The 72,089-nt window shown below is 41.0% G+C and overlaps 3 protein-coding genes across 5 annotated transcripts in view; 2 read left to right on the top strand and 1 right to left on the bottom strand.

Moving 5' to 3' along the window:
* Positions 1-2,606: 2,606 nt before the first annotated feature.
* LOC308225512 (tropomodulin-2) lies at positions 2,607-24,827 on the top strand (the record flags this gene model as incomplete). The annotated part of the gene is made up of 9 exons (XM_080626482.1): positions 2,607-2,732; positions 4,778-4,934; positions 17,370-17,492; positions 18,235-18,321; positions 20,953-21,083; positions 21,709-21,816; positions 22,059-22,202; positions 22,531-22,675; positions 24,793-24,827. 9 exons carry the CDS (start codon positions 2,607-2,609, stop codon positions 24,825-24,827), a joined length of 1,056 nt encoding a protein of 351 aa, XP_080482608.1.
* Positions 24,828-53,188: 28,361 nt separating this feature from the next.
* Positions 53,189-64,788, top strand: LYSMD2 (LysM domain containing 2). Of its 2 annotated transcripts, none has more exons than XM_080626556.1 (3): positions 53,189-53,498; positions 58,108-58,445; positions 64,010-64,788. In XM_080626556.1, the coding sequence occupies exons 1-3, from the start codon at positions 53,301-53,303 to the stop codon at positions 64,059-64,061; spliced, it is 588 nt and encodes a 195-aa protein (XP_080482682.1). In that variant the 5' UTR covers positions 53,189-53,300; the 3' UTR covers positions 64,062-64,788. The 2 variants fall into 2 exon arrangements, with proteins under 2 accessions (XP_080482682.1, XP_080482683.1); XM_080626557.1 differs by having other exon boundaries at positions 64,017-64,788.
* Positions 64,789-70,951: 6,163 nt separating this feature from the next.
* SCG3 (secretogranin III) overlaps positions 70,952-72,089 on the bottom strand; it is a gene marked incomplete at both ends in the record, with an annotated part of 25,549 nt that continues 24,411 nt past the window's right edge. For both annotated transcript variants that reach the window (XM_080626094.1, XM_080626093.1), the window contains one exon: positions 70,952-71,070. In XM_080626094.1, coding sequence (XP_080482220.1) covers positions 70,952-71,070 — 119 coding nt within the window. The remainder of the gene's footprint in view (positions 71,071-72,089) is intronic.

The raw sequence follows: 72,089 nt of genomic DNA on the forward strand, positions 1-72,089 counted from the left end.
TGGGTTTATATTTCTCTTTGGGTGTCCCTGCTGCACATTGTCAAATACCTTCTCTTCCTAATAATTAAAAGGAAACAGTTATACTGAAAACTGTCCCCTGTTGGAAAGTGTCCTCTGGCACATTTCCCTCTATGGCTAAGCATGGAGGTAGTTCACAGAGAAATCAGAAATGTCTGGTGCACACCAGTGAAGTTCTGCAGTAATTACCTATTAGCACCTGGATTCAACTTTGCAAACCTTTCCACAAAAGCCATTACAAGCATGGCCTTGCTGTTCCCAGTAAAACAACTCTTAGCTGTGTTCCCGGGTGGGAATCGTTCAGTGCCATACAGCCAAGGGAGAGGTACTGGCACCAGACATCCTGCACAATAGAAGTGCTGAACCTCAGCCAGGGAAACCTTGATGTACTCTTACTAGTTACATTCCCAACACTATTTAATTAACCTAACCTTGTGATTACATTTCCTTCTTTTCCAGGGATGAGATTAAACTCTAATAAATAACCATTTAAACTGTTAAATAGTTTTAAAAAGCTCTAATCCCCTCAAAGAAAGTTCCCAGCCCATTTAATGACTGCTGGCTGAAATGTTACATTTTTAATGAGTTTATGCAAAGAAACTTAGAGAAGGCACCTGGTGCCTTAGTACAGCAATGTATTGTGGCTGAATTTGATTTTACAGTTTAAACAAATATACTTATCTCTTTTAAATAAAATGCTTTCATTATTTAACAAGTAGTTTTGATAGCAAATTGTATCAATTAAACATACGTAGAACTAGTGTTTTCTTTAAGCACTAGGTGCAGAAAACCATTAGCTCTTTTGGACTTTTTTGTTGCCAAAATCTCTCTCAAACATATCACATATGATAGAACCTTGATAATATAAGAAATTTTCACGATGGCTGTAACTTTGTGAAACATCAGATGCTGACTAACTTCCTAAAATTTACTCATAGTTTAAAGAACAGTTGAATTCTACCATAACATTGGGAATGGCTTGACAATGATACCATGCTATGAAAACAGGCAAATAGAGCAGTAATAAGGTAGAAAATGAGAGTGTATAGGGGAAATAATGCTTTTTCTTGGAATAGGATGTTTAAGTGTTTCAAGTCAAGGCTTATCATGCTTTGCAGTATTCATAGAATTCCAGGTCTTTCAAGTTTGTAATTCTACTGATTATTCTCTTCCCTTTCTACAGGTTGCTGATTTCTAGTCTTTTTGCTAGATAGCAAAAATAGATATGTTTTAATATTTAGTATTTTAATAGTGAAACCCTACGTAAATGCAACATTTTCATTTGGATTTTGAATAGAAGAAAAATAAACATCTGGCTTCCAGCGCATACAACGAACAACAGGACCCACATGGATGTTTTTTACTTTATGACAATTAAGGACCTGGCCAAAGGAAATCAGAGTCTGGGTTCAGACATAAGGCAGCTGTAGGTGCCAGTTGGCTGTTTCCCATATCAACCATAGCTTTGAAATTTGTGAATGCAAAAACTCAGCTGTAAAACTGCACAGCTGGCTGTGCAATTCAGAGAGCTCTGGTCCTGGAGTGGGAAACAGGGCAGACTTGGGAGGGCCTGGAGCACAGCAAAAGTCCCCAGCAAATGCTGTTCCTGATCATAGATTAATTCTCTTTCTCTCCATCCATTTACAGGCAGATTCTGGCTCTAGATTTGGTTCTGGACAGGAAAAAAAAGAGGGACTAAAGACACAGTTGTTCATAAGGACAAATTATATCATAGTGACTGTTGTGGCCATGCAAATGACACTTTCTTCTTGCTGATCACTTGGGATCATCTAACAAGGAACCAAGTTCATGTTTTCAAACTTAAAGATTTTGTGAAATACTAAGTCCGTGTTTTTTCATGACTGTGTTTTGAATGCCTGCAGGTGCCCCAATGGAGCGGACTAATCTACATATGATTTTTTTAAGTATATCCTTACTGCAAGAATTATTTTGATAAGTACTATCACATGTTGTAGACAAACATTTTGAAATAATACTACCAAGCAGCATACTTTACAGCTGCTTAGGCAACCAATATGTACCAAAAAGCCAGCCAAGACAATGTAGGCCTGCTTTCAGCCATCAGCAAAGCTGGGATAAGATAGAATACCACAAGGCATATCGTTTTGTATCGTTTTTTTGTCAGCATTGGACTGTTCTCTGTGAATCTACAAGCGGATTCTGCTGTTTCTAAGAGAATTAAATAAAACAGATTTATCTCTATGGAAAAGGATGAGTTCCTAATGTTTTTTCTTATCTATGTCTCAAAGCTTCTGTTTGCTGCTGCACCCGTGAGGTTCCCAAATGTACCATACCCCTCCCTGCTGTTTCTTGGCTACTGCTACACAGGCAGCCCCCCCCAGCGCTTCCCACACTCCCTCCACTGAGCCAGGACATCTTGTTGCTTTGTTTTCATTAATCAAGTGTAAATGTGACTCTCAGCATGTGGGTTTTCAGGACTCTATCAGCTAAATGGAGATACTCATAATGCTTTATTGTTAACAGTGAGTGAAGCCGCAAGAAGCTCAGTACTCCTGGATGGTTGAAATCTTGGCAAGCAGCATCAGTTGGGCAGTGCAGCTGGAGCCATGTCTCTGCCCTTCCGAAAAGAGTTGGAGAAATACAAGAATATCAATGAAGATGAAATACTCAGCAAACTCTCAGAAGATGAACTGAAACAGCTAGAGCATGTTCTCGATGACCTTGATCCTGAGGTTAGTGAGACGGTGGCCAAGGGGATTCATAGTTCAAAAGCTGCCTTTTATAAATGCCACATACTTCAGCATTTTATATTTGTATTCTGTTACACTAGAGGCAGTGGATCCTAAAGTAGGAGCAGCTCAGCTAGGGACATTTCGGGTTTATTCCTGCTGTGATGTGCTACTTGCTTTTGTACAAGACACTGTGCCCTTTCTCTCTCCCTTGTCTATTTAGACATGAGCTTGTCTGCAATCTAAATCTTTAATCATGTTTGTACACTGCAGCATGATGAAAAGCTTTTTATGGCTGCTGTTTGTGAGCGCAGCAATAAACAAACATAACGTGTGTTTGTGCAGATCAGATCTTTTGAACTTCTGAAACCTGTCGATGGTGTCATTCAGCACAGATAGTTCTAGCTGAAGGGAATATATTTAGGCATGATTAAGAAAAATAAGGCTCAGCTACACAACTGTCATTTTCTAGAGAGCAAAGATAATATGGATATTTGAAGGCACTCCCACAAAGGGTTTAAAGATCTCTGGCCTAGGAACTACTTGGTCCCACAATAATGAGGTTACAGTCACAAGCGTGCTGGATGGGAATTCTGACTACCTACCCCTAAACCAAGCTGTAGGAGTTTGAAAAGGAGTTCACATCTTACAAAATACATTTGAAGAAACGCAGAATCACAGAATCCCAAGGGTTGGAAGGGACCTCAAAAGCTCATCTAGTCCAACCCCCCTGCAAGAGCAGGGTAACCTAGAGTACATCACACAGGAACTTGTCCAGCCGGGCCTTGAATATCTCCAACGTAGGAGACTCCACAACCCCCCTGGGCAACCTGTTCCAGTGCTCTGTCACTCTCACAGTAAAGAAGTTTTTCCTGATGTTCACATGGAACCTCTGATGCTCCAGTTTACACCCATTACCCCTTGTCCTATCACTGGACATCACTGAGAAAAGCCTAGCTCCATCATCCTGACATTGAATTATAACTCCTAGTTCTATAGTACAAATTTACCTGGAAATTAAGGGTAGGCTTTACTGTTCTCTCCCTCCATGGTGTCACTTCCCTCACTATTAACACTTCTACAGTGATTTTCTGGTATTTTCAAGTAACTGCCATCTCCGATGGAGACACAGAACATTCAACCAACCAACCAACCAACCAACCAACCAAAACAGGCCATGGTGCATTTGTAGTCAGGCTGCATATGTGCAGTAAATGTGTAGTGCCCTGGGTGCATTTGTGCATCCATAGGTGAAGTGTCTAGTGACTTGAGCTCACTGGATGCACTCAGAATTCACCAGGTATTTGCCATCGATCAGATTTACTGGCCAACAACAAAGTGTTTCTGCAGTACTCCGGGGCATCTTCAACACATTGGCTTTACTGCACATGTACTGCAACGTCCACATACCTGTACTCCTTTCTGGGATTTCCTGGACTGAAATGTGGGAGCCTTACACATCTTCCTATATTAAGGGGTGCAGATGCAATCACAGGGTCACATAGTTGCATGTTTAAAGCGGGCTTCATCTCTTTACTTCCTGCATATTTTAAATAGTGAAAGTCTACATCATTCACCAGTTACTTTCTGTGTATGCCATTCATTTCTGAAGCCCAAGAGACATTTGCATTAGCATGAAAGGAATTTTTTAAAAGATGAAATGAGAGAGAAAAAGAAAATGGAGAGGGAAAAGAGTAAATGAAGAGAAGGAAATGTATAGAAAATTTATCCTGGTCTGTTTACCTGGATTTCAAACTCTGTGGTTATGTGTAACACAAAGGGCTCTGATCTTGCTTAGGTCTTTGCTGCTGAGATTGTAAATATGGTTAATAAAAATGCTAACAGGTGGTACAATCAAGAAGCCTGAAAGATATACTGGGTTTAATGGTTACCTTTAGGTAATGTGTGTTATTGCTGTCACCAATGAGCATTATGTGAAGTAACATGCAAAGAGTGATTTCACTTAATACCTAACACCATTGAAATGAAATTTGGAACACTGTATGAAATTGCCTCCTCTCCTTTACATGCCTCCCGCTCTTTCACAGAATGCCTTGCTTCCAGCGGGATTTCGGCAAAAGGACCAGACCACGAAACCTGCCACGGGCCCTTTTGATAGAGAGCGCCTGCTCTCCTACCTGGAGAAGCAAGCGCTGGAGCACAAAGACAGAGAAGACTTTGTACCATTTACAGGGGAAAAAAAAGGTACAGGCCATCTTCATGTGGGTGTTGAGTAATGGACTGCCTGGTACAGGCATCTGCCATGCCTGGCCTTTTATGTGGAATATGCTCGGACAAAAGAGGTGGAGGCTGTTACTGTGTGGGGTGAAGCTCAGGAGTTGGATCTAGAGCTGTTGAGGCAGGAGATGAAGTGGTGGTTTAATCTGCCGTGTAGTGGTCTGCCTTGACACACTGGAGTTACAATGGCAAGTTTAACCAGGGAATGGGAACACATGAATACCCATCCAGCATAGGGCTCCAAGAGCAGCTCCCAGATCAGCAAATATTTGTGGTCAAGCATGGACAAAGGTGGCCTCGCTAACCTGACTTGGACTGTTCCCATGTCCAGCATTAGGCCCATGCAAGGGTACTGTAGTGGGGGAGTGTTTAGGAGGAAACATATAAATGCCTTTCTGAGTAAGTATTGCCTCCAGTTGCTGTAAGTAATACCTCAGGGAACACACTTACGGAAAATGAGTATTTTTCCAATTGTTTACTAGAACATCTGGCAATGCTATTTAATGCAGACAGTTTCTCTGCTTCCCTTTGTCCTACAGCTACAGGAAAAAAAGGAAAAACAGGAAAACCTAATTCTAATCATGCAAACATTGGTAGAATAACCTTAGGGTTACAGGAACAGTCATATTTTTAAGTAAACAGTGTTCCTTTAGCACCACTATCTCCTTTTCCTCATTTATATGTGAAGTGAATAAAAATGCCTACCGCAGGCCACCCCTTTATTCAAGAAGGAACTTACTACGTCTGGGTCCATTTCTGGCCATCTGTTGAATTTGCCATTATTTCAATGGGATGCTCTTAAGGAAAAGGACAGATTTCAAGAAAGTCAAACGCAGCATTTTTTACTTTATGTATCATTACCAAAGAGAGAAAATGTTATTTGCAGGCCAAGAGTTGTTACTATCATTACATTGTGTTATCAGTCTTGGAAACAATGGTTTTAGACAAATGTGACATTTTTCAGCTAGATCTGATTTACATGTCATTTTATCATGCAGCATGTTCTTTAACCTACTTCTTCCTCCATCGTAACTTGTGCTTTAGTGCTGCTCACAGGGTTGATTCTGAGCCAACTGAAATGCAGTGACACTGCAGTGATCCTGCCGGTAGCAGGACTGAGCAAGCACATATTGTACGGAAAGGAAAATGATTTACTGTAGTTTGGATTTATTACCAGTTGTTTTCAGTCTCCTACACAGTGCTGTGTCAGAGTAGTACAAGTTACGGCTTGCAGGTCTCTGCATATTTACACCAGTATCTTCAGTGAGGTCTCACCTTACTGATATTTACTGACTTAGGGCTAAGACTTTGCATTTTGCACTGTAGTCATGTCTGAGATCTCTAAACATGCCTGAAACATAAGTACACGAAAAACCAGCAGTGCGTGGAATCGCATATACCCATAGGACTGGCACTTGATCTGTACAAAACTAATCCTTGTATTGTCCCTGACAGTGTTATTGTACATACTGGCCTGTTTATTCTATTTCAGTTTTCTTTTGATGAGGCTAAAGCAGTATTATTCCTGCGTTTGCTTCCAGATACCCTTAGAGCGCTTATTAATGCTGCTTATTAATTCCTGGTGTCCCAGGTGTGGAAGTACCAGTGCTTCACAAACACCAATAACCACGCATTTCACTTTTTCCTCAGCACGGTTAATTCAGCCATGCTAGCACTTAAAGCTATTCTTAATTTGGCTTTTGAGTCACTGTGATCATTTACTTCAAAATTACAATTTTAAGAATTACCACAATTACAAGGTTATGAAACATTTTAGGCTAAAGGAATTATTCCCTTAATTTCCCCTGTTCCTTGTACACCACCAGTTCCTGACAAAGTCCTCATTATCAGCTTTAGCAGATTAGGTCAAATGAAAACAGCCACATGTTCCATGATTTCCGCAGTCATTTTACAATTACAATTTAACACAAAGAATTCTACTGAATTTTCTTTGAAGTCAAAAGCCAAATACCATGAAAATACCCTCTGTTTATTTGTTAGTATTAGAAATATCTGAATTAATCTGAGGTCTGGTGAGGTCCAGTACCTTGACAATTGCAAACTGGATGGACTGCACAGTCTCATTTCCATGCTGCTGTAAGGGAACTGACTTTTAGAAAGAATCTGTTTATTTTAAGCTTGGAGCATCCCTATTGGTACTTGAGTTTCTCTTCTGCTGCCCCTTGCTTGCTCAGCAGAAGGTATCCTACAGAAAAACCACCAGACTTCAAGCACTGGGCTTTGCTGCCTCCTTTCCTTGTTCTCTGTCCCCTTGCTCTGCACTGCAAAGACTTCACGCACGATCTGAGCCTTATAAACATGACTGAAACCTCTGAGTGCCGAATGCACTGAAATCTGCCCATAAATTGTACCATAATCCTGCTGATATGGTGAATCTGGTGAAACATGAGGACTGCTACACAGAGGCCGTGTGTGGCTGGCTCTGGATCATGGAATCCGTGCTTGTAACTGCAGCATTACTTATTTTGACACTCAATTCAAAAAAACAATAACAAAATAACTGTATTAAAATATTAATTAGTTGATTTGCATTTATAAGATGATATTTTCCATGCAAGGAAATAAAGCAGTTCTGCCAGATGTGATACTACGTGCTCGATTTAAAGTCACTTTAATTAGAGAATAATTAGTGTTCTTCCAAAGCTTAGTAATTAGTTCAAGATAAATAACTTGCATTTCTAAAATGTGTCCTCAAAAGCAGCTAAAGAAGGATATCTCTTGAGGAAAAGCTTATTCCTCACCTTCTGCATGTTGATAGTCTCTAAAGTGTATTTAAAGATTCGTAAATACATGATTCTATTATATAGATGCCTGTTAAATGATTTCTTTGCATTATAGCAGCACTGTAATGTAGCCATATGATAAATAGCCCCAACTTAATTTTACACTAATTCTGCTGGTTAAAAAATAACTTCTGCAGTAGCTCTAAAATGCATCCAGTGGTGTATAATTAGAAATGGGAGGTGTGGTGCCAATGTACCATTTGGCACTATTTACCACTTGAGAATATTTGTATGTCAGTAGGATTAGAATATGTTAAGTGTGGTTTAAGCTTTTGTCAGTGTGTTGTACTTTGGTATTTGTCTGCTACTGGGAGAGCATTTATTTTTTCAAATTTATGAAGTGGGATGCTGCTACCAAATGTTAAGTGACATTTCTACCAGTTCCTACATTTGTCATGCAAAGCTGATACTAATTTCAAAATTCAACGATGAACTGAAAAGAAGGTGGCATTTAAAATATGCTCCTTCCAGAATAGTCTGTGATACATCATTATTTTTTATCTATCGTCTCTGTCTCTCTGTTTTTGTTGTTAATAGCTTATTAAAAAGTTCTTGACCAAAAAGCAAAACCAGGCAGCTGCTGAGGGATAAAATTCAGTTGCCTGCGTTGGTCTCTATATACTGAACACAGCCATAAGGTTTTGATTGTGCTAGAAAACAAGCCAAAACAAATTCCAGAGCTGACAGGGATATTCAGAGTGGTTGCAACACAGGAAGTGTTAAATATGAGCTCAAGTTGGGGGGCTGATCGTGCAGGGAATTGCCTTGGTTTTGATTGTAATCATGGTTTGGAAAAGTTGGAGATGTTTGACAAAAACAATCAAACGTATGGCATGCATTAGATTATATATGCTCTGCCATATTTCAGCTTGTTAACATGCTACATTAATTGCTGTACAAAAGAAGGCTTTAAGCCTGTACAGAACAGCTCTCAAATTTCAGTGAAACCTCATTATTAATGAGGAATGGAGGTATAGGGAGTTAGGGCTGATAACTGTAGCCATAGCAACTGGCAGTTTGGAAGTATTTATCTTATGTACTTTTGGATTAGTTCCTACTTAGGACAGATATTCTAGAAATCCTTACATAGAGCCTGATGAACCATGGAAGTTACTTAAACTGACCCACTGCATTGAACGCATCAGCTGGAAGAGCTGGTTATAACACTTAATCACTGAGAAGCCTTTTTTGTATCATTTTCAAGTTCATGAAAGGTCTCAGGAATAAAAAGCAAAGGTGGAGAAAGTAAGGGGCAGTGTAGGCACAAAGTATTAGAGAAATGTCAATGCTGCATGTTTTCTTTCTCACTGAGTGCAGTATGCACATCTGATCTCAATTAAGATCCGAGTACTACTGTAATACAAACATGAACTATTAACATTTCTGTTCCTGCTTTGTTGCAGTGGTTCTCATAACTACATAATACTAATGAAACATAATTGAAAAAGTTCTGTTGTTGTGAAATATTAGATATGAAAAGTAAGCCATGCCATTTTTAATTGCTATAAGGATTGTTGTTTCAACTCTTCACCACTATCCCTGTTTTCTACAAGGTCTTCCACTCCTTGCCACGCCATTTCATTTTGGATCCCATCCAGTTCTCATCAAAGTCATGGAAAAACTCCAGTGGATTGGGCTATTATTATTTGTGGTTGGACGGGAAGGGGAACTCAGTTGTATGTGATTAAATGCTGACATTTTTAGCCAACTGATAAAATGGAAAAGGAAGAAAATAAGGATGATTAAACAGAACTTTCGGCCAAAGCCCTGTTTCCAGTTGCTCTGGCAGAGCCCATCTATCTTGCTGCTTGTGCTGTGCCAAGCAGAGTATCAATACACAGTACTAGTAATAACGACAGTCGTTTTCAGCAGGTCAAAGTATTAGAGTATATGCTGATGAGTTCCCATTACAGTTTCTCTAACAGACTGTATATAAAAAAGTTAGGGTTTGGTTTAGAGACACGGCATCTTTCTTGTCTTAACAAGGGCAGTCTTTTCACCCCCGATGCTGAAATGGTTTGTTTAAATTTTTCCATCATATTCCTGTTCTTCAAGGCTTAAATTTAGAATTGATGTTTGTCTCTTAAAGCATTGAAGGTGCTGCAGTTGCTGACAGTAATGCCTCAGCCAGTGCCTTTCACTGCTTGCTTTTATAAGACCCTGTTTTAGTTGCTTATGACTTTGCCAAACTTGCACAGTTCACACTGAAATTTCCCATGCTGAGAGTCTGCCTCAGGCTGAATTTTTGGGAAGTGTCAGCAAAAAGGACTTGGCTGTTCCCAAGAACAAGATTAGGAGAAAACACATTGTTTTAGCCCTCTTAAGTAAATCTTTCCAGCTGTTTTTTTATGAGCTGCAGTGCCTCCATGCTTTGAAGAAGGGACTTGAAATGTATGCATGGCCTTTGGAATCCCCAGGGAAATACACTTTAATTTGGCATCCTCAAAATATTATGTTTTCTTGTACCGCCAGTTTGTGATAGTATTCTCCAAATATCCCTCCTGCAGTGAGTATTAGTCATGTCCTCAGAGCTTCTGCCTGCATATGCAGAGAGCGCACGTGATAGCACAGCAGCGGCCGGAGACCTGGCGTGGCCGGCTGGAAGGTGTGTAGGATGTGCAAGACGCTCTTTGGAATTGCTCATCTGAGAGGCCACTGCCACACCAGAACCAAGGGCAGGAAGTCTCTCTCCTGTTCTCACAGTACTTTCCTCACTTTGTAAGGGTGCTGTAAAGGAAAGAAAAAGAGTGAATAGCCAGCAGAGAGGGAGGGACTGGTTTTCAAGGAGCTGTATGAATATGTCCAGGATGAGGGACTAGATGTAGTAGTTCTGCTGTAGAACCTGTAGAAGAGAGCAGTGGTAAAGAAGAGAAGACAGAGGTGGTGGGAAGGGTCAGGATTCAAAGGTGTGCAAAACCAGGAGACACAGGAGATGGAGAAGGCACAGGGGGCAGTGAAGGATATAAGGAATAGAAGAGATGCCAGAGAAGAATGTAACTAGTGGCATCTGGCCCAAGTTTCAAGGTTCTTTGATATCCCTGAGAACCTGAAGCCCAGCAGCACAGCTTGACTCTGCTGCCATTCCACATCAGACATAAGAGCTTTCTCCTCTGTTGGTGAAACAGGTTAATCCAGGTGGTAATCCAGAGGACTGCTGTAGGACTACAGGGATCCGAAACAGTTGGGATAATGTGATAATCCATGTGAGGGTCTGATTAAATTCTGGGCTTCCTTCTGTTTTAAAGATTATAGGCTGGCTTTTGTTTATTTTTATTTGAGAATGTACACTTTTCAGAAGAATACAGGGAATTTCTAAGGTGGCAAACACAGCACGCTGATCAAAGATGCTGGTGCAGTTTAAGTTCATTCTTGGTGTATACGCACAATAGAATCATAGAATCATAGAATAGTTAGGGTTGGAAAGGACCTTAAGATCATCTAGTTCCAACCCCCCTGCCATGGGCAGGGACACCCCACACTAAACCATGCCAACCAAGGCCTCATCCAACCTCGCCTTGAACACTGCCAAGGATGGAGCATTCACAACCTCCCTGGGCAACCCATTCCAGTGCCTCACCACTCTTAACAGTAAAGAACTTCTTCCTCATATCCAATCTAAACTTCCCCTTTTTAAGTTTGAACCCGTTACCCCTTGTCCTGTCACTACAGTCCCTGATGAAGAGTCCATCCCCAGCATCCTTGTAGGCCCCCTTCAGATACTGGAAGGCTGCTATGAGGTCTCCACGCAGCCTTCTCTTCTCCAGGCTTAACAGCCCCAACTTTCTCAGCCTATCTCCATATGGGAGGTGCTCCAGTCCCCTGATCATCCTCGTGGCCCTCCTCTGGACTTGTTCCAACAGTTCCGTGTCCTTTTTATGTTGAGGACACCAGAACTGCACACAATACTCCAAGTGAGGTCTCATGAGAGCAGAGTAGAGGGGCAGGATCACCTCCTTCGACCTGCTGGTCACGCTCCTCTTGATGCAGCCCAGGATACGGTTGGCTTTCTGGGCTGTGAGCGCACACTGCTGGCTCATGTTCATTTTTTCATCGACCAACACCCCCAAGTCTTTCTCTGCAGGGCTGCTCTGAATCTCTTCTCTGCCCAACCTGTAGCTGTGCCTGGGATTGCTCCGCCCCAGGTGTAGGACCTTGCACTTGGCATGGTTAAACTTCATAAGGTTGGCATCAGCCCACCTCACAAGCGTGTTGAGGTCCCTCTGGATGGCATCCCTTCCCTCCGGCGTATCAACCGAACCACACAGCTTGGTGTCATCAGCAAACTTGCTGAGGGCGCACTCAATCCCACTGTTCATGTCATCGACAAAGATGTTGAACAAGACCGGTCCCAACACCAATCCCTGAGGGACACCACTCATTATCAGTCTCCAGCCTGACATTGAGCCATTGACCACAACTCTTTGCGTGCGGCCATCCAGCCAGTTCTTTTCCCACCAAGTGGTCCACCCATCAAACTGATGTCTCTCCAATTAAGAGACAAGGATGTTGTGTGGGACACTGTCACACGCTTTGCACAAGTCCAGGTAGATGACGTCAACTGCTCTGCCCCTGTCCATCAGTTTCGTAACCCCATCATAGAAGGCCACCAAATTGGTCAGGCAGGATTTCCCCTTAGTGAAGCCATGCTGGCTGTCACCAACCACCTCCTTGTTTTTCATGTGCCTTAGCATGTCTTCCAATAGATTTAAGAACTTTGGAAAGCTTAGCTTTGCAACCTTTCTATCCATTATCATGAATTTTAAGACATGGAATATGCAGACACAAATCCAAGAGTAACAGTACAGCAGCAATTATGACACTGCATTTTAATTACTACTAGCTTTCAGTTTCAAACTTATTTGAACTTAGCTCATTTTCATAATACCATGTTTTTTCCTGATAAGAACTAATTGAGCTCCATTTTCGTAGAGTATTTGTAGGGAGGAGTTTAAGTAAGGCTCAAAAGGGAAGAATAGTGCAAAATGGGAAAAGTGAATCAAGTGCCTGTGATTTATGGAAGGCAGATTTCCAAGACTATTGAATTTCACTCCTGAGGTCAGTGTCGCATTCTGTAATTGAGAATAAACAGGCACTGACTGTAGTCAGAGATTCATTGAAAAGTCGGAAGTAATAAGTGTAACCAGATATTTTCTTGAAAATACAATAATCTGAGGTACAGTTTACAGGAAAAGAGAGTACATTTTTGTTTTACAGTTGTGGCAGGAAGTGCATTTATATTATAAAATCAAGTAACTATCCTTAGTAAACTGATGTTAAATAAAAGGACATTTTTACAGCAAGTATAAATGGCTTATTTCCCATTGCTCTGTGCTTTGCTGAGTTTTGGCTTGTACAAGGTGGGAATAAACACTTAAGTACTTATACTAAATAAAAAAGGTGGAAATTTATATTTATGCAGAAAAGTGTAATAACATAAGCAGGAAGGCAGAGGGAAGACATACCAGAAATGATGTTCCAAATGCTGAAAACTATAAATGAAGGTGAAATCCTCAAAATGTTCAAATGCCTTTTCTTTTTCCCTTTATATAACAATAAACAAATAAACCTACTTCAAGAAAATGCACTTGAAGTAGTTCCCTGCTCAATTAATACAATTTCCTAAGATGTGCATATGTGGTTGTACAGTTAACTATTACTGTATGAGATGAAGTTAGGGATGCGTCTCATTTCCTTGCTTTACTTTGACATTGCTTTAATGGGGTCATTGGCACAATGCAGGAAATCAAAGCTTGCTGAAACAAAGTGGCAAAATTATGTCCAGGGTTTTATGACTGTACCACCAGGAGTTCTTTCTTTTTTTTATAGTATTTTTCCTTTGACCTCACTCTGCATTTCTGTGTCTCTCTATAGTCCTTTGTATTGAATTTTCTCTCTGGTTTTCAATGGATTTTTTTCCCCCAAGCTTCTTTTGATTAAAACATGAACTATATCATATTTCAAGTTGAAGTTTTGCAGTGTGTGAAAAGTAATAGGTCTGCAGTAGGCTGAAGCAGGACAGATCTCTACCCACTGCATTCACAATCAGAAAGTCCATGGGTCCAAGCCTCCTCAGTCATCTCCAGGTCACCCCAGGGACTTATCCGCAGTTTGACTGAAGGAAGGGGAGAATGGCATTGATTTATGTTTAAAATTTCATGTTGAAAAAAGCACTTTGGATTCCAGACAGTTTGTGTTTCAATGCATGTGTCAAAATAAAATGATATTTTAACGCTTACTTACTTCTTTTTTTTCTGAAATTGAATTTTGTTTTGCAGTTAAACACCAGATTATTTTTGTACATAAATGCGGTTATATTTGTGCTGTTAACTCTGACGTAGCTCAAGTATGATATGTATAAACATAGCTTTTGTCACGGTGTTTTTTACTGATAGAAAGATAAACTATTAGTATTAAGACTTAGAACAGAACATTAGCATGTTGTGGAGGCAAAATGTAACACAATTAATTTTACCACAATTAATGCTATAATAAAGTACCTTCTGAAATACAGCATGAATATAAATAGCACCAAGAGCAGCAGCCTTTCATCATAAATCTCACTTTAAAATAATAAACATTACTATTCTTCCAATGCTTCTTCCAAATAATACATTTTAAATTTAAGCTGGACCACTGGAACAAGCAAGCCATAATCCATATTTTATTTTGGCAGCAAATTCCATGATGGCACTTTATAATGAATTTACAATGTATGGATGTGGGACTAGAAGGGACCGCCTGAATCTTTAAACTCTGTCCTTAAAATAATGAAGGAAAACTGGTTGAAAGGTCTATAAACACAGATATCACTTCTGCTGGTGGTGGACTAATAACATGCTAAATGCATAAACTCTCCTAACCTTTATCTGCTATGCTACAGCGTCTCTTCACAGTGGGATAATGCAAAAGAATGTTCTTATCTAGATAGCAGAAAAGAATATTTTAAAAACGCCACTGGACACCAGCAAGGCCCACATATATTAAAGATATATATTACCAGCTTTGACATGACCTTTCCCCTTTAAATATTTCAGATAACCAATAATAGAATCTTTTTTCTATAACATTTGCCAAGAATGCTTTAAATGAAACTATCATTGGGGTCATATACACATTTAAACAGATTTGGGCTGCCATCCAACAGTTACATATGCCTGAAACAAATGCTTAAAAACTGTATTCCTATATATGTGAACTGCACAGAAAAAGTATGAGCCTGTACTGGTTTCCATTATCCCTGGATTCCTTGCTGCACAAGATACTTGCCCTACCCATGTCCACTATCCATAGAGAAGGACCAGTTATATTACATATTGTGTCCAGTTTACACCAGACTCGAGGTCCCGTGTCTCCTTATGTGTGAAAGTATAGACTTCTATCAGCATTTGTTCACAGTGTGGCTCAGGTTTGGGTCTGTGAAGAATCACTTAGTGCCTGATGGAGAGGTTTCATGCAAGCTGTGGAGTATAGCTGTCAGGGGATAGTATTACCAGTCAGGATAAAGGAAAGTAGGATTCCCTCAAGATCTCAGACAACCTACTGATTATTTGAAACTCATGTGGAACCACCAGTGATGAGAAAGGAAAATATTTTATGGATAGCACTGCTTACTATTGATTGCTTACTCAGATAGTCTGATTAATTTTGGTCTTCTAGTTTCCAGCATAGTAATGACTACTTTTCCTTATGTGTTATCCTTACAAGTCAAACTGGCATCAAGTCTTGGTCAGTGGTGTCTGGAGCTGCCATCCAACACTCCAGATTAGGTGGTTGTACAGAGAGAGTCTGAAATCCTAGCACCTGAGCTGTAATGAAATCTGGGGGACATGACTAATCTATCTTCACAGAGTATTTCTCACCCCAGATTTCCACTTGACTTTTGTTTTGATGCTACTGGGATAACTTCTCTGATTCATATCACCTACTGCATGGTGAAAAATAAATGATTCCTACCTTTGGCCCACAAAGGCTTTTATCTTCTAGAAGCCTCTTAAAAAAATGACCTACTTAAAATATCTCCTAAACAATGAATCATAATATGTTATTTCTGTCTTTCTGCATAACCTTCTGCCCAGTTTTGTAATCAGAAATTATTTAGTATTGGTACAAATATTTCTAGAGTAAATAATTCAAACCTTGCCAGAGTTCCAGAAATTTCCATTAATGTAATTTTTTTTTCCTGAGCTTATTCAGTGACCTCAGTTATGGAAGCTGACAGTACAGAAATTGCTGTAGATAAAGAGATAAATGAATTGGGTATTATCTAAATGAAAATGATACTTTGGACCATGGTGGGGAAAAATTAAGCGACAAAAGGATGACAATGTTGAAAAAAGAGAGGCAAAGAATCTGTAATTCAACACTAAATATCAGAACTGCATTTATTAATGGTAACAAAATGATATCACTAATACAGTCAAAATTAAGCTATTTTAGAGACATTTCAGAAAGCCATGGGATATGCTTCAAGCATGACATTTAGAGTGTACAAAGCTGCGCAAGAAGACAATTTAAAGTTGACAATGGGCCAAAGCCACCTGCATCCAGAGGTCAGCCCAGCTTCATTACAATGGGATTAACTAAAGCCTGCTTGAGAAGTTGTTAGGGACAAGATGAGAGGAACTACTCCACAGCAGAGTAAAACATGAGAATTCACAGAACTATCAGAACAATTTCACCATCTGCTGCATGTGGCGTCATTTGCTCTATTACTGGCTATGGGTTTGGTATCGGAAAGTGTTGAATGGGAGAAAAGCCCCAGCAGTGCTGGTGATTGAAGTGCAGCCTTAGCTCTGATGTCAAGGGCCTCACTCCAAGCATTTGCAGTTACATCATCACACTCCTAAAGTTAACTACAATAGCAGGCCAAAGGAGAAGTGGGATCTTTTATGTTGTTTCTGGATTTATCCTACAATTTTCTCATTTCAGCAGAAGGGACCATGATCTCAGTCCTGCTGGGATATTGCATGGAAACACACACCTGCTGACCCCAATGTAATAGCAGCATACACAGAGGGACAAAGAGGTCAGGAGTGTTTCTTGGGGAACGTACGGTTTAACTCAGTTCATGCTTTTCAGGCCTGCACTTTTAGGGTAAGGCTACTTATGTGAATGATCATCAGGAGACACAGAGAGGAAAGACTCATGGAGAGGGTGGGAATTAAATTCCGTAAACTGGAGGAGAACAGCTTTACTGAGCTTTCAGGTTCTTGTATGGAATTTGGTAAACTGAAAGGTTCTTCCAGTCAGATGGTTTTAACTGCTTCTAGTGCCTCATTTAACTGTAAGGATGAAATCTGTGCAAGCTTTTTGTGTAGACACGATTCTCCCTGTTTAAGGTTAAAGGAACTTAAGAAAAAACCCAGCTGTGACTGCTCCTAGGGATTTATCTTAGGGAATTTGCTTCCACATTAAAAATCACCAATAAAGAGCAGAAGTCTGCACCTTTTATTTTTAGACTCTGGTGTGGAAGATAGCATCACGTAAGAGAGAGGAAACCAGGCATTTCCACTGTCACAGACCTACTCTCACCACTGCCAGGAGGCAGAGGAGTTGTTCCAATAATTCATTACTCATTTTGGCTTTTTTCTTCTCTTAGGAAAAATATTTATCCCTAAAGAAAAGCCCATAGAAACCCGTACAGAAGAGAAAGTGACCCTGGATCCGGAACTAGAAGAAGCCTTGGCCAGTGCTTCAGATACTGAGCTCTATGATCTTGCAGGTTAGATAATGTATAGGTATGATCCCCCTACATGCCTGGTTCTTCTCTGCCTAACCTGCCACCAGCAGTGTCTCATGATCATCTCCCAAGCATCTGCTGTTTCACTTTTCCATGAGAATAAACTGATGATAAAAGTAAAAATCTACACAGAGTTAATAACTTTTAATTAATACATGATCCTACAGAATAACATCTAATTAGATAACTTACAGGAGACGTATCAGCAAATACAGCACAATTTATTCTCTGATACTACAGAAGTTCAAGCATGTACAGTTAAATTCTTCTCAGATATGCCAAACAGAAAGCAGTAAGAGGTTCAGTTTGTATATGAGGAAAAAAGGAATTATTAGGAGTAACCCAAAGAGTTTCTGGATTTCCTCCCCTGGATGTTTTCAGGATCCAGCTAGACAAAGCCATGGCTGACCTCATTAATGCTGGCAACATTCCTGCTTGAGGGGGCAGCCTGGACAAGATGACCCGCAGCGGTTCCTTCCAGCTGGCATTTCTGTGACATGCATACTACATTGATTCAATTGCTAAAAAATCCATGTTAAAAATGTCTGTATGTCCAGTACTTAGACCTCTAAGACCCTCCCTACAAGCAAGCATGACTCAGAGTGAATATTTTATAAAGGGGTTTTGTTTGGGGACCTAAACTAGAATTTGTAGCAGATATTTTTCTGCATCTTTATTCCCGCCATTAACATTGTATCCTATTGCTGGTATTCACACATTTTAGCTGTTCTTGGAGTGCACAACATGGTCAACAACCCAAAATTCGATGAAGGAGGAGCCCGCAGTAAAGATGGAAAAGGAACTGTAAGAAGTAAGCAAGCTGATTTCTCTTGTGGGCTGTATTTCATGTTCAGAGACTTCACACCTAGAGGTTGGGTGTATTGGTCTAATTTAGTGTAATGTAACTGGGCCTTACCTTAATTGATCTAATTATTCATGAGGGGTAGCTCTTTAAGATAAATACAATCTTAAAATTAATTATGTATAATGACAACAGTACTATGCAAATAAATCATTCCTAAGGAGCTTTGCTTTCGTAGAAAGCAATATCTGGCTCTGCAGAGGTGCTTGAAAGTATGGGAGTATTTAAGAAGCTAAGACATACATATTTTGGTTCCGCTTCACTTTAGGTAGCAGACGAAAAACATAGTGAGCTGTAGCTAAGAGGTGGCCGCGGCACAGGCCAGGCCATCTCACCCCAAGTATATTTGCTCAGCTGAAGAATGACTTGTAACCATGGGGCTCAAATGTGGCAGAATCCCTAGCAGAGTCACATTGGTGACTAGAGTCACATCAAGTTGCATTCACAAGGAGCCAACAACCGCATGGATGTGCTCCTGCCCCAGCTACTCTCTCTGATCTACTACCTCCCACCTTAACCTGTGGCAGTGTGTTTATGTGTTGTCTGTTACATGGTTCCTTAGGTACACAGGAAGTGTAATCGTTCAGGAAATCCCTCAACAGAAACAGCTGTAGTTACTAAAAACAAATCCAGAAATGTTTGCACTAGATAAACAGACCTTTGCTGAATCAGATCTTAGCTCAGCAACCAACAGGAGGCTGGATGGGGGAGAATTGGGTACGTCTGAATTCCAAGTTTTTCTTGAGCACTGCCAGGTCTTGATCAGGAGCTCGTCACCTCCAAGCTCTGGAATATCAAGTGGGCTAAATTTTGCTTTTTAAGACAAAATCATGGAACGCCCTTGTCTAGGGAAATTACTCAAGAAGCTTCTTCTAAGGCCATGAGAACAGCAGCTATCTTTAACAAGGACTTTAGTTTCCATGCTTCATTACTAAAGTGGAGGTGGGAAAGTTGACAGGACACTGTGCCACTTCACTTCTCTCAGGATTAAGACTGCTCTGCGAGCCTGCCTAACAGGGCCCTGTGTGAGCTGCCATCTATCTCGTAAGAGGCACTGCAAGCATTACACAGATTTCAGAATATTTTTGTTGCACTGAGTCAAAATGTCAGCTATGTGAGTCAGCTACACCATGCTCCAATCACACAGTTAAGAACCAGAAAGTCACATCTCCGTATTCTTTGGTTCAAAAGCTAGACCTTTTCTTAGCCAAGTAAAATGCTTCAGTAAGAGGGAGACATCTCAACAGCTGCCCATCAATGCAGCAGAACAGAATGATGATTAAAGAAACAAGATATAACTCATGAGAAGCAACAAGAAATAGAAAATGAAAAATGCTGCTGGCTCCAGACTGAGCATACTGTGATGTCTAACCTGAGGACAGGGTGCTAGTGTCTCTCTCACTCCCAGCTTGGCACAGTGTTACCACTAGTGCAAAACATGCTTTGCTGTTTTTTGTTTACTTGCCATCTTTGCATCTAAGGTGAATTCACTATATTCATTGTACCTACTCCCTAGGAAGGCTGGAGTGTTATTAGGGATATGTGAGGTCTCTCAGGGACTTAGTGAAATAAAAAGTTCAGAATGAAAACCAGCTCAAGGTTTGTGTATGACTTCATCTCTACTAAGAGTATGAGTTCTAAAAAAATATTTGGGTTTTCTTTTGGCCTGTGATATGGCATGAACTTTACCCATTTCACTGAACAGCAATGTGCAATACGTTGAGACTTGAGCATGTCTTCAAAATCACTCACTGTCTGCAACATAAAAGGGTTTAAACATACTTGTGGTCAGTAACACATTCCTTGGTGGGTTGGGTGGTCAGGGATTATAAATTAATCTCTGAAAGTACATGCATGGGAATTAGAAGTAGTAATTGTGTTCTAACCTATGATTTTTATGAATCTCTAAAAATACTTATAGGCCACAGCTTCCAGCATTAAAATCTGTATCTCTTTGGAGCATGAATGCTCATAGACTTCATAAATCTTCGTACTGGCAGACAGACTTACTTTTCATGCCTTGATAGTTTTATTATTTAGAAAGTGCAGATGTTGCAATTTTACAAGAGCTAATTGAATTGAAATACAAGGCTCGTAGAATCAGCCGAGAGAAGGAAAGTGAGGGGCCTCCTTCTCATGTTCTTTTCTGTTAGCACAGCCTATTCATAGGTACAGGGATGTTTTCTCACTAATGTAATGGGCAATTTCTGAGCACGCCTTCCTTTACAGATATTAGACAAAGAACAAAGCAGCCCTTGCAGTGTTTTACAGTGTATATTATCCCATTTTAAAGCTGCTTTCCCTCAATTTTATTGCACCATGACTTTTGTACGTAAAGGAGGAATTTGCCCATGATGATACTGCCCTGCCTCTGTAACTACAGCCTCCAATGACATGCTTCTGGGCGCACAGAAGGTGCGAAGGGTATGGCAGGGATAACAGGGCTAATACTCCTGTTTCCAAGTTTTGTGGTTCATATAAACCCTTTCTTGAATGCTATCATACAAACCTAAATGGGAATTGGAAAGTCAGGCTGTTACTAATGATGCTTGATCCTCACATCAAGATCTTGTGTTGCAGATGTGGTGAAAGGTGAAAAGGTCAAGCCCATCTTTGAGGAGCCACCTAATCCAACCAACGTGGAAGCAAGTTTACAAAGGATAAAAGCAAATGATCCTAGTCTCGTAGAAATTAATCTTAACAACATAAAGGTAGATGCTGTGGTTTCATTTGTGTCATTCGTAGGAGAGTTTATGCAAATATTTACAAAGCCCTTGCCTTTTATCTTCAAATTTTGTCTCTCTCTACTCTTCAGAAAAAGCAGGACACACAGGAAAGGGATGTGGAGGGAACTGTTGTGGAGGTTTCAAGGTCGCCAATGCCTGGTACTGAATTAGCTGCCAATTAAAAGCCCAAGGGGTAACTCTGGATGCCTTTCTTTAGCAGACTGTAAAGCAAGATCTCTCATGGGCACTATGTAATCATCACCAGCCAAATTCAATTAGCCCACCCATGCAAATGGAGGAGGAGCTGGCATGTAGAGACTGAACAACCAATAGCAGGAATAGGAAAGTAGCTCAAGATCAGTCACATGCTTGTGGTGGCCTGACCCAGTTAAAGGCAGTGCTGACATCGCATCCTGGCGCAGGCGTCTCATGGGTCTCTGAAGGCCTCTATGAACAGAGGACACTTTGTCCATTCTGAGTTACCCTTAAAATTATCAGGGATGTTTAAACTGCATAGACTGTGGCTATCAATCAGGTTGATAGTAATTAAAATCAGTGTCTAGTGATATGACTGGATTTCCTAATTACTGGATTTGTCTTCTTAATATAGAATATTCCTATTCCAACACTGAAAGAATTTGCAAAAGCTTTGGAAAGCAACACGCATGTGAAGACATTCAGCCTTGCAGCTACTCGAAGCAATGACCCAGTAGCTATTGTAAGTTAAACACTGCTTTGAAAAAAAAACCCTGCTTTAGGATGCATTCTTCATTTTCCCTCACAGAATTTCTCTATGACTATGCAAAGTAGAAGTGTAATCTCTTCTGATCTACCTCTGTGTCCTTGTAAGCCTATTTATTTATGTTCTATTTCTTTGTAGGTACTATGTTTTGCAAATTCCTTATTATTTCTTGAAACCCTTAAGACATTATCTCATATTCCTTCTTTTTGAACCCTCAGGCATTTGCAGATATGTTGAAAGTGAACAAAACACTGAAGAGTCTGAATGTAGAATCCAACTTCATCACTGGCACGGGTATTTTGGCACTGATTGATGCACTGAAAGAGAATGAATCCCTGACAGAGATTAAAATTGACAACCAGGTAAAGAGAGAACGTTGAGTGAGTCCACTTTTGTTTCCCTTCTATATGGATTCTAAGAGGGTTCTCCTAGAGGGCTCTGGCGAAGTCAAGGCAGCCGCTGTGACTCAGTCATTCTGCAGCTCACATTCCATGTTTATGCAGCCAAACACTGGAAAACTTCTAAATAAAACTGGCCAAAGCCAAATATAAAACCCAGAGCAAAATCTCTGGGGATGGGATTCTCTTTGTAGTTTGCAGCACAGTACTGAAATATAACTACTTATTTCTCTCTCATATGAGAACAAATATTTTCTTTTCTTTCGGGGACACTTCACCACATGACCAACAGAGGCAGCAGCTGGGGACAGCTGTAGAGATGGAGATTGCCAAGATGCTGGAGGAGAACTCCAAGATTCTCAAGTTTGGATACCAGTTCACCAAGCAAGGTCCAAGAACCAGAGTAGCAGCAGCTATCACTAAAAACAATGATCTGGGTAAGATGCTACTACATCTACTCATCATTTGTTTATGTGAGCCAAGCTCTGACCTTCCTAGACACAATTCTTCCTGTCTGTACATAAGACTGAATTTCACCTCTACAGCATTCAATCTGCTATATGTGAGGGGTGATGCATAGCTCCACTGACTCTAATATAGACAAAAGCAAAGATCTCACTGTGATTAAAAGCTACTCTTATTCTTCTCCCACCCCTCCTGGGAAGGAGAGTTACTTCAGTCTTTTCCATGGAGCACCCTGGATTTCCAGCTGCCCTGTCAGCTGTTCTGGCCAGTAAGTAGAAAGCCAAACCCATCCTGTTTGTTCAGTGAACGCAGAAGTCATTGCTTCTTTGCCCTGCCCATGACAAACCAAGCTTGGTCAACCAAGGGAACAAAAAAGATTTTCCTGTCTGTGTGACAAAGTACAGGCAAAGACAATAAAGCTTTACAAGTTTTACCTGAGCATGACATGCTCTGCCCTGTGTGCTCAATACATGGAATAGGAAGGAGATGACTATGCAGGGGTAGTTTAGAATAAGAAGGGGAGTGGGGAAATATTAACTGTGTTTTTTAATCAGCCCACTTCAAAGTGAGCTGTTAAACCATGACGCCTTCGCTGGCTTCAGCTTGGGTTTATGTCTGTGAGAACCAAGAGTTGAGCTAGAATCCATTTCTTTTACACATACTTTTATGTTTTTTCAGCTTTAATTTTTAGCAATACCTAAGATTCCAGTTATATACTATTTGTCCTGAAACTATTAACATTCTGGAATGGTATTTGAATCATCCAAACAACAAAGAGAAAAAGACTTTTTTTTTCACTATTTAACCAGATGCCATTAGACATGTGTTCTGTACCCAATCTTCATTTTCCTGCTTTTGTATTGGATTGTTTGGTTCAAGATTTAGTAGGACAGAATACCTAAAAGAACCAAATAAAATAAATGAAGCAACAAAACCACTGAAAGCAGACAGAAATAACTGATGTTACACTGTAGGCTTTGGAATAACGCAGTCTGTCAAGAAAGCACTATGAGATAAATCTCCCGATAGTAAAGTAGTGGGATGTTTGTAGTAATATATTGTTGTTATTGACTTTCTGTAGTGAAAAACATTCATTCCTCCAGTTTTACTGCTTTTGTTCTGTACTTCAGCAGTTCAATATCAGAAATGGCACATGACATTTTGATGTAACACCAAATTTTGTATCGCACAAACAGGAGAACCTCACTCATCTTTTCTGGCCAAGTCAGAGAAGACTCAATACATTTTTATTAGGGCAAGGAGTAGCAAATGCTGCCCGACTAGACCTGCTTTGTAATGTATTTTAAGTGCTGTAAAAATTCACAATTAAGTGCTTGTCAAAATAATCTTGCCCATACACAAAGCTCATCACTGTCTGCTGTGCTAAATGGCAACTTCAACCTGCTTGGTTTCTAGTGAGAATCTGGAGTTAATTGGTAATTAACTTACTATCAGATGGTTGATGCAGTCAGAGCATGTGAAGTTAAAAGAGATAATTTAAGGTCCAATATGTTGTTTTCCTTGTTGCCAATATTCATTGATATCAGTACTTAAAAGTACTTCAAATTATTTTCTAAAAGGGTATGATTATTTCTCACCTATAGTATACACTTTCACAATTAAAAGTGTTATTTACTTTTGATGCCTAATGCTTAAATACTCCAGAGCACTGTCACACAGATAGAGCAGACAACTGTCAATTTAGTTGGAACAGAGTGGCTTTTAAAAAACCAGTTAAACTGTAGCAAAAATCTAAATGGAATCATTGGGAGGAAGCACTGGAAATGGTGATTTCTTCATCATCTAAAACCTTTAGCTCAGAATCTAATTTTTATAGACAATGGGTTGATATGAACACTTGGTGAAATTCTATAGTCTGTGATATAGAAAAGTGCAATTTAGATAAAATGTTTTGTTTAGCATTGAGATCTGTTAATTACAGCATTTATGGTCATAATCCTGCTGAGTATTTCTTAGAGGCTTCTTCCTTCCTATTCATGGTACTGGGAAGGGAGTGTGTTAGTGAGAAGAGTCCTTAGGCAATCGGAAAAGCAATAATGACTGCTCTTGTCTTGTTTTATTGGTCTAGTTCGTAAAAAGCGGGTGGAAGCAGAGCGGCAGTAGCCACGCCATAGAGGATGCAAGGCAAGATTGGAGGCCACCAACAACTGCAATCTCAGAGTGCTCACTGGTCAGAAGGGAGTATATAATGGGAATTGCTCATTTCTGTTAATGTCTCCTTTTAACCTTGAAAGCACAGCCTGTTTGTTTTTAACTTTCAAGGTTAAATTTATTTTTTTGTGAGAAAGAATCACAGTTGGTTTAATTTTAATGGAAAAAACACCAAAATGTTTTGCAATATCTGAAGCCAATATGCAGAATCTTAACTGTGTTACTGAGCATAACACATAGTGATTCTGACCCTTATTTTAGACACCTTTTGACATGTTAAAATATGATCTTGTGTATGATAAGGGATTCTCTGCTGAAAATAGAAGTTTTAGGGCCAAGTTCTGCAATGCCTTATGTTTGTGAATAATCCTTTCTATATAGTCCTGCTGAACTAAGTCCTGCAATGGGATGCTCCCAGGAGTAGAACTAGTAAAGCCAGGTTTGCAGGATCACACCCTTGAGCCTCTCTCCTGCGGCAGGATCTGGGCAACTGAAACAGCACCCTTCTACCTTCTTGGGTCTCCACCCATCCAGGTCCAAGCGCAGGATCATGCCTAGACATCTAAACATTGTCAAAGTCTACTTGTTTACATAAGCTTAGGTTAGGTGGGTCATTTTGCAATGTTATTTGTTATCCTTACTCCGCATTGTAAAGTAATAGTAGTGCTGCCAATCCTATAGATTTTGAATGTTTTGGTTTTTATAGACCAACAGATTTTTATTTGCTACTAGAATGCACAGTTTACAGCTATTAATCTAAACAAGTATTCTCAGCAATATTTGTTTTGCTTTGAGCCACGTGTTGGACTTTTTTAGTTCTAGTATTTATGTACATTTGTTAGTATTATAGAACTGTTCTCAGGACCTTTTAGAGGAAGATTAATTAAACAATTAATCCAGGAAAGCAGCTGTGCTGCGCAGAAAAAAACCATCAAAAGGGTAGTTGTGACAGCTATGTAGCTTACATTTATAGGCTCCAGTTCAGGTTTGTCCCTGTATCACAAAGCACTTAGTATTCATATCAGCGCTTACCTGAATAAAGGCAGATTTAAGCACATGCACAAATGCTTTGCTAAATCAGAGCCTTAACTCAGATGCTGGGACATGATCTTAACCCAGTGGAAAGCACTCCTGAAGAAGCAGCAGCTAACCCCAATGCTCAAAAGCATCAACGTTGTAGTAAGAATTCAGTCTGATGTTTCATTTTGTGTATTTTACAGTCTAAAACTATTCTTCTACCACTGTTTTATCACTGCCAACAGTTGTCTCTAACTAACAGCCAGAGGTTCATTTTGCTTACACACACACATGCTGCAGAGCTAAAGGAGGCTCAGGTTAGGTGTGTCACACAGATGTAATGCTTTCAGAAAGCTGCAAAAACAACCTGGGACTAGAGCTGCTACCTGGGAAACACTGGCCTCTCCTCTGGGACAACAGGGATGAAGCACTGCTTCCTGCAGATGATGGATTAATGCTGGAGGTCATGGTCACTACAGCATACTCTTGACCTGGGGGGAGAGCTGTGAGCCACTGTGCAGCTGGGCACCCAGGGATTAGAACCCAGGGGATCCAAATAAGCAGTTGGTACACATTTGACATACTTCCCTGAGTGATGTCTTTGTGACCAGAGCTGGGGTGCAAGCTGACAGGATGAACCCTCCCTCTGTGCCTTTTATAATGGAAATAAGTAGGTCCAAGGCAACACTGTCTATTTAACTCACTGTTAAATACTGGTCCTCACACTGGGGTCCAAACTGAGTACCATACATTTAAATCCCACTTTAGCAAACTATTCTAAGAAGTCTGCTGAGCTGGGATGTAAAGAGTGTTATCCACAGTTTACCTCCCTAGAGAACTCCCAGGCTTTACAATTTCCACCTCTCCCTCTCTTCCTCAGAATAAGGCTGAAACCTTTGCTTTGCAAACAGAAAACATAACACACCAGGGAGTCTTGCTGAGGTTTTCCCTGGATCCATGCAAGATTTGTTGTGAAAAACTTTGATATCTCATTAAAAAAAAGTCAAGTTCTGTAACATAGTCATAACTCTGCATGGGCTTAAAGAAACACTCCTTAAAACCTCTGTGCATTACCACGGGAATACTGGGCTTTGCAGCACAAAGTCTTATGGACAGGAAAAATCCTCATTCCCAAAACCTAAAGATTATGGTTACTAACAAACTTCAGTGATTAGACTCACACTGCCCCTATTTCTTCCTCGTTTGATCCAATCAAGGGAATCCCAACAATTTATTTTTTTTTAATGTATTTTGAAGATTTTTTTTTACTGTAACTTTTTTTTTTAAGGGCGGTACATGTATGTGTTGAAGGGAAACAAGTGCAATCCGTACTAGTCTTAATTGCTATTTAAAGTGTTGGTATTTGCATGCAGCAGTTTTACAAGGATGGAATGGTCTGACTGCTCCATGATGTCTGCAGCGTGTCATTCTATATAGCTTTCCTCGGAGCCGCAAAGTGGTTATATATTCTGGTAACTCCATCCACGCTAGCTACAGTTTGCACCATGGACCAATGTACCTGGCTAGGGAAGGTCCTGGGGGCTCTCCATCCCTTCCTGTGCCATGCTGTCTGCACAGGCACGTTTTCTCTGAAGGGAGGATTCCTCAGGCACTTGGAGGTATCTGTTCAAACACCAGCCCCGCCATGCGCTAGCAGAGAGTGCCTGGAGCTGTGCCCCCATGGCAGGGACCTGGGAGATCTGGCCCCTTCCAGCATGCATGAGGAGAATTCCTCAGCCCTGGCCATACTCTCCAGGCAGCTGCTGCCCTCCCCTGCTGGGTGTCTCAGTGACCAGGGACATCTCTGTCCTGCCTCTTGTGTGTGATCCACACGAGCTTGGCTGTCACCTGGCCTTGAGCATCACAAGTCAAATAACTGCAACAATATAAAGATCTGTTCAGTACAACAGCAGCACACAATGGTGATGTGTGAAGGCAGATCTTTGTATTAATATAGATATAATATCATTTAGCTGGGTAAAAATCTCTGCAACTAACATGAAGGGGGTTGGGATGTGACTATTTTAAATTCTACTTTCTATTCGCAGTACTGAATGGAGACCAGGGACAGAAGAGCCCTTTTTTCTTATGCAAACATTCAGGAGTAACTTTGTCTGGTTTTGCACATTGCTTCTCGTGTTGACAGCTTCAGTTTGGTTTGTATTTTTTATACTTTTTTCATGGAAAAATCTCAACTTCGTACGTGTCCTAACATATATGTGAACGGTGTGTGCACTAAGGACCATATGTGTACATGTATAACTCTAGATGAAGACGTAATCTCTGGAACAGAAGTAATAGCATGCGCACGGTGTGGTGCATATTACTCGAGGGAGAATCCCCACGCTATGTAACCGTGACTCCCCAGCATCATGGGTTTTCTAAATAAATCTTCATAAAGGATTTGGCTTTTGCAATTTCTCATGGTTTTGGGCCTTGAATCGAAGCCTCCTTTGATGCTCTGACATCTTCCCCGCACAGTACATACACTGGGCTGGACCTTTGTGAATGATAGCTGAGTGCTCAGAACCAGCACTGGAAGTAGAGAAACCTCTCCCCAGATTTAACAGACTTCCCAGATTTACATACATAAACTCATGGAACGTAACAAGGTGTATCCCAAAGTCTTGGGGAATTGAGTGATGTCATTGCCAAGCCACTTTCTTCTCCACACGGTGTCTCAGCAATTTTCCATATGGCACTTCATTTGACACTGAGAACATACACTGATTTCTTCTGAGATATACATAGGCTCTAAGCTTCAAAGGAATCCAGGGCATTGTAAAACACCTAAAAGCATAGACTGAGTTAATGAAATGGGCAAGTTGACCCTTAGAACTTGCGCTGCACCTTAAAAGACACTGCAAAATACACATAACTACACATACATAAGGGTAGTTAAAAAGGAAACCCCAGCCCCAGAACACCTCCCTACAATGTGCTTTGTGATCCCAAAGAAGGTCACAGCTCACCCACAGTAAAAACATCTTCCCTACCCATTTAAAGGCAGCCTTTTATTATGTTATTACTTTAACTCCAAAATCTCAGAGTATCCTTTGCTCTCTCACATGTTAAAAAAAATGAGACTCCTCAAAAAAATGAGGAAATCTCATAGTGAAAGAAGAGGAGATACCCATGTCCCCATATGTGGTACTGCTGGGATTCACAGAGACTATCATCAGAAGGAGTGCTCATGGAAACTATGCAGCACAATTCCCAGATCCTCAGTCGTAAGGGAAGGAGAGAGTACAGCTGCAGAGAAGCTCAGGAGGTCATGCACTCCCATTTCCTATCTCCAAGATGGGGTTTTATTTTTCTACATACTTCACATCTTTTGCAAAAAGACTGAGTTTGGTCCTACATCCCTTCCATTACAAGGGTTGTGTTGAAGTCCCTTGGGATTTTGACTATAAATGTAATATATGCCAAGGAACACAAATACTGTATCCCACCTTCTCAATCTGAGACTTTATTTTAGGAATCGGCTTCTTCCCTTCCATTTTTCAGAATGGAAACTTTGTACACAAAGGACTGAAAAGTAACTAACATAGAAAAAGGATTGATACTATTCTTACAGTCTCTTGAGCATGCATCCTCATCTCTTTCCTATTCCAATCTGTTCCATTCCTCTCCCAAGCCTGAGCAACGGCAGTGCAAACCCCAGGTGTTATATTTTCTATGAGGAATGCCAGGTTGGTCTCCCCATGAACATGATATGGAGCAACAGCCTGAACTTCAGCAAGCTGCATTCACTACTGGCCATCCATCTCCTGCTGCCGCCATATAGAAGTTGCCTTGCTTGTATTCTTTTGATACATATACACAAAAAAAAAAAAAAAAAAAAATCTTCTATTTTGGCTGACACAGAGACTCAAGAGAGTTTTCATACCAAAGAGGCACAAGCTGACTACATCTTCTGCCATACTGCAGCAGCTCTGATCTGCCTGTGTATTTCTTTGATCACAGCCAGGAGCTCTGCACTCTGTGCCCAATGTCAAGCTGCTGCCAAACCTGCAGAAGGCTGGCATTCAAATGCAGCTTGTGGAGAGCAGACTGCTAGGGAGAGAAACCACAGAGCAAGTGCTCTGTTGAGCGTGAGGATGTTGGACAGAAACCGCTAAACCACACACCTCTCAAATCATCTTTTCAGCTATTTTAATAGATGACAGCATTTGCACATGAAAATCAACAACCAGCAAGGAATCTGTCATTCTAATCTGTTTCAGCTACAGCAAATGTTTGTCTGAATGGAGCAGAATGGTCAATGGCATTTGAGATTTCCTTTTTGAGGAAGGGGGGGACACAGCAGAACTGTGTTCAGCTGGTTCCCAGGCACAACAAATTGCTTTAAATATTCATGCTTTCCTAGTCCATTCCCGTAAAGCAGATGAGCACAAACAAATGCAGCATGAGGGGCCTCCCTTAATGAGGGTCTGTTTGCCTCTTATAGACAGCTGCTGACTTTATTGGGTCTGACATTAGGTAGACTCACTCAATGAGCAAGGGAGGAGAAAACAAGACTGTCAGATAAAGCCATCACATGCACTGTTTCACTTTATCTTTTCTGGTAAGGACTGTGCTGGTAGCATACTGAACAGAATCTGGAAGCAACATTTCATATTTGCAAGTTGTTTATTTCCCAGCTGTCACTACAGGTACAGGTCACCTAAAAGCTGCCTAGGCTCTTAATCTACATTAATGAACACTACATATAAAGAATTCCCCAAACCTGAGAAGCTCACATTAATTCTACCATTTGTCCATGGAAAGGTTATATAGTCATCATCTGTCTAAATGAGCATCAAAAGCTTTCAGATGGTGATGGTGGAGAAAGAGGTCACTGTATGTAAGTGGCTGGTGAACAGGGGTGTTGGCATTTTTGGCTGGTTTGTACTCTATCAACATTGGCACACTGTACACACTGGGTTTCATCACCACATCAACTAGGTTGCTTAGAGGTCAAATACGTTACCATTGTAACAGTTCACTTAACTCTGCATTTGGGAACTGAAGATAGAGACATGGGCAGGAGCTGGTGGTGAGGCCTCCCCATGGCCAGCCTCCCCAGCTGCCAGGCAGCAATGGGTGGCACAGTCAGTCTATTCCATTCCTGTATTTTTTCCTGCATGCTTGTAGGCTGCTTGGAGAGAAAAAAAGAAGCGTCACTTAATGTCTCAAGCCCACTAGAAAATAAGGATAGCCCCTCAGAATAATCTTTAAACTTTGGTCTTCAGAACTGACTGTGCTGTTGTTCCTGATTAAAGCTCCAGTTTAGCTCTCTCTGCCTTTCCACTCCAAAAGCGCTGGTTGATCCAGGTTAACTACTGTGACATCTGCTTAAACACACCACAGGGAAGTTTATGGCACTTCTCCTGAGCCTGGAGTAAGGTCAGGAACACTTTCGCTGAAGCTGGACCTGGTTACCTCACATGTAAGTTGCTCCCCTTACCATGCTTTTGGCAGAGCCCTTATCTCGTATGCATTTATGGAAAAAAACAGAGTGCCTGGCAGAAGGGAAATGGAAGTTTGATTGTCATAAGGGGACAGAAGTGCTCAGCAGCTGTGACAAACCCAGCCAGCAGGGACATAAGCAGTTATGCCACCTGCCAAGAGCTGAGTCCATTCCAGCATTAGAGATTCATAGAGTTTGAAAGTTCACTTCCACAACAAGAAAGACTGAAGGCTTACACAAAGATATGTGATGACATTTAAAAATGCATTTGCTTCCACTTGGTATATATTTTTTCAGTAAAATGAGACAGTTGTACTTAATCTTCTCGTTATTTCCTATTCTATTTTTGTACCAGTAAGAAAATCCAATTAAAAACATAATTTCCCTTCACTTCTGAACCTTTCAAACCTACTTTAACTAAATGAACAAGTCTGAACAAGTTGCTTTTAATATTTGTACAATGGTGTCCTGGGAAATGAAAAACAAATGGAAAATCCACTGTTTCCAAGAAGAAGAGGCATGATCCTGCATGCCCTGAAATCAGCTGGGACTTGAACCTGCACATAGCCAGTGCGCAGAAGAGCAGCAATCCCCAGAGACACCGGCTGAAGTACCCGCTGGTGCTGTGAAGGACTCACCGGACTGTCCTGTGAGCTTGGAGTCAGAATGAATCACTGCAAGGATCCAAGGAGATCTGGGTGCCGAGGGGCAGACTTGCAAAAGGTTTTGCTTATTGTTTTACCAGTGATGCATGCAGTCATTGTAGTGTCCAGCCACGCCACTCCTATCAGCGTCATATAAGCTATTGCGAAGGCCACAAAGGTGTGTATTTCACCTTAGTGGTTCAGGTCACAGCTTTGTCCATGAGTTACTTCCAGCTCCTGCTGCTTTGAAACTGCTTGTTGCTTTATAATAATGATCCTATTGGGTCTCATTTTTCCATAAAAGGGACTATGGGGCCACCTAGTCTAGCCTCTTGTGCATCTGATATCTTTAAATTGCATGCCAGTACCCAGCCTATAATTTGTTCAGGCTGAATACTTGCATCATTTAGAATAACAGAAAGAAGTTGACACGAGAACTGTGTTCCAGAGAATAAGCAATGCAACAGCAGGAATGAGCTAGGTATGACATACTGCAGATATTTCTATGTGCTGACAGTAAAATCCACCTGCTATAGAAGGAGTGAAAAGCCTAAGGTCTGTCAGCTCAGCTGGGCTGGAGGGATATCAGCTCAGAGCTGGTGATTAAGTTTTACCTCTGGACACATGAGCAGTCTGGCACACAAGATCTGCCAGAGATACTAAAAAAGCATTCTGGATTCTTTTATGGAAGTTCACATCGAGTCCAACCATTGGCTCTGCTTGGAACTTAACAAAAGAGATCTCAGCAGTCTAATTTACTTGAAAATGTCTAAACCAGCGCCAAGATAATCAGCCCTCTGGATGACCCTTTGAATCTCCTCCTCTGAATAAAGCTGCTGTGAACTTAAAGAGAAATTTACCCCAAAAAGAATTTAGATACCACAAAGGGTTCATACAGTAAAACCCTGGTCCCAGCTCTGAGCAATCTGACATTGCACAACTACACTTTAACCTCATCACCACTGAAATTAGCAAGCCCTTCTTAAGTGCTTTCACTCAGACCATGCCCAGCACCTGCAGCAATCATCAGAGTGCTGATGGTGCATCTACCTGGTAGGAGTTTAGAATAGATACTGCTGCTGTGCTGAGTTGCATTTGGAAATCATCTCTTATCTTGCAGCACAAGACACAAATAGTACTCCTACACTGTGAAGGAAAGCCCAAGCAAGCAGCAAATTACTGCTCATTGCCACAAAATCAGGCTTAGTTTGCTGGGTTTTAATAGCTAACACACATGTATTGTGTTGGAAACACCAGTCACCTACTATTAATAACAACTTATTGCAAAGGCAAATGACAGCATTACCCTTACAAGCAGCAGGAACGAGAAAATGAGCTCTGAAAACTAGTGTTGGCATTCCATGAGGTGCCCTGCGCTGTACAGCTCCTCAATCCCCTGTTATGGCTTTGGGTGGGTTAGTACTGGTGGCTGCTTTGCGAGGGACGCCAAGTACAGCAGGTTTGCCTCCAGTGACAGAAGTCACAGGATGACAAACAGGTTACTTATGGTTAACTGAAGAGGGAGGTGAGGTGGGAAGAGATTCGGATTGAATGTGTGGGCCTCAGTGTAAGTGTACTGAGATTTTCATAAAGCTGAGGAATACACCAAGCACATAAAATTAGTACTTTTCGTGTGATCCATCTTTTATATAATTCTTTAAACTGGGCATTAATGGCTACCTCTCAGGTTGCTGATTGCCAGAACACCCCATCCATTGTCAACTTGACATGTAAAAATAGGTCATTTTTAATACCTGCTTTAGAAGGGGCGGCTATCAATTGCACTCCCCCTTTGACTGGTACAGCTGACATTTCAATTTGTGGACCATCTTCAAATCATTAATAAATAGTTTGCTTGCATTCTGCAAACAGTTTTGGTGCAAAAGTGTAAAAATACTCAAACAGCAAGTACTGTACATATCCTTCACACTACACAGGTGGAAACTAAGACAAATACATTCAACACTTTTTCCCATTCACTCAACAAAATGTTAAAAATAGAAGTCCCTTGATGTTTCCTGTAGCAGTTCCTACACAGCCTGATGCACTGCCCTGTCAACGAGGATTTATCTACTAGTCATGTGCTTGTTTTCCAGGGGAGCTCATTGGGGCTGCAGTAATACGTCTCCTTCCCCTCTGATCTCTGCAGTGAGTCACCCAAGCCTTTGCTCACTGTCTGGGTAGGAGCAGCGTCACCCTCTCCACACACACACGCCCCAGAAGCAGAGGGGAGCAGGAGCGTGACTCAGGCTGGAGCATCCATAGGCTGTGCTGCCATGGCAACTGTGCTTTAACCACTGCATTACTGGGATCAGGCAGCCTTTAATTAATGGCTTAATTCTCACTCCTTCCTTTCTCCCACAGTCGTAATATTTACTGCACTTCGAGCAGAGAGCAAAGAGCAGAGACTACAGCCAGTCCACACAGCATGTGGGAGAAAGGCCAGATCTTCAAGGAGCACTGATGAAGGGCACTGCGTGGCCTGACCATGGCCTCAAAAAAGGGCAGTGCCAGGATGATGGACACCAAGTAGATCTGCCCAGAGCTAGTGTGCTCATCACTGGAAAACCTGAGTGAGATTCACTGCTGGCACCTGTCAACCTCTAACATTCAGAAAGTCCCTTCAGTATGAGAGCAAGGAAGCAAAAGGTACACTTGGAATCAGAAGCTGCCCTCAGTTGTATCATTGATCATGGGAGGAAGAGGTCAGAGTTTGTCCATTCTCCTCCCGGTGGGATGACTGAGACCTACCACAAGTTCACATCTTCTGGTAGATGGACAGTGGACCACTAACCTTCAGGAATCCAAAAATCATGGGCTAAAAACTACTACAGCATAGAATTAAAAACTGAAGATGCAGCTGGAAATTGCAGGGCTTTTTTGCTCTTTTAGGGGAGAGTCTATACAAGTAATCATTCAGGAAAGAGATACAAAAAATCAAAGACAACAAGAAAGGCTAGCACTACATACTTGTAAATTTTAGGAATGACATTTTTGAAACTCTTTATTATAAAGGAAATTCCAGTCACAGCATGTGCTATGGGAAGACATCAATCCAGAGTGGATGCTGAAAGTCATTTTCTAATAAAGAAAAATCAACTTGGGATAGGTACACAACAGGTACTGTAAAGATCCACTTTCAATGAGAAGCAAGTGAAATCCACAGCCTCAAGTAATAAGGCAACCTGTGAGATCTATAGACCAAATTAAGTATACAAGGAAGACAGAAAATACTCAAAAAATAGAACATGAAGAAATTTGCTTTTCCAAATGTGAAAACCTGCATTCTCACAGGCCTGATTTAAAATATTTAAACTCATCCCTAAATCACTGCATAGCCAGAATAGCACATACCCACTGTAAGTACTCAGAACTGTTCAGCCATATCCTGTTCTTCCAGTAGAGCGGAGTGGAGCAACGTCACCATTCCATGAGTATGTGGCCTTTGCATGGTTACCATTAGAGGTTTTCAGGATTGACGACTCAGTGATGACTACTTCTAACAGCTGAGATTCATCTATTTTTAATGACAAGGTCATTACATATACCACAGCTACATTCATATACTCACTGATACTCATCACACCATTGGATACATCACTAAAACTCTAGTCACATTACAGAGCCCAGATCTCACTGATCCTTTGCACTCCCTTTCTAGTTAATACATTCTGCTCCCAATCTTTTTTATGCTGTTGGAGAAAGGGCTACTGATCTACTTGCACTGCACTGAGAACCTCCATTTTCCCTTTAATTGAAAGCACTCAAGTTGATTTCTGCTTTACACGTATAAAATAGGTTTTAAAATAAATAGTACTGCTACTACATAAGAGGTACACAATAAGAAACAACAGAACAAGACCAGCATTGTCCCCCTAATTGCCTGATGTCCAGAGAAAGAAAGGATCAGCAGTGTGGGGGATAAAACCAGAGCTCTGTCCTTTCAAGACTACAATTTGACTTCAAGGTTCAAAGTCTGAAGTGCTTTTTCTCTTAATGTAGATTACATAAAAGGCTTCTCCAGATACTGCCAAGCTTCTAGCTAAAAGCTTTGACTTGTAAAGAGCTCCCTACTTTAATACCACGTAGGAGCTCTTTAATACTGAGTGACGTAAATCAGCATTTGACTTCCCCCTCTGCCGCACTCCTCAGATGCCATTTTCTGTCACCAGAAAATGCTCCTGCTGAACTTTCCTTACTAGGGGCAAATGACTGACCTGCCCAGAAGAAATTCCTGAGGATTGTCTAAGGCCTGAGGGCTTCTTTTGGCTCAAGGAGGAACAGACACATTCTTTCTCCACAACATCACTTTCTCTTCAATAAGTTATAGAAAAAAACCTGTCTGGGTGCTGAAAGAAACATAACTAACAATGCTCTTTCCAATGAGAGGACATTTTCTTGCCCTGCACTTCATGCCTGTTTGATGTTACCAAGGTAGAACTAACCTATTTACAGTATTGTTGCCAGGATGACAGAGGGAAGATTAAACTTATTTTCAAAATGACCAGTCCAGTTGTAATAAAGAACATAGAGCTTTCATCCTATTACATATGCAATTTGGGAGTAGAATCATGATTTTAATTTGAACCCAGATCAGACTGACTTGAAAGGTCTGCTACATGTCACACCACACAGTACCCAGACAAAATATAAACCCAGGTAGAAACCGACGCCATTCGTGGTGAGACTGGCCTGAGTCTCCTGAAATTCAGCTCAAATAGTAATTGCCATCCAGCTACGAGGAGCAGCTACACTGCTGTGTGATGGCACAGCTGAAACAATAGCAGCATCATCCCCACCAGATGTAACCACGCAAAACAAAGCCACACTCAGGGAAGACTGAGGGAGACAGAGGTCACTACAAGGAAATGCTACTGCACCGCCAAGATCTGGTTTTATCTCGGGACTAGAGAGCCTGAGAGAATACAGATAGAAAACCAATACGTACATACTAACGTAATAGCCAATACCTTAACATTAAACCTTACAGGCTGCCAGTGAAGCTAAGGTAGATTTTGTGCACAGATACGTTGGCAATTGAGATGATGAGCAGAAAACCTTGCAAGAAAACGCATTTGCCAAGAGAATTCCTTACCAGTGAGTGTAGTTAGAAAAACGACTGAATGGTACAATACCAGCATGTCCACTCTAGAGCATGTTTCTGTGTAATTTTTAGTGTGATCACTTTTGGAAAAATAAACTCAATCCTAGTCTAATCCTCATAGGCTCCACCTTTGAAATGTCAGCTTTGAAATACACATTCTACTTGGTTTACTTGTTTGCCAGATTTAACATTCAACAACAGAAGTCTGCCTGTTTACACAACCAGGTCAGGAGTCGGTGATGAAGAAACACAGCTACAGGATGTTACAAAATGGACCTAGGGATATAGTTCAAGCAAGGATGAGTAATGGTACCTACTTCAGATGTGCGTCAAAACCAGCCACCATTAAGATGTTTGGGCTGTTAATCTTGAGATTTGCAATGCTGTTAGATTTAAGTTATTCAAGGACAGAAATACTTATGATTCATAAAGAGGCTTTTAAGAAGATGAGTCTAAGCCCTGCACTGGTAGTGCTCAGGTAGTGCTCTCACTGTAGCTTAGGTAATCACTTGGGCCAATTAAAAGCTACAAAACTAGCTCTAAAGATTGCATGTGCATTTGTAACAGCTCTTTACATTTTACAGAGCCAAGAGCCTCACCTGAATGGGAGGCCCCAGTGTGCCATGCAGAGTCCATGTATCTAGCAAAAGTATAGTTACCATTGCAAAAAAGATTACAAACTAAACCAGCAGTTTTATTACCTCCAATTTACGGTTCAAAATTACAAACTCTTGTCTGTCTCCATTGTACCTGACGTACAGAAACTCAGCTGCATTTGCCTTCATGTATTCTGCTCTCCAGTGACCTCAAGGCCAAGTACCTCTTAAAGCACCTGCAGGCAGGACCAGCCCAGGCACAACTGGGTGCCCAGGGACCTCACTCAGCCTCCACAGCAGAGCAAGGACTCCTCACCTCCTAATCCTCACCCGCTGCACTCCACAGAAACCCTTCTTTGGTTGCAGGTGGTTTCCCCACAGAAACCCCACACAGGTGACCAGAGCCATCACAGCCACTGAGCTACAACTCAAGCAGATGCCATCCTCCTGGGAGAAAGATTTGCCTGAAAGAACTTTTTTTGTTTCAACTTTCAGGTTTAATGTAAATACCAAACCAGAGCATCAAGTCCTTTTAAATCAAGATAGGAAAATTGTACAAGTTTATAAACAAAAGCTGAAAACTGCTGTCCTTTTTCAGGACATTGAGGCACTGGAGAACATAATGTGTATTCATGGTGTGAATTATACAGAGAATTCAAAGAGTCTTTAACCGGAAAGTAGAATTTCTTTAATTCAATTTGTATTTTTTTACACAGAAACATTTAAATTATATCCAAAAGGTTCAGTACTGAAAGTAGTTTCTGACTTCTACTTTGAAGCAAGTCTAATAGCTGCAAACACCACGGATTTAAAAGGTCACTGCATAATCCAATCTCAGTGATTAACATTTTCCTTTGTAGTTATGACTATACTAAAATAATGATCCCAATTCACAGGATGATTAAACACATCTATACATTTTACTTCAGTAAAACAGGCTGATGAATCTTTGTAAAACCAAGCTGGACAAAGCTCAATTCACAACACATTTTCCTTCAAAGAAATTAATTGCTAGTTAAAACAAAACAAAACCCCAATTCTTGTTCAAACCCAGCTTTTTCCTATTCAAAGCTGTGAAATAGGATTCCAATTTCAGTATCTAATTCAGAGCCAGCATCTCAGAACTGCTGCTGAACATTTTCCTTTTGCCTGCTAATTTTAAGGCACTCATCGTTGCCCTAGGAAGCACGTAATTGTTTACTATAAGAGTTCCCATGCTGTTTGAGCCATTTGTACAAATATTCACTGAGATGAGAAAGTGCACTTCATAGGAGGTGAAAACCCCTGCAAATTCACAGAACTTATGCCCTCAAAGCCACTTGTTACCCACAGTCCTATCTTTCTGCGAGAAAACTTTAGCAGACCTTGATTTTTTTTAGGTTTCATGTATTTCTCAGCAGTAACTTGGCCTGATCACACAAGCAGACCTCACCCTCAACCAGAAGACCAATTAATATGTAATAGTTTACTTCTAAAAGTTGTTTCTTGCATATTTTGTACTCAATTTACATTTCATACTCATCAGTCATATAAGTGAGCAGAAGTATACTGATATATGAAATGATACTTTTAATGAAGGAAAGTTAAAAGATAGCAACTAGGTCATAACACTTAAGAGATTAATATATTCAGTAATTCTTGTTTCTCAATTCATGCATTAAATACTGGTGGTCAGCTTGCCAAGTTCAATCTATGTGACTAGATGCATGGAAGTGGGGTGAGGAGAAAAAAGTCTCGCTCTTTTTGCTAGAGTCACATTATTCATTATGCTTCAGAAGAGGACAAAGACAATAAAAGGGTCTGAACACCCATCTCAATGCCACTCTAATTCCCCAGCATCCATACAAGACAAGGATCAAATCATGACAATTATTTTGGGTTTAGTTCCCCCCCCCCCCCCAAGTCATTGGAGAGGCACAGGCACAGCTTTACAGAGACTCTGGCTCCAAAAGGTTGTTCTGACTCTTCCTGACATGTGCTTGAAGCCTTTGAGCTTTTTGTTTCCAGCTATGGAGCTGTGGAGGTGAGCTCTACATTTTGTACATATGAGGTCAGGACACACCTCCTGACCCCTCTGCTCTTCTGATGGATTCCTTACCCCTTGTCTCCTTCATTTTCTCTTTCCTTTTTTATGTGGCATACTCTTCTAGAGGCAAGATGCTGAGCAATACATGAAGGCATTACTTAGGGGTGCCACGTTAGTGACCAAACTGCATGGTTTTGATGGAGAAAAGCATCCTGGCTGCCATAAACATAACCACTGTAACAAATAGGTCTCCAAAGGGCTTTATATAATTTTTACAAGAAACTCAATCTTGGTACTAAATGTTAATTAATTCCATGATTATTTCCTAATGGAACAAGCCTGTGAGGGATGCTAACCAGGAAGCAGAAAACAACTGATTCTGAGAAATTGAAGATTTCAGGCTCTTCACACGGCATGGAGTTAAGTAACTCAAATAATCTTGAATGAATCAGTTAACAAAAGAAGATGTGAGACAAGTTCCAGCAAATGTGTATGACAATAGCACAGATGTTTGCATAAAGTGTTTGTGCTCTTTCAGGTAATTCCTCCCAGTGGCTCACTTGACATCTTGTAAATATTTGCACAGCTGCTGCTAATGACAGGACACTCACAGGACAAGGTAGGTTCCCCACACCACTTCGTTCAGGTGAACTAGCTGATGGCAGCAGTTTGTTCTGCAGTTCTTCCACTCCATCAGCTTGATGGCCAGCAGTGGAGTTAATCTCAGGAAAAAGGAAAACACCCGGTGCCAAAGAATAAAGTGACAGATTGGCACAGTCTATTTTAGAAAAGAGCTGCCACATCTAGTTAGTATCATACACAGATTTGCTGCACAGTAACAAATGGATGCTGGACTGAGCTTGGAAACGAAAGCCAAAAGTATAGTGAGGATTTCAGCCAGGAAAGGGAAAGAAAAATGTTTTCTGCATTGAATCACAGGGAGCAAGTGTTCATGTTTTACTACTGTTGTCCATTTTGTTCCCTTCATTTCCTTTCAAGTTATCTTTTTAAGGACACAGGACACTAGCATCCATTATGCTATACAGGATCAAATTTGAAATTCAAGGGAAACAAAAATTACTTGATGTAAGCAGCAAGTAAATCAATGGGTTCCTATTCAATTCAGGTTTCTCAGTCTTCTGCCAACATACCTCATCTAAACTCTGTAGAAAGGCGTAATCGGTATAGAAAGCTTTCATACAAAAATACCCAATTCACCTCCCCAACAAGCAAAACATTAGGTGCTTTGATATAATTTCTTTTACAGAAGAACAAGGCAATTTAAATATTAATCTTAACAATGAACTACTGCTAGTTTATTACTTTCCAACTGATCACATTAATTTATTGTTTCTATTTATTACTCTACACCACTGTATATTTTACTGTTTATGTTTGTGCCCACTGTTTTAGTGTAAGAAAAACAATTTGATATACTTATCGGTGTTGGCATAAATCAGCACTGTTATACTGTACAGCACTTTAACCATGCCAAGTGCAAGGTCCTACACCTGGGTCAGAGCAATCCCAGGCACAGCTACAGGTTGGGCAGAGAAGAGATTCAGAGCAGCTCTGCAGAGAAAGACTTGGGGGTGTTGGTCAATGAGAAACTGAACATGAGCGGCAGAGTGCACTTGCAGCCCAGAAAGCCAACCGTATCCTGGGCTCCATCAAAAGGAGCGTGACCAGCAGGTCGAAGGAGGTGATCCTGCCTCTCTACTCTGCTCTCATGAGACCTCACTTGGAGTATTGTGTACAGTTCTGGTGTCCTCAACATAAAAAGGACATGGAACTGTTGGAACAAGTCCAGAGGAGGGCCACGAGGATGATCAGGGGACTGGAGCACCTCCTGTATGAAGATAGGCTGAGAAAGTTGGGGCTGTTCAGCCTGGAGAAGGGAAGGCTGCGTGGAGACCTCATAGCAGCCTTCCAGTATCTGAAGGGGGCCTACAAGGATGCTGGGGATGGACTCTTCATCAGGGACTGTAGTGACAGGACAAGGGGTAACGGGTTCAAACTTAAAAAGGGGAAGTTTAGATTGGATATAAGGAAGAAATTCTTTACTGAGAGGGTGGTGAGGCACTGGAATGGGTTGCCCAGGGAGGTTGTGAATGCTCCATCCTTGGCGGTGTTCAAGGCCAGGTTGGATGAGGCCTTGGGTGACATGGTTTAGTGTGAGGTGTCCCTGCCCATGGCAGGGGGGTTGGAACTAGATGATCTTAAGGTCCTTTCCAACCCTAACTATTCTATGATTCTATGATTTAATATTAATGTTTAGTATTAGAGATAACCACTGCTTCAAGTACTCCAACTTATTAACTTCTGCTCTAGAATTACTGTCCATAGCATCTGCTTGCCAGTCTGGCATTCATGTTTGCAAATTCAGAGCATAAACTTGTTATGCACTTGGTTTACTACTGTAATATTCTGGTAATTTCCTTTCTGTATTCTTGCCTGTGGTAATAACTCCCCAGACAGTCTTCCCCTACTTTATTTTGATGGGATTTCAGATAGGTAAAAGTTGGGTAAAAGCAGATGAAGTGCCAATACAGTCATTTGAAAAATCACATTTTATGGCCAGTACCAGAGTCTTAATCAAGGAGCTCTCAGCAACCAGAAATAGAGATGTAAATAATTTCTGAGACAGCTCTTCAGTACAGGCAGTCTTCAGCTGAGCCAAGTCATCAAGGAGATTATTTTACTGGCAATATTTGACAGATATTTCATACATAGGCTCTCAGAAGTCTTCATATACTAAGACAGGACATACAGTCATATACACATAGACATAACTATTGCAAAGACTCATCACTAAAGGGATGGTGAGCAAGAATCAGCTGGTCACTGCAGCAAGTAGTTTATGGGCTGAGGATTGAGCAGTGGGGGAAAAATAACTCGGAAAAAAAAATAAAAATAAAAAAATATATATAAACAAATATATATTTATAATACCAAACTGGCAGCTGAGGAGATTCCAAACCAACAGGGAAGTAGGCAACTTAAATAACCAGTCCAGAAGGGCTCCCTATAGAAAAGACTCTGCAGCTAAGATTCTCTGTAGAGGAAGAAACTATTTTGCACGACATTATATACTCACTTATATCTGACTCCACAAGCATGCTGATGCTTGCACAGACAAGCCTATCACTAAATGTGTTAATGCAGAAAGAATGTATGCTATTTTCACATTGTGCATGATGACAGAAGTTTACAGTACCTAAGAAAAGTACTATCCTCTGTCTTTATGAAAAGATGAGAGCACGAGAATACCCCAGTAGGACACACTTGGTACTTACCAGATTTAATAACATATAGGTAGGATTATATACCCCTTTGGATAATTAGCCTACCATGAAGCATGGAAATAGAGTCTTCAGATACCCTGGGATGCTAAAAACAAGGTACTCACAAAACACATAGCACCCTTCACATAAAAACCCCTTCCTCATTTGTTTTCGCTTTTTAACTTGCAGGCAAAACAAGTCACACACTGACACACTTTTCAGTGGCCCAGAAAAACAAAAATCTCCAAGTTAAACCAGTACACTAAGCTATGACTTACTGACTGAGAAGCCAGCATTCTTATGCTTCTAGCAACACTGCTGTAAAGACTAACCTCTGGCACAGAGCTGTGGTATAAAACTGGAAGCAGTAATGCCTCAAGTTGCTTTTCTACAAGCCATCTTTATCCATCCTTTTATTAACTCTTCATCTTGTATCTTCCAAGCACAACTACAGGCTGGATGGAGAGTGGTTTCAGAGCAGCCCCAAGGAGAAGGACTTGGGGGTGTTGGCTGATGAGAAGTTCAACATGACCTGGCTTCAGTGTGCGCTTGAGCCCAGAAGCCAACCATACGTTGAGCTGCATCAACAGAAGCATGACCAGCAGGTCAAGGAGGTGATCCTACCCCTCTACTCTGCTCTTGTGGACCCCACCTGTAGTTCTGCATCCAGCTGAGGCAGCAACATAAAAGGGACAGGGAGCTGTTGGAAGAAGTCCAGAGGAGGCCACAAAGGTGTTTCAAAGGTTGGAGCACCTCTGCTATGGAGAAAAGCTGAGATAGCTGGTCTTGTTCAGCTTGGAGAAGGTTTCAGGGAGACCTGATAACAGCCTTCCAGTACCTAAAAGGGCCTACAAGAAATTGGTGAGGGCCTTTTTACAAGGCCATGTAGTGACAGGAGAAGGGGGAATGGTTTTAACCTGACAGAAGGAAGATTTAGATCAGACATTAGGAAGAAATTCATCCCTGTGCAAGTGGTGAGGCACTGGCACAGGGTGCCCAGAGAAGCTGAGGCTGCCCCATCACTGGCAGTGGTCAAGGCCAGGTTGGACGGGTGTTTGAGCAATCTGGTCTAGTGGAAGGTGTTCCCGTCCATGGCATGGGGTTAGAACTGGATAATCTCTAAGGTCCTGTCCAACCCAAATCATTCTGTGATTATAAGATTCTGACTTAGTAAACTGTCAGAATACTTTGGAGCTCTTTCAGAGGCTACCTTCATACAGGACCTTTGCTACATGACATTTCTCCATAAGTGTCACATTGCCAAAGACTAACTCAAGCCTGCTTGGAGTTTAACAGAAAGGAAGTTATAAATTAATGTGGGGAGACCCAGAGAGTAGAGCAGAGGTACTGCTTAGACAAGCTCAGAAATCTTTATCTTATTCCTCTACAAAGTTATAGTTTCTATTTTAAAACAATGAACCATAATCCAGAAATAGTGCAGCAGATGGAGTTACTGAAAAAAAACACATTAATATAAATTAAATTTAGAGGGTCTGTGGTCAGAGTAGCATCTCAAACATTAAATTTCCTCCAGAATTACAGTTGTCCATTTGCTTTAAAAGCTGAGGACACTGCTGCTGCCGGGGAGCTCCAGCTGCAGTACTGTAACATCACCTGGAAATTAAGGATCACTTCCTGCAGAGAGCAGGCTGGCTTCAGCTGACTCGTTGCACTCAGGGGCTACCTGGGCATGTTCACCCTCAAAGGGCAAGAAGAGCTCCAGCAAGGCAGGAATAACAGCTCCAGTTGGATCCGTCAGCTGGTGGCCACTCGAGGGCAGCATTTCAGTACAAAAGAACCCAACACGGGAACAAAAATGGACACCAAACTGCCAGACTGCTTTAGGTCACCATGAAGATTTTTGCAGGTTGATCTCAAAGCTCTCTGGGTCTACATAAACAGAGCGGCAATATGAGAGGAGTACCGAAGTGTAAGCAGTGAATCAAAATGAGATCAATACCAGATAAATAAGACCAGAGCACTTGCCTACGGCTTAGCTATGCTACCAGAAGGAAAGACAGATGCGCCCGCACCCACGTCTCGCACCCTACTCCCCAGTGAAAACAATTTACCTGAGATAAGGAAAAAGTTTTCACTCAGATCAGCCAACTGTCTTCTACCAGGTCAGACAAAGTTGTTGTACAATTGTGACTTTAAAAGCTAAAGAATAGCAATCCAGAAACTGTCAGGGTACAAATGAATGACCCACTTGGTTCATCATCACCTTCTCACTTCTAGTAATGCCACTGTAATACTGCTAAGGCCAACTGCCCAAGGTGAGAAGCCTGTAATAAAGAGCATGAGCACTGCTGGTTTACTGCCCTATTTACACCAACTAAAACCAGTCACAGGCCAAGAACATATTCCAGTTTTGGACACTGAATGACAACATGAGCAACAAGGCAAAGTACGGCAAATTAAAATATTCCTGCAGGAAGAAAATACACACTAGTAAACACCCTGGTAGGCAAAGAGAGCTCTTGGAATAGAAACTTGCTATACAGCTTCAAAGGCACCCTTGTCAATGTTTTGTCATCTTATGCAAAGAGTAGCTTTTCTTCTTACCAGCAACAGGCTGCTTTCAGAAAAGCATCACAAGGGCCACCACCTTCAGGCCTGGCTGGGGAAGCTGTCATCTGGGGCATCCTCTGCACTCAATGAAGACAGGTAATTCTGGAAGTGACTCACAGCAAAACACTAATTTGAGTTGCTCTTTCCAAGACGAGTCAAATTTTGTTTTTCCTTGAAGGAAAATATTCACAAACTGAACCCCCTCCCCTTTATTTTTATTTTTAACTGCTGCTCTAAGCTTTTTCTCCAGACACATGTATGCCCTGCAATCATACACTGCAAGAGCAAGCATCTGTACGCTTCTCCCAGCTCTTGCAAGTGGGCAGGAGACTGTTGGGATATCTGTAAATCTGAGATTTACAGCTTTTATTTAAAAATTACACTCTTAGTCACCTAAGTGACTCCACACATTGAAGCCAACTGGAGAACAGAGACCAAGTCTACTGGTTCAGATTCTTGTACCTGAAGCCAGATCCAACCTGAAAGAGAAAGGGCAAGAAAAAGATGAAAATGTAGGATCAGGATGGACAATTAACAGAGATAGACTCACTGAGCAGGCAAAAGAGAGAATAGGCATAGTTTAGTAGGTAGCAGATGTTGTTGAAAAGCTGAAGTGAGGTGCATAATGACACTTTAAAGAAAAAAACACCCACTGATAAATTAATATTGTTTCTTAAAGATATTTGTGTGCATAACCCATTTCTAGTAGTGAATCACCTGTTTACAGAGTTTTCAATAAGATATCCCCCAACCAAAAGTGTTGTGAGTGAAAGCCGCTCACAAAGGAGTAACAGGGTGAAGACAAGACACTTCCTTGTTACCATCCCTCCGGCTGTTTTGCACAGATCTCCCACACAACAGAGCTGTTTGTTTTATGCTCGCTGTTGGGTTTACACATCAGTGGATGTGCCATTAACTATCATACTGCATTCAGATTGACCATATTCATTGTGTTGTGGGGGTTTTTTTAATACTTTTTAAATTATTCTTATTATATAAGAATAATAAGGTGAAGCAGTGTGAATAGAAACATACAGAAGCCAAATTGAAAACACGCTTAGAAGTATTCTGCAATGCCTAATATTCCAATGAAATATGCAAAATGTATTTTACATTAATTTTACTCTGAAAATTGAAATCAAATATGGTACCATGAGGTTCAGTGACAAAGGAATCACTCAAAGTTGAGTCCCAGCATTATTTCTGGTGTCCTTCTCCGTATGTCTCCCTTTCCAAATGAGTATGACCTGCTGTGATCATTCACACGATTTACATGGACACAAAAAGCAACATAAGGCATCAGCACCTGCAAATCTATAAACCATCTTGGGAGGTCAAAGGTATGTTGCCAGTATCTCCTGTCACTAATATGCTTGCTAAACAGCGTAAAAGGGACCACACTATTGACACATTACAAAGTTAGTCAACATGTATCCATCTGGTACACGTAATTCGAGGTTGCATGCATCAGCAAGTCATAATTTAAGGAAGGCTATAGCCTGACATTTCAGCTGTAAACTGAACACAATTAACCCAGAAGTCATTGAAGAACAGCAGATACTTTCCCATAGCACCTTCCTAAGAATTGCTTCTTAGCAAGAACAGCATTTTATATATCCATTTACATCGTGAACTACATGTGCTGCTGAGCTAAATGTTCCCTCTTCCTGAACTGCTGACCTTGCTGTCTGATAGCTTACTAACCAGACAAAGCTGTAAACAGTTTGATTTCAAGTATTTTATGACCTAAAGGAGAAGTTGACAAAAAATACAAGGCAAAAAAAATCTGAACAAAGCCAGAGCTTGAAGGCCAGAAGCTGTCCCTGAAGAGCCACTGGACAGTTTGTCTCACAGTCCTCCAAAGCAGTGTCAGCAGCCTGCCAAGTCCCCTGTGCTGTGTACTGCCTGCTGGCCCCATGACCAAACATGTAATTCATGGATGGTCCTCTCTCAGATGCAGATGTGCAGAACATGGTGATTCCACCTAGCATGTTCAGCCATCTATTTTCAGTGGAAACAACTATGAATTGCCCAAGAATTACCTGCCCTTTCAACATGCACAGATAGAAAACAAGCATCAGTCAAAAGATGTAGTGAGGAAGAGGCTGACTGGTATCATCACTCTCCAGCAGATAACTCCAAAAACCACACAGCTGGAGGAAACAGAACACATCTGTGAGAGCACAAGCCAGCTCTCACCAGGGGACCCAAACCACTTGCATCACTTCCTGTGCAAGACTGCTCCTACCAGGATGGGACTTGCAACACTCACATTACTAAGTAATAGGTGATGCATAAGTAAAGCTAGAGGCAATGAAGAATGGATAAGCATGCACTACAACACAGCTTAGAAAGATATTCAGCCTCTGGAAATTGTAGGGAAGGGGAATAAATGAAACTTTCCTGCCACTTTACACAAAGCCAGAAATTGAGAACGCAAACCCACAGCACATGATATTGCAACATTGTCTTGTAACCTGACTACAGAAACTCGCAGTAACCCCTGCTAAGAGCATTAAATATTAATAATGGCTTACAGCTGCTACTGCTACATAATGGGCTTATTTTGATGAGGAATATGGGCACAGCTTAAATAATGTGCAACAGTTCAGACAAACCTGTTTTCCTTTTGAAATTCATGCAAGACCCTCTTGCCTTGCTGCAATTAATTGCAGAACCCAGGGCTATTTTTCCTCAAAGGCAGGATTTGTCCCTGATCTTTGTCCTACATTACATCTTTGTTTTTGTCAGAGGTTGCAATGTGAGCAGAGATGGATGACGTACACCACTCATTACCAGAGGGTAGCCTTCTTTTTGTCTATTCTGCCCTAATTACTGTGAATCTGCCCATACATACAGCCCACAAGGATAGGGCTTTTCCTTCCTGAAACTAAAACATCCCTGTCCTACATCACTACATTATAAATGGTAATGTTCCTGGCTTACATCATCACAAAGAAAGTTAGGAAATGCTCGTTGTTTCATTTAACACTTTACTAAATGAATTTGGGTTTCTTTACTGACAAAGTAACCAATGAATATCTGATAATTAACAGAATGATTACCTAGCTAGAAGGCATTCTCTTCTCTACTTACTTTGCCATTAAATCATATGCCACCTTAACTAGACTGAGCTGGTACTGACTTTTATTTGAATGCTGACTTTAGTCTGCAGCCTATATAAAATAAATCAAGACCATTATGCACTTACTGATCTAGGTATGGATGATTTTCAGTAACAAAATGGCAGCTAGGTATCCAGTACTAACTGGAAGTCAACGGACTGCGTAGGCTTAAATATGGTTGGTTATTCAGAAAATTCATCATGAAGCTCTAATGAAAACACTTATCCTCACAGCAAATTCAGAAAGACAGAAAAGGCAGTGAGAGTTCCTAATGATTCATTAGAATTACCTTTAACTACTGCTGCATGAGTAGATGTTACAATATTAGCTCCCATACATCTTGTACATCCTTACCCAATTCTTGTACAAGGATTTTTACATAAGAATGCAAAGCTACTACTATCTAGGTCTGAACATGTCCTTGAGAAAAAAAAAAGCAGAGAGGTTTCCCTTGCCTCAGACTCAGCTCTAAGGAACCCTTAGGTCAGGCAGACACACCACAATGCTTAGTTGAGGTCTCTGAAGTTAAAGCTTTCATTTTTAAAAGTATGTTTCCAGCTGCTATAGCTGCAGCAATAATTAAATGAGTAATAGATGTAACAATGTCTGCAGCCAGCTTTGGAACAATGACTCAGAGGAGTGAACTCCTCTGTCCCATGTAAGTCTTGATGAGAGTGTCAAGTCCAATTCCCTGCAAGCATTACCTGAAGAATTACTGATTTTAATGCAAGAAACAGGTTTGGGCAAGTACAGCTCCTTGGAACTGGAAGCTACTGTGGGGAAGGAAATCACAGAAGCAGTAATGAGGAAAGTCAGGAGAGAACAAGGAGGAAGTGGTGTCAGTAGGGCTAAGAGACTCCCTTGATGACCAGAGAATGTCATGATCAGGCAGTAAACCAATAAATTAAAACTAGTTGCCATATATCCCCTGCCCATCAGAATATACCCATGTATGTCAATAACTTATTGATTCAGAGATCAGGAAGGAGAATATAGCTGTGAGGAAGTCAGACTCCCAAAGCTACAGCAGGGATTCTAAGGTGGCAAGTTTGACAGTTCCTCCTGAGTAGCTTCTTCCCTTGTCTGGAGGAAGACACAGGGCAACCCAACAAGCCAGCAGTGCAGGCACAACGCCAGTTTGCACTACTCAAGCCACATTAGTATGACATTGTGAATCAACTGAGCTTCAACTTCTACCAAGGTCAGACAGGGGTCTGACAACTAATAGACCCTCAGAGCCTCTCATCTTAAACTTCAAGCCAAGAAACTCTAGGCAAGCTCATATTTCCCTTAGCTTTCACAAGATCATAGACCATCTATGAAGATATTTCATTAGCATGAACATCACATTCTCACTTTTTCTTCCTTGAAAATGAAGTCTCATTACCAAGACACTTCTGGTTTCTTCCGTAACTCATTCTCAATGTATATTAACATACAGGTAAAAATGGGCTACCTCATTTAAGCTCTAGCTCAACTTTTTAACTCAGTTTTTTGGTAAGCTTTATGTAGAGAAAAGGCAGACAACTCATTAGATCAAGTACCTTGACATCCTGGATCTAAAAGTCCTCTAGCTATAATATGGATTTAGGTTAAGAAAAACTTCTCCTTAAATTGCTAATGCAAAGAAAAGACAATCCCGCAACTCCAGAAAGAGGAAACAAACAAACAAAACCCCCACTCATACATATCTTTGAAAAGGTTTATTGTTAAAATAAATCATTTAACATTAAAATATCTGTGGTATCTATACTAATACAAGAGATGCTCCTGCTGTTCTCAGAGTTGCAATGGCTGATTCAAAGTGTATCGCACTCACTTTGCATACAAGTAGTTTAAGATAACAGAGGGAATAATACTGCCTAATATTAGTGCCTCTGTCAAACATTTTCGAGCTAATTGATACTGCATGTACAGCCCACTATCAGTGATGCTAAAAAACATTTCCATTTGGTTTAACTGCAGCTCCCTTTTACTAAAAGCCACTTTAGCTGAAGTAACAGGCTTGAGTAATTCCAGCTCTAGGCAGACATCCAAATGTTTGTGCTTTCCATTGATCAGCCTGAAGAGGCTGAAGTTGGTCCATGACTCCAAACTGCACACACATTTTAAACGTAGACATTTTTACTAAATGCAAACTTGCAGCTCATCTCTTTTGCTAGGTGGGTCACAGCTGAATTGCTGATGCAGCTCAGCAGATCAAGTTGTTTCACAAGGAACTGAAAACACAGAGATGTCACAATTTGGTGCTCTCTTTGTATAGCTGGTATAAACTAAATTGGACATCCTCAGGAGCCTCCAACTTCCCAAATTAATTTTTCCACAGACTACAATATAAGTGAACTTTTTCTCGCCAGCAATTTATATAATCTCTTCCACTGCTCTGATCCACACATTCCCTACAGTTCCTCTGTTTGGACACTCCAGAACTGTAACCCTGGCTGCTCTCACATGATAGTGGAGTGCTGACTCCATTCCTTAGCAGTAATGCAAGCATCTTGCAAGGAACCTTTTATGTTTTCCTAACTTAAGCCTGGGAACTCATAGGCAGATAATTAACACTTGTCAGACCTGCTTTGACTTTTTTTGTACTGTATTCCTTACAGACTCCATGACCCACCCAGTGAGCATAATTAATCTAAACCTCACAAAACCCACAGCTAGATATTATATCAGTTGATCCATTTAATTTTTCCAATTATGTGAATACACACTGGGGTAAGCAATGCTGAGGTTATCATATTCATGTCATTCTTGCTCAAATTTAAGCTAGAGGTCCACCCTTTTAGGACTTCCCAGAAAAACATTAAACCGCAGTAGGTGTTTGTTACTCATAGGCCCTTCCCAGAATCACAGCATGTTTGAGGTTGGAAGTGGCTTCTGGAGGGCATCTTGACCAATACCTCTGCTCAAGCACAGTCAAACTGCCCTGGCCACTTCGGGGCAGTTTGGTACATATTGTGCCTGTAAATGATGTACCACAGAGTTTGTGTTACAAAGCTCCTGCTCGGTAACAAAGATTCAGCTTTCAAAGGAAGCCTACATACGGGTTTCTTGGCAAGAAGCGCTTAAACTGCTGCAGTTACATTCATTTTAAAATAACATGGATATTGTAAGACCTAAGTTACTAGTCAGGAAATTTACTCTCCCCTCTCCAAACGCATTTTTCTTCTTACTGTTCTAATAATTCTGGCATAATTACTGCCTTTTTCAATTTGTGCACTTGTGCCCAAGAGGGTTGTTTTGGTTTTTTTCCTTTTTTTTTTTTTTCTTTTTTTTTTTTTTTGTTTTGTTTGGTTTTGTTTTTTGTTTGTTCGTTTGTTTTTCCTCTTCACAGTATTTTCTTCTCATCCTCAATGACAAACTGCATTAATGAGACTAGAACTGACAAATGGGCTGCAGTCTCAATAGCCAACAGTATTCTTTGTAATCAGTAAAAGAGGAATTGTAAGTTTCTACTAGGCTGATAGAGGTTTTCGGACTGAGGACAAGGGCACCCAGCAGCCCAGAGGAGAAGGACTTGGGGGTGTTGGTTGATGAGAAGCTCACCACGAACCAGCAGTGTGTGCTCGCAGCCCAGACACCAAACATGCCCTGGGCTGCATCAAAAAACCCATGGCCAGCAGTCGAGGGAAGGGATTCTCCCCCTCTACCTTGCTCTCATTCCTCCCCCCCCCTTCAGTACTGCATACAGCTCTAGGGCCCCCAGCACAAAACAGATGTGGATCTACTTGAGCATGTCCAGAGGAGGACCACGGAGATGCCTAGAGGGCTGGAGCACCTTTCCTACAGAGATGGGCTGAGAGAACTGGGCTTGAAAAGGCTCTGCGGAGACCTTATCTGCCAGTACCTAAATAGGACCTACAGAAAAACTGGACTTTTTACAAATGCATGTAGTGATATGACAAGAGGGAACAGTTTTGAACTGAAAACGGAGATACAGATCAGACATTAGAAAGAAATTCTCCCCCGTGAGGGTGCTAAGGCGCTGGCACAGGGTGCCCAAAGCAGCTGCGGCTGCCCCATCCCTGGCAGCGTTCAAGGCCAGGTTGGACAGCTGTTGGAACAACCTGCTCTTCTGGAAGGTGTCCCTGCCCTCGGCAGAGGGCTGGAACTGGACGACCTTTAAGGTCCTTTCCAACCCAAACCAGCCTGATTCTGAGACACGCATCGCTTTCTTGGCAACCAACCAGTTAAGTCTCCGCGCACAGACAATACTCCCACGTTTGTGGCCTTCCCCCGCTGTGCTCCCAACCCCACAGCAAGGGCCTCCGGCCCCGACTGTAAGGCAGCTGAGGGCAGGGGCTGAAGACCTGCAGAGAGGCCTCGTCCCAAGATGAGGAACGCGCAAAGCGCACAGACCCCCAACTGCGGGACTCCCCGAAGCCCGCCGCTTCCGCCCCGCTCGCACACCGCCACTGCGCAGACGCGGAGCCGGGCCGCAGGGGACATGCGCGCTGCCCCCGCGCATGCGCATCTCACGCCGCCGGCGGCCGCGAGCGGAGACGAGCGTTCTACCGCGTCGGCGGTGCCTGCGGGGGGGTTGCGCCATGCCCAGGGCGGCGGAGAGGGCTCGGAGCCGCGGTCGCTGAGGCGCGGCAGGAGCATGGCCGAGTCGCTGCGGGAGGAGCCGCCGGGCGGGCCGGAGTCGGAGGCCGAGCTGTCGCAGCGGCTGGCCCGCACCAAGGCCCGCTCGTACGGCAGCACGGCAAGCGTGGCTGCGCCGCTGGCCGAGCGCTACGTGGAGCACCGGCTCAGCGCCGGCGACACGCTACAGGGCATCGCCCTCAAGTACGGCGTCACGGTAAGGCGAGCTGCCAGCCCGCGGAGCCAGGAGGGCGGCGGGGCGAGCCGGGAGGGGCTCAACCCCGGGGGCTGCGGCGCCGGTAGCGGCAGCTGGATCTCGTAACAGCGGCGCACAGTTGTTCGGCCCAGAAAGTAACGGAGCTAAAGGGGAAGAGAAACTGGAAGTAGAAAACAGCTGAGGGATTACAGTTTGAAGTTTTCCCATAGAGCGTTTCCTACCACAGCGGGCAGACAATTCAGTTCTTACCGTGGATACAGTGGTAGGTTTAGTTTCAGTATTTAAAATGCTGACATCTGGATCTTATGACCTGCCTGGAAGGGTCAGCACCCAGCTCTCATAATCAATGGCCAACACACTGCCCGAGGCAGGGCATGGGTCTCTTTCCGGCATGGGCTTGTGACTGACAAGCACTGGGACCACAGGACTGGCTGATGTTCCCTAGGGAAGCGAGATGCACTTGCTCCCACGGAGTAAACCTGTGTTCACATAACAATTCACCACTGCACTCACTTCAGATGAGAAAGAAAACAGTGTAAACTTCTCTCCAAAAGAATCATTATGTTGAGATTGACACATATAGGCTGTGACAAAAATAAAGAATTTCTTCCAGTAGCCTCAGGGCTAAAGATTCTTCCATTGTCATCTGCTATCTATCAGCCTAGACTTGACTTACAACTGATCTGGAAGTGTCACTGCTTCTCTCCTCTCTTCCTATAAAGAAGAAAAGTTTCCTTCTGTGGAAAATGTTGAAAGGTGTATGCCAGCCTGAGACATGCAGGGCCAATAGGGTCAGCCAGCCTAACCCAACACTACCTTTTCCCACAGAACAGAGCTCACATACCCTGCCTTCATTCCAGCTTATTTGAGGCCCAGTGAACACCACCTGACATACCTATGCACAGCCTTGGTAGTCCCAACATGCAAAGTCACTTGGGCCAAGCAGCTGATAAGCATATCTAACAGTATGATGCTGGTCACAGTCAACCTTCCGGTTGGGCTCCTTCTGGAAAAGGTGAAGTGCAGCCCTGAATTAATAGGTTCCAACTGAAATAGGTTTCTTTTCCTTCTCTGGTTGTGCAAGATCTACTAAAGCCTTCCAGGAACTCCAAGAGCATTCAGCCTGTGTTGAGAAAAGGGTTAAAAGTATTCCTGTTCACTAAAAGATTAAGCCACTTTTGACCAAATCTTGTTGGCAACAGGATTACTGGCATTTTGGATTTACACTGGTCCACATTAAAACAGAGTTTTGCTTTCTGTGGTGGCAAAGCAAAGTGACCTGAGCTGCTCCCTGGATTTGTTTGAAGTTTTGGTTTTTTGGCAGTGCTTTCCATAATGAACAAAGTCCCTGGCCTGAATTATTTTAGCTGTATCGTTCTCTAGTCAGAAGTGTATTTGCTCACTGCAATAAGTGAAAATGTAATCAGATTACTAAAATAGTTTTCTAGGAAATGAAAAGACATTTCTAAACACTTTACAACTCCTGCTGAAGTGAAGTTGTGGATCAGATCTGTACCCTCTGAAAACATACTACAAACTTTGTTCACAGTGTAAGTTTAGTAAGTTTTTGCTGTGCTAATGACGCATTTAAAGTACAAAAGCATTTTTTTAAAATCATTTGTTTTAATGTTGCTAGTATTCTGATTAAGAAACTAGTGCTGCATCATTATAAACTTATTGAGAAAGGGGCAGTTCATGTCTGTTTAGCCAAGAGTAATGCGAGGTTAGCTGAAATCAGCCATAGTGTTTCTGCCTGGGGTAAGAATATATGCAAACATGTTTGCTTTTAGCAAAATGAAGAATCACGTGTGTTCACGCAATGACAAGGATTGACTTCTTCTAAAGACTCACTGCATTTGCTTCCTGCATCCAATATACTTGGCTAGAAGTGAGAGTTGCTGTAATGGAAACATCAGCATTATCTTTGGCTGCCATTGCCTTCAGTATTAGTGTTTTTAGAAGTCTTCCCTTGTGGTTTTCCCTCAATGGTAGTTAGTTTGTAGCAAGAAACATCCTGTCCAGTGCCTGCCTTGGCATGACACAGCACAGGCAGTTTAAAACAGAAAACCCCAGTATGTTGGGGAGAGAGATCAGTGTACTTTGGCCTCATCCTCTGCTCTTCACCTCTCTTCCCTAAATATTATTATTCCTATATGGCTTGTGTTCATTAGATCTTCCTTTGAATACTGTTGGGTAAGTTAACACTGGGAATTAATATTATTTATGGTTCAGTTGGATTGCTGTTTTCCATCATACAAAAGGTGTCCCTTTTGAAGGGAGAAGAAAGAGGACATGTTTCGTTGTCAGTAGAAGCAGCAGTAGTTTATGCATTAGTGCAGTCTCAGTTTTGAGAGCAAAGGCTTTAGCATATGATTTCACTATTATAGATCTGTAGCTATCAAATTAGCTCAGTTGTCCTAACACTAAAACTACGATTGTTAAATCTTCCTTTCCATACGTCTATGAACATGTCGAGTCATATTGAGTTGTAGGAGTATGTACTACACATATCAAGTAATCTGGTCAAGGCTGAGGGATGTTCTTTTTAGAACCAAGTGTTTCCCATTTCATTATTACACAGTGCAGAGGTACATGGTCTTCCAAATGCCACAAGATAATATTTAAGAGGTATTTTAGGAAGAAATAATCAGAGGTAGAGTTACAGTGAAGTAGGATAGAGAACAGCAGTACAGTGCATTATTTATTAGCTACTGAAGAATCACCTTCCATCTCCCCTATAGTAGAGATCTTAGTTTTCAGCTTTCGTGTTGTTTTTAGAGAAAAGCTTCTGTTAGCATTTTAAACATTTTTGATACCCATCAAGACAGACAACTTTGAGTTTTGGCAATTGACATTTACACTAGCATCAGATGGCCATTATAGGTCTCATTACTAAGTCAAGTGAAGCCTCCTTTCTGCCCTTCAGATGGTGCTCAGCCTGGGAAAGAACTTGTACCCTGTACTGTGTAAGGCTAACTAAAATAGTTTCAGGAGCTGGAGTAGTATCAAGCTTCTCTTACTTGTAATAACTTACTGTCTGGCTCTGGATGTTACTCAGTTTTTAAAAGGAATTAATCTAATAATTTCATCATTTAGTCATCTACATCAACTGGATGGGGTTGTCTGTAAGTAAAGAACACCATTTACTGGATATGTAATGAGTAGAAACAGCTTACTGGTAAAATTTACTGCACTGTTTCCACTACTTGCCCATACACCTAGCGCTTCCAGAGAGAATCTCCTATTTATTTTTAGGGAGAAAGATTTCATCAGGCTGCCAGGACCCAAGCAAATGCATCCATACATGACACCAGATCCATAATAGCACTGCTGCAGATACTCTTGGAAGTCATACAGTATAGGTCTACATTGCATACAGTAGTCTATTGCAGTTCTGCAAGTTGGCCACACAGTCTCACATCTGCAGAGGAGAAAAACTAACATCTCCACTGCTTCCCCTCGGTTTTAGACAGCTTCCTGTGTTAGTATGCACTAACCAGCACATAGGCATGCTAACCCAGTTATGTAACAGTGTCACATAGGAGTTTTCCTGATGAAATAATGAGTTCAGGTTACAACTAAAGCTTAAAGTCACATAACAATGGATACTGATTTCTGTGCTTTTTTAAAGCTTGCACTTGAGAAATAGGAAGTTAAACTCTAGAAAGGAAATTTTGATGAACAAGAACTTAAACAACATTCTTAGTAGTGAGATAGTATAAACATTTACTGGGAGCTTTTATTTGCCTGTAAAGCAATGGAAATTATAATAGCTTGTCAGGTTAAGTATAGAACAAGTGGGGCTTTATGCATTAGTATGTTGAGAAAGATGGAATCTTCTTGCTTCTGTCGTGAGATAGATTGTACTGATCAGTAGGTTATAAGTAGTACTTTGGGTAAAAGCTGCAAAATTTAACAATCATCTGGTGGCTTTTACCATGCATTATTACACACAAGGCTGCTGTTAATCGTGCTGTACATGCACTTTACTGAACAAATGCAATCACTACTCTGCGCAGCTGCATTACAAAGTGTTTGAGACTCCCATTCTTTTCACTGACTTATCATCAGGACTTGATACGAAGTCTTGTTACGTCAACTGGGGGGTGGGAAATACTAGGCTTGTATTCAAGACTTGTTCAAAACTAGTATGTCCTCAAACATGCAAGGTAACTTTATCACCCCTTGTTTGTATTATGCATGCTTTTTACCAGAGAGCTTACCTAGAGCAGTTATTAACAGTTCTGAGCCTTACTCTAATATAAATCCAAATCAGCAGCACTTTTGCGGTAGAATTTTATTCTTTGGCAAGTTGTTCATGTGAGCCTGTACAGAGATGGGAAGACTGAAAAGCATCTTTACGTAGCACAAGACTTTAAAGTGCAATATTTTGGAGTCTACATAAAAGGAAGAAGCTGGGGTGTTAAAGTACTGTAAAACAGAACATTCAATTTGAAGTCACTTTGAATGCAAGAAGATACTAACTGAAGCCACTGCTCCTGCAAAGAAAGTACAGATTTATTGTAACTAAAGGTTACTGTTTGCTTTGGAAGGTTAGTACTTTATACTTTGTCGAAACCTAATAACTTCTTTTTCTTATCTTTTTCAGATGGAACAAATAAAGAGGGCAAATAAACTGTTCACAAATGACTGTATATTTCTGCGAAAAACTCTGAATATTCCTGTTATATCAGAGAAACCATTACTGTTCAATGGACTTAATTCACTGGAGTCTCCCGAGAATGAAACTGTTGCCAGCTCCCCTTCTTGTGACGAAGGACTAATGACAGTTCAGGAAGAAAGTAGTTCTTCTCCCAGTCCTCAAGAGCCTGACAATCAGCCCACTGCACCAGAAGAACTATCTGCCAAAGATTTCCTACAGAGATTGGACTTGCAGATTAAGTTATCCAAACAAGCAGCCAGGAAACTAAAAGATGACAATGTCAGGTAAATGCCACTTCTAATATTAAGCTTCTTAATGTCATCCTAAGGGTTTTTTAGTCTGAGCTGAACCCTCTTTGTGGATTCTCGGGCAGCTTTTGTAGTTTTAGTTTGTCACCAGTGAGTCTATGCTATTACCATGCACCAGATAAATTCAGAGCACACCATTAGCAGATGCTTTGATCTGGCAGTTATAAAGGCTTTCTTATAACACATTGTTTATAGAATAGCAGTAATATTCCATGAAAGCTAGAAGGCTAGTATTCTCCCAAGATGTCTTGTAATGCAAGTATTTAAGCAAACCAGTAATTTTCTGTACTCAGCCAAGGCCTGTGTTGAAACTGATTGCCCTACAGCAAGGCATGATGACATTTTTTTCTGTCCCAACTGCCTTATAATTGTTTAGCTATTCTTCATGTTGCAGTCTCAACTAAGCTATCTCCTTTGCCTATGCATTCCCTCCCTTTGTGGATCCACCTATGCAGACTTTTCTTCAATATTTCTTCTACAGCCAGGAGGTCACATACGCTTGACTCATTAAAAGCAGTACTTTTTGACCTTTCTGCCACAGTGATTATCCTCTCACATGTGTAGACATCCCATGGAGAGTACAAGACTTAGAGCAAGAATGGACTTCAGTAGTGTTTGTTTTTCCATGTCCTTGGGACAAATATCCTCAGCTTGTTCTCTTGGGCTGGTTGTCTGCCTGTGTATTCTCTGCAGAAATTTCCTCTCAGTGCGTGATGCCAAGGTGGCCTCTCTCAAGGGGGAAATGGTTTTAAACTGAAAGAGGAGATATTTAGATTAGACATTAGGAAGAAATTCTTTACTATGAGGGTGGCAAGACACTGGCTCACAAGAGAAGTTGTGGTTGCCCTATTCCTGGCTGTGTTGAAGGCCAGGCTGGACAGGGCTTTGAGCAACCTGGTCTAGTAGAAGGTGCCCCTGCCCATGGCAGGGTGTTGGGACTGGATAAGCTTTAAGGTTCCTTCCAACCCAAACCATTCTATGATAAAAAAGGTATGACTGCAGGGGACTGGTATCACTTCTCTTACTTGAGAGCTGGGGAGATGTTGTGCCTGCAGATATGTACTTCACTTTTGCAAATTTGTTTAATGCAAAACTTCTTCCATCATCCTGGTTCACTTCACATACTGATTTTGAGTGCACCAACATACTTTTAATGTTAAAAAGAAAGTAAGTTTTCAGGAATTAATCTTGAATCCCATAATTTCTTTAACAAGTTAAGGGATTATTTCAGCAACTTAAAAACTTAATTCAGTAGTCAGAAATTTGAGGGGAGCAGTATATTGCATTTAGCAATTGGACAAGCTTTCTTTGGAGAAATATCCTGTAAGACAGCTTAAGGCAATTCATTACCTATTGCAGTCCACATACAGCTCTCCAGAACCAGAAGGACACTAGCTTAGAATTAGTCTAATTAGGGCAGGCTGGAACACTTTCACATCTTGTTAATATGCAATTATTTTGTTTGAAACTGATTACATTAAATAGGAAAAATAGTTGTTGGAACTCAGATCCTTCTCTAATCAAACTCATTCAGTTGCATTGCTGTATTTGAAACAATATAGATTATCTATCAAAATGTGCTGCTGCTGCCTCCCAGATCATTAGACATGTATCTAACACATTAGAGTAGGTGTTGACCCAGCAGTCCCTGCTGGAGGAAGGCAATTATTTTAACATCCCTTCAAGCAAACATACTAATTTACAGAAGAAAATTCACTTAGACCCTGCTGCATCATGAGCAGAGCCAGTACAGAGAGTGACACCACACAGCTAGTACACTGCTACAACTAATATCCATTTCCTGTAATGCTCAAGTTACAACTTAGGAAGTGAGAGCCTGGTATTAAATTTCCTCCCAGAGAGTAATGTATACAGGAGGATAAGTTACTTTTCCACCTCCTGTTCAGATTTAGCAGGTAATTATGTTAGTTATGCATGGAACACAGATTTTTATTGGTCATGATGCTACAAGAAGCACAAAGTACAGAGCTGCAGGCTATCTGCTGAGCAGGATGTTACCCAGAGATTCTAAAGAGAAAAGCCTCCTTTATGTCTCAAAGTTCTCATAATGTCACATTCCACCCCACCATTTCTGGCTTTCAGTCATGGCTTACAGAAGTTATCCTTGCCTTATTTTCTGCAACTGCATCCACCCCTTTATAGTCTGTCAGGAAGTGAATGTAAATGTTTTCTCCTTGTAGAGCAGTCTAATGCAAGTTCTTTATAAAGTCCTTAAGTTTTTAGGGTAGACTAAAACACTGGGGCCATACACTGTGCTTCTGGGACAGCTCATATCTTTCTGCAATTGCCTTTCAGTGACTCATTTTGAAAACCTTTTAATTGAGTAGAGCCACTCTAACCACTCTTAGTTGTACAAGACCATGGAACTGACATTCAGCATGAGAACAGAACACGTACTGTCATTTTCTCAGTTCCTTGACCTGACTGGGAAAGAGTAGGGTGTAAAAGAATTTGAAACTCATAACTAATTGAGTTTAATTTGCCTGGTATTTTTTCACCATCATTGGCTATCAGCTAAGAAAGGACATAGATCAAAGGAGGCTGACTGTGGAGAATCCTTTCAGGCTTTCAAAAGCTTTTAACTCATAAACTCAGATTGCTGCCCTGTTTAATTGTGGATTCTAGAAGCATTCAAGCAAGAACTCAAGTTTGCTTGTCCACTCAGGTGCAGTTGGTCTTGGAGAAGATGTTATTAGTGTTTTTTATGGACTGATACATACAAAAGCTTGCAGTAGATGTCTTTCAGCTCCTGTAACCTACAGGCAAAGCAGCAACAGCAAACAGGAGACAGCACTAGAAAGGATTGTAATGCTCTGCTGTTCCTTTCACTTTGCCTGAAGGAGAATGTTGCGGTGACTTACCACTTTGCTATTTTAAACATCTTAGAAATGAAGAAAATTATTTGGTCATTAAACATAAACACACTGCCATATTGGTGCTTGTGGGCTAGGGGCTACTACAATGTAATTTTATTTCATGTAAGTCTTGGCTGCTTGTTAAGCCATGAGAACAGATATGTACTTGCTCTGTAGAGTTCTGAAGATACATAGTAGCAATACTTACTCCAAACCAAGGTAATCTCCAGGAGTGTGTTGTAGACTTCATCACAGCCTAGTACGGCAGCCTGGGACAGAAGTCACAAGCTATTCTTGCCAGCCCTTACTGACAGCTACAGCATGCCTGAGCCTTTGTCTTAAACTTACTTTGCACATTACGGCCAGTCACTGCTTCACTTAGGTTCAAGCATAAGGACCTGCTACATGTGTTTTACATCCTGCCACATAAAGAAATCCCAAAAAACAGCTGCAACCCAAGTGTCAAGTCATCTGCCCTCCACTGACAATTGCCAGGAGCCCATAGTCCCAGTGCATTTCGTAAGGGAAGTGGAAACAAGCACAGATTAGCTGTTTTGTTACTTTGATGTCTGTAGGCCTGGTAATACAACATCACTATTTCAGTAATTCAGTTCTCCATATTTGTCTCTATTATCCACCATAATCAACTGCACTAATTCCAGTCCAGTGTTTGGCTGTTGCTATGTCATGATGGATGTTATTCCTGTATTAAGGCTTTCAAGAAGAAAGCCTGAAAGGCCAATTCTGGCAGGCTGATTAAAAGGGAGGCCTTTTTGTGGTAACTTTGACACATTTTATTCTCTTAAAAGGGCAGGTATAACAAACCTAAGAACTACAAAATAATTTTCAGTGTACAGCATAAAAAGGTAAGTTTCTCCCCTGCTGGACAGGGTAAGCTCTGAAAATATAAAAGTTCTCCTTCATCCTCACAAACTAGCAGGAGATTGCTATTTTCAACTGTGTTCCGGTCACATGTAGCTAGAAGCCCATTGCCCCAGAACGGTTTATCTCTTAGCTTCAGAATATACTTTCTGAAATATTCAGCTTCAGCCAAGTAGTTATGGTTGTCTGTTACAGTCCTGCAGCCCAGTCTTACAAACTTGGTATGTTGATAGGCTTTAATTCTAAAAACATAAGTTTTAAAATGTGTTGTCTTGAGACAATTTATACATAAGTGCTTTAGTGCTTATTCAGCCAGACACGAATTGTTTGTTTCCTTATTTTACTGTTATGCCAGGTATTACGAACAGCATCTGCAAACTGTAGTGTTCTACAGCAGTTTTGAATGCAGACTTGGTGACATAAGGATACTACTTAAACATACACAGATCTGTATCTTAAGAATCATGCTTGGTACTGGGTCTGTAGCATCACGAATGTAATCATGTGGTATTTGTAAGAAAAGCTAAAACCTTTTCTCAGTACTACTGTAACCACACAACCCTGCAGTAACAACCAGTTTCATCCAATATCCCCCACTCCCTTTTTTTGTTACAAGATTGTTTCAAGGCAAAAATAGCATGCCTTTGGCTTCAGAAGGTAGTTTTGCTGGACTAGCCAATAACAGCGAAGGGCTGGGAAAGTGAATGCAAGTTACACAGCTGCTTGCTTAGTTTCTCACATTCTTTCCCAAGATTCTATTCAGGGGAGGTTATAGAAAATTTAAACTGTAGATAAATAATCGTGTTTAGAAGTTATAAGGAAAAGTCTGAATGACTGGGGTTTGCAATACTGTTGAAATATGCAGCTTTTACCTTATTGTTACACTATTTCAATAACTGTACTTTTGTATGGAAGCACATAGAGTATTAAAAGTGACTGGGAATCCTTTGAAGCTCATAGTGTGGCAACTCTTTAAGTCTTTGTTCTCACCAAAACACTAAAATTGGCAGCAGCTTTAAGAATAGGCTCTCAGGAACATAATTTTGAAGCTACAGTGGTAGAAAATGGTATTTAGAGAACATAGCATGCTCGAATTAGTACTGGATGCTGCACAGCACTAGGTTTACATAACCACTTTAAGAGGCAATATTGTCAAATAAACAGTAGGCAGATGATTTTTCCTGAGGATCTTTTTTAATAGCAACACTACTTCAGTTTATGCAGTCATTGCATTAACAGCAGCACTTGGGGGTACCTTTTTTCTCTGAAGAAAATCAAAGTGATCATTCTCAATGTTAATGCACAGGAAGTATATACATCAAGAAGCCCAACTTTAAGGAATATTCTTGCAGCACCAAGGCACAGATCCAGCTACAGCTAAGATGTTCTTGCTTCATTTGGTCCATCTGTATCCCCTGCCATTCAAAAGGCTGAAACAAGCCTACAACTAAGCTAAGAAAGCTACAGTACTGAAGTCCAGCACTTTGTTATCCTTTACAGGATTTCTTATTGATTTGGCATTGTAGTGCCAGTTCATTAGAATCTAAGTGCATTCTGATGTTGTTGAACTTACACAGCTTTAATTTTCAGCATTCTGCTCCTGAAACAAGAACTCCAGAGGTGCATAAGGAACAGTAATACGCTGTGAATAGTATACCTGTTAAGCAGAGCCACTCTGACCTATTTAGATCCATTAAAGAAGCTGGTTATCTGTATTTGCATTACAGTTTTACTGTTCATGGTATATTCCTGATCTGATGACTATGATCATTTTCTTTTTAGAGATGAGGAGAATGAGGAGGGCCTCTATGCAACTTCTTCATATCATCAGTAGAAGACAGATGTGATGGCCTGAAAACTTTCCATGAAATCAGTTCTTAAAGAACTAAATGGTCAATAGTTCAAAACCCAAGTCTTTTGGACTCATCGTCTTGATGTACTTAAAACAAGTCATGAATGGGTAATTGCACTGAAATTATGACCTCTTCTGCCTTCCATAGGTTAACGTCCTTATGCTATATCAACAAAGGGTTTAAGCCTTCCAAAACTAGCAATGGCCTTTATACCCCTTCTGTGCAAACTGTAGCATGGTAGCAATGATATATCCTTGAGGTCACTTTTATGCAGGATGTTGATCTTCAGTAAAGATTTTGTAAATACTTGTTAAAGTGAAATTTGGTTTAAGTATTTAAAAAATACTGAATAAGTTTGCTTGTAAATGACAAACTATGGAAGTAGTAGAAATTGACTTATTCAGCAAATACAGGCAAGTTTGTTGTGGAAGTTTTGTTTACTTCAGGGCTGCAGAACTTGCCTCCGAATTCTGTGTGTGTCTCTGTGTGTGGTTATGATGTATTCCTACAAAGGAGAATTCAACTTGTTGTGAGTAGTTAAAGCCTTCATGGGTAAACAACTGTTTGCAAATTGGATTTCTGCTAATAAAAGGGAAGAGCTCCAGAAATATTTTTCTTTGTGAGATATGGCATTGGAATACAAGGTGTGTGTTCTTGTGTGCAGTTATATTTTGTGTGGTTTTAATTTAATAAATACAGAAATACTGATTTGTCTGTTGGTAATGAAGTCAGTCTGGTTTTAGTGAAGAATGATTTGTCACATGAGCTATTAAATGCTAACTTCAGGGCAAATAATGCCCTTCACTGTAAAGCTCACCCTCCTAAATGAGGCCTGTAAGAACTATTTGATCTACTTGTGCAGTCAAGAAAACTTTATACTTAAGAAGAGCCACATGGGTAAGTCTTCAGTGTTCTGAGAAGAGATGCCAGTATTCTAATCTGTAGGTGGACCCCACCTGAAGCTCAGGAAGACAGAAGGCAGATTGTATTCACTCTTTGCCCTCAAGTTAACGTACTAGCATCTTCTTGGTTAAGCATCCTACAGTTTTTCAAGTATTCAATAACCTTCACAAAACTCTTGTCAGTAAAGAACTGCTGGATCCCCACTGTGACAGATGCTGGTTTTTATGTTCCAGTTCATTTACATAGTTTGTTGCTTCCAAAGCAAAAAGCCTCCTGCGATATGTTAAGATGGAAGCAATATAGAAAGTTACATTAATTTACTAAAGCTAGGAGTAAAAACTCAAAGCTAGACAGGAATTGGTATTTCCCTGGAGCCTTCAGGAGCTCAGACTTGGCAGGTTCATTCAGATCATTTTTGATCTTAAGGAAGAAGTCTGCAGTGGCACACAAATTAGCAAGAACAGGGAAAGCTTAGAATGAATAAAAGAAAGCATTAATTTTTTTTTTTTTTAAGAGACTGGACAAATAGTTTTTAATCTTGTACCTTTCTTAAACTGGGAACTATATCTATTCCATACAGAATAGCAATTGCTATTGTTGCCCATTAATTTCACTGGGACATTGCCAGAGACAATAAACCACTTTTTTAAAGGCAACCCCGGCTTCTAGCTGTGCCATATTTTATAACCCTACAGGAAAAGAAAACCTTTTCTAGCAGAGGCCTCCTACTGCAATACCCACACCTGTCCAACACACACAGGACCAGGGTGCTTTGCTGAGCACAGCTTTCGTTACACAGCAAACACACCTGGCAGAGCAACAGTCCCCTCCATCCTTAAGAGCACTGCTGTGCTTATGGGCTGGAGAACCTTCAAGACAAGCAACAACAGATCACTTGTGCCATTTACACTTATTTTACCTGAACAAGCTACACAGAAGCGCAAGGGAAGTAGCAACTACACTAGCCCAAACAAACCAAAGATTTAGGTAGAGGCCCATGACTACACAGCTTTCCCCCAAAAACCAGCAGATTGCAGCCCTGCAGCACCCTGATCAGCCCAGGACACCCCTCCTTGCTGTAAACCCCACCACACTAGTGTCTACTACAAAGCCACAAACATTATCCAGAAGAAATGCTTAACTCGCCTGTTATCTGTTCCACACAAACATCTTACCATAGAATTTTGACATTACTATAAACCACCACAATGCTGCCTGTATGAGGCCCTACCTTGCCAGCTGTAGCTCCAGAATAGTTCACTGTTCCTTGCCTATTCCACAGGCTCAGTACCAAGCCAGAGAAAAACTCAGCTTCCACTCCTACTTCATCTTCTTTGGCTCCAAGAAATCTTTGCTCTGGTGCAGTGGCTCTTTATGTCCTGGGGCCTCCCAGCAGGCTGTGGGGCCTGACCAGCCCTCCACCCAGCTGGGCCTTCAAAAGCCCCTGGCCTGTCTGGGCCTTCTCAATGGGAAGTAATTGTAGCAGCTTGAGTATTCATGAGGTGGGTTTTTTTGTGGTCTGGGAGCCTGATGCAGTGTGTGTGAGCAGTTACACCTTGTGGTGTTTTATATTTCTTATGGCAAGTACAGGGATAAATAATGTACTTTTGAAAATGACTTTGCTGTGGGTCTGGAAGCTCTTTGCACCCCTTTGTTAGTAGGAGCCCCTGTGGCTGGGCTGCACCCCGGTGGGCAGTGGCTGGTCTCGCATACCTCTCCACAGACACCTTGGTCTCCTTACTCATGGGGAAAGTTGACCATAGGGAGAAGGTAGTTCTTAGAAATTGCCTGCAATGTAGCTAAAATAATAAAAGGTAGAGTTTTCATACTTTCAGAAAAGAATTCCTGAAGCTCTGAAATACCTAATGTTTTGATATCTTAATCTGCATTGTCATGTTATTGTTCAAGAAGGTAAGTTTTCCTGTTTTGTTGCTTCTCTACTATTATTCCTCACATAATTATAACTTCCTTCTTTATGTGTTTCTACTGGTTCTCCAAGGTGTGGTTTAGGGCTGGAGCAGGGCAATCTCAGGCAGAAGCAAAGCACATGGTGCAGATAAAATGCTATGGTTTAGGGTTCTGTGGGGGGGAGCCTGCATTTTTGTAGCTTTGTTTTTGCATATCTCTTCAGGCAAAGCTTGAAAAGCCAAAACCTAGGCAGGCTTGGACTAGAATGCTTTAAAATTAAATGTGGGACATACCTGATGATGGAAAACTTTAATTTGGAATTTAGTTGTAATGTGGCTGGAGGCTACTAAACCCTTTGTAAATCCAGCTAGCTCAGCCATCAGGTGCTGTAATTGTATCTAACACTTTAAGAGGGGCACCCTCTGTTTCCTGCGGACACTGTGATGAACTCCTATTGTTCCATAATGCAGGGTGTCCTCAAAAACCTGGCAGTGGATGAAAAAACCTTACCTTCTCTTTAAGGCTCAAGAGCAGCCTTGTACTAATATGGTTTAACCCCAACCAGCAACTAAGCACCACTCAGCTGCTTGCTTGCTCTTCCCCAATGGGATGGGGGAGAGGATCAGAAGGATAGAAGTGAGAACATTTGTGTTGAGATAAAGACAGTTTAAAAGGTAAAGCAAAAGCCACAGACAAGCAAATTAAAACAAGGAAGTCATTCACCACTTCCCATGGGTGGGCAGGTTTTCAGCCATCTCCAGGAAAGGGATCATGGCATGTAATGGTTACTTGGAAAGACAAACACCATTGCTCCAAACATCTTCCCTCTTTCTCCTTTTTACCCAGCTTTATATACTGAGCATGATGTCATATGGTACAGAAAATCCCTTGGATCAGTTGGGGTCAGCTGTCCTGGCTGTGTGCCCTCCCAGCTTCTTGTGCACCCCCAGCCTACTCACTGGTGGGGTGAGAAGCAGGAAAGGCCTTGACACTGTAAGCACTGCTCAGCAGTAACTGAAACACTCCTGTGTTACTAGCACTGTTCTCAGCACAAATCCATAAACCTAGCCATGTACCAGCTACTATGAAGAAAATTAACTACCTCAGCCAACACCAGGACACAACTGTAGCTTGAAGTCAAGTGTTTAATAAAGCACAGTATCAGAAACAGTATTCTAATAGAAAAGAGTAAAAGATGAATACCATATGTATTATACTTGTTACATTTTCAGTGATAATTTACGGAGTGAAGGATTTCTGAAGGATCCAGTAGGGATACAAACAATGTGGAAACTGATTTCTGTCTGTTTAGACCCAGAGATACACAGGTGTTGAAAATATGTTTTTCACCAGGAAAAAGCAAAGCACTGACAATATGATTTACTAATGAGGTACTTAGCACACTAGCAGCAGATGTCCAGGGCTAATGTGCTCCAAGTGTTCCCTTCAGAATAAGGACTGATTTGTAATGCAGGCTGAAACTTGCGTCACTTGGTTTGATTTTATTTAGCACAAGTCATTGCCTTTTAGAAATGAGGGCTGATTCATCAGGCTGGCTGTGTTTTTACTGCCTAGTTCTGAAAGGTATGATGTGCTGATTGATGTTCATTTGATGTACCAGCAATGAATCCAGTATTTGAAGCATTCAAATAACAAGTTTAATGGGCTTGGGCAGGATGGGAGGTGAATCTAGTTTGAAGAACCTCAGTTGAGATTGCTTATCTACCTGACAGAAGTCTTGCTCTGCTCTCAGCTACTCATCAGGCTGGTCTAATTGGTCTATGTATGTACCCTAAGTGATGCTGGAGTTGCTAGCTGATGGCATCTTTCTATTAAAATGAGGCTCCTGAGAGGCCAAAGTTGTTTGGTTTGGGGTTTTGTTGTGGGGTTGTTTTTTTCTTTTTAAGTAGCCATTGAAGAAGGAAAGTTTCTCCTTTTTGTTTTTGAACGCAGCTCCTAGATCAGTGCCACTTCCCCAGATGTAAAGGTCTATGTCAGTCTATGGTAAGTTATCTTTCTCCTGATTTCTTTCATAAACCCAAATTTGGGGAACAGTTTGCTTTTCCGATGTGATAGTCACATCAGAAACTAAAGCACAAACAGTTGCAGGAAACAACTGAGGTCTATAGGGACAAGAAGAAATTCTGATCTTGGGGAACATTGGCAAATAATAATAGTAATAGAAATGGTTTAGATGACAGCTGCACTGATTGAAAGTAACAGGATTTTTTTTTTCCCCATCATTTTCTCTAGAGTTTCTAAGGGCCTGTTTGTCAAACAGGAAGGTTACATTGACTACATTTCTCAATAAAGTTTTTTTGTTAAAAAAGATATTGCCATGAGTGACTAATCCTGCAATTTAGTGATCCATATCAGGACATGTATGAGTAGGCAGTGATGTACTTTTTGTATGCTAGAAAGCATTAATTGGCTTATGTATCATCAGTTTTCAAATAGATATGCTACACCTTATTGCTACCACATTCATTTTATATTTGTTACCAATAATATTCTGTTGATAATGTTCAGTTCATAATTATGTTTTGTAGGGGTTCTAAAGTTTACTTCAGTTGGCTAAGAAACATTGCTCAAATCCCCTCCTCAATCTCTTAACTGTGCTGAGAAAATGAAGGAGATGACATAAAATGATTCAACATTTGCAGAACTTGGTGCTGTGTGGGCAATGCTGTAAGTCAGCATCTACCTTCATTCGCAAGCATATACCAACCTCTGCACCAGCTAACATTTTTTGACTGTATCAATCTTGGAGGTATTGTGAGATTTTCTAAGAACATAGAGGAGGGATAACCTCAAATGATCAATGAAGAACCTCTTAAATAAACTCCATTTCTGTTCTCTTTAGTTAAACAAGTGACTGCTGCAGGGAATGGGTCTCAGATGTAGATCTTCTGCAATTTGGTTTAAAATCTGTTTTCCTAAAAAATTCTTCACCTGTAGTCTTTCTTCATGAGATCTTCATACACAAAATTATCCATTCACTTAAATATAAAAGATCTCATAAACCATTCTTCAGAAGCTCTGTAAGCTGAGAAAGAAGAAGGAGGATGACATTTTTGTCTTCCCTTTCCATTCTTTGGGAGTTACCAAATTCTTGGCTAATAATAACATATATATATGCAAAAGAAAAAAATTTCCAAGGCAATACTGTTTAACACAAGTCAGTGAACAGAGATGCTGAGATACGATGTTCTTGAAGTTACGTCTTTCTGAAAAGCAGGGTCCACATTCCTACAAACATCCTGGTTGCAAACTCCCCTTCCCATGCAAAATTGCTTTTATATCCTTTTTCTTTAAAGGAAATAATGGCTATTTACACTTGTTATCAGACTACTCACATCAGGAATTCAACTAATTATGCATGCAAGAGCATCAAATGGTGCACCAAAGAGAATGTTTATACATGCTGACTAGTGGGGAGAATACAGCTCTGCAATAGGAAAGGCAGTGTAGTGTCAAGATGTATCAGTAAGCTAAAGATACAGTAGTCCAAGTTACTGAATACTAAATAAAGAAATAAAAAAAGTCAAGGAAGAATGAGAACTTAAAACCAAGATTTCTGGGTATAAAATATTAAGATTAATGAAAACTTTAATAGGTGAATTATTTTCAAATATTTTATTTAGAGAACTATGAACTATTTTCTAATAATGCCCTTTACATAGTTGCATCTATATAAAGCTAGTGGAGTGAGAGCAAAAAGAAGTAGCATTAAAAGAACCTTCCATCACAAACAATTGGTTGATCTACAAAAGTAAACCAAACACAAATAAATCAAAGAGAACATTACATAAATATTTGCCCCATCAAATAGAAATTCAGTGTTGGAATTTGGCATTTAGGGTTGATTTGTGAGTGTAGGAAAATACAGTATGCAGTTAGTGTACGGAGCACTACAGCTCTTCATTTTTCTAGAAAGTTGTCGGTACAATGTAAACAGAGCATTTCTAATGGTATCCTCAAATTAACAGATCATAAGTCATTGAGCCAGGAGTGAGGGAAACTATCCTAGTTTTCTACACGTTTGACAGCCACTAGCTTTTTACAGGCTGCTGTATATGCGTTTAATTACATCAGCCTCTTCCTTATCCAGGATGCCCTTGTCCACGTACGCATCAGCCTGCTCATCAATGAAATCTCTCAGCTTTGAAAGATCATAGTCTGAAAAATAAGAATTCATTTGTACAATGAGTCACTGCCATTACACTGCTTCACCTAAGAAACAATGTCATTGTAAAGTTTATCCAAGAAATGCACTTTATCCAACATGAAGAGAATTCAATACAAGTGCAACTTGTGAAAACAATGCAAAAAACCCTACCACCTGCACAAAGTCTTTTTACACATCATGGCACTTTTAATATTGAAGGAGAATAATCATCTCTTGCTCTTGATTGCTTGCTGGCAAATGCTAAAGGCAGGCTATTTTCTGGTCCAGAGATCTGATGTTCTACTCTGCATGGCAAAAACTGTTGTTAAAACCCTGTTTTCACAGTTGTCATGGATTCAAAAGAAGGTATTAAATTGACTGTTTCCTAAAGAAATCCCAGTGAAATTCCCACTTACTACAAACACTTCTAGTGAAAATTCACTGAAGCAACTTCCTGAAAATAAAGAACATGCTTACTTTGAAACAGAACATAATATCCTGGCATGAAAAATACTGCAGTGAGTAGTCTTTCTGAGAGTGTCAGGGTTAAAGTAGTCTTTGACAATCTTTGTCTTATTAGTCTTTTACAATCTCCAGTACAGTGCTGACAGGTCCTTCCTCCTTTTCCAATAGATGGGTGCCGCTATGCAGCATCTAGGCATTAACTAGCCTTTTTGTATGCCAGAAAAATCACTATTTTCCATGAAAAGAAATCTGCTGTAGAGCAATCTTTTAAATAACATTAAAGTGTAACCTATTGTGTAGTCATAACTCTTGGAACAGATCCAGTATATTTGCACAGAAACATGATGCAAGTTTTGGTTACACAATTTAATAATTAAATTGTTAGCATCACAAATTAGTAGTGTGGAAAACATCTGTGTCTCTTAAGGGTCCATATGAAGTTAAACTAATATATTTCACAAAAATAGATACATCCTGATTTTTTCAGTATAAGTTACTTATTTCATGGATAGAACCTTCAGACTATATTAATACCAATTTTGTGATGTAGGCCCATATATATCAT

The sequence above is a fragment of the Psittacula echo genome, assembly GCF_963264785.1.
Source record: "Psittacula echo genome assembly, chromosome: 10".
NCBI lineage: Eukaryota > Metazoa > Chordata > Aves > Psittaciformes > Psittacidae > Psittacula > Psittacula echo.

Coding starts and splice junctions, on each gene's coding strand:
- LYSMD2 (XM_080626557.1), top strand. CDS start 53,301: ATGGCCGAGTCGCTGCGGGAGGAGCCGCCGGGCGGGCCGGAGTCGGAG. Junction 53,499..58,107: donor CCCTCAAGTACGGCGTCACG/GTAAGGCGAGCT, acceptor TATCTTTTTCAG/ATGGAACAAATAAAGAGGGC. Junction 58,446..64,016: donor CTAAAAGATGACAATGTCAG/GTAAATGCCACT, acceptor TTTAGAGATGAG/GAGAATGAGGAGGGCCTCTA.